Source organism: Dasypus novemcinctus, chromosome 15 (assembly GCF_030445035.2).
Source record: "Dasypus novemcinctus isolate mDasNov1 chromosome 15, mDasNov1.1.hap2, whole genome shotgun sequence".
Lineage (NCBI taxonomy): Eukaryota > Metazoa > Chordata > Mammalia > Cingulata > Dasypodidae > Dasypus > Dasypus novemcinctus.
The window spans coordinates 96,036,327-96,108,415 of NC_080687.1; the positions used below are offsets into that span (position 1 = coordinate 96,036,327).

Here is a 72,089-nt window from a genome sequence, read left to right on the forward strand (position 1 = left end):
GATGTGTTTTGGCAGCAGTGGAGGGAGAAACAAAAACGCAGTGAGAAGCCGTGGTGACACAGCAGCACGGGGGCACCGGCCTGGCACCAGAGGGGGCACTCAGAGGAGGTGGGCAGGGAGGCAGCTGCAGCTGGAATGCCAGAAGCAGCAGGCACAGCGGGACAGCTGGAGGAGGGACGAGCCATCCAGGATCCCCAAGGAAGGGGGAGAAAAAAGAGTGGGCGAGTTCAGGGTCCAGGAACAACTCTGGGAGCAAATTCTGCTAAGAGCACCAAGATGGCTCGTCCAGTATATTTGCAGGCATGAAAAGTAGATCATCTCTGATCCTCCCCACAACCCTGCGAAGTAGGGTTGCTATGTTTAGTGTTTTGTTTTACCCAGGAAAATAAAAAAGGCATAGGCAAATAGAACAGGAGGAAAAGCAATTGTTCCTTCATTGCTACTTCCCAGGCTCAGTCCAACCATGTTAACCTTCGTGGTTTTTAATTCTGCTGATGGCCTCCAACTGTGTAAATATGATTAGGCTGCTCTTCCATGGTAATACTTACTGATCCTTGCTCTGACAGATAAGAATTCAGCTCACTTAATATCCCCTCCACCCACCACCCACACAAGGCTATTTTTAGGTCTATTGTTCACTCTTACAACTTCACTAACCTTCAACTTTTGTTTTTACTTCTATCAAATACACACAGCCTCACTTGGCTCTCCATTTCCTGAGAGGCAGATGTTTGGGCTCCTACTTCTTGACTCCCACCTCCACTTCTACCACCCAACTTTATTTTATTCTTGCTATGCAACTGTAAAACGACATTGCACACTTTTTAGTTTGGGTTGCTGGATCATTTTTGTACATGAAGGGCAGAGTATTTAAAACTCATAGTATTATGTAAGGCCTTGTGACTCAAGGGCAAACCAGTTGAATCATGGTTTGAACAACAAAATGTCTGACATAGTTAAAAGAATACAGATTTAATCCAGGCCCTTCCCTTTCTAGCTGTGGGATTATAGGCAAGTCACTTAATCATCCTGAGCTATTCACAAAATACAAAATGGGAAAAGCAATAACTATCCAAGCTAAACAGTCTCAGGTGGCACATAGCAAGAATAAAATGAGAAATCATCAAAGTCATAAACCAGAAGCTAGATATTTTGTGGGTCAGGTTGGGGTGGCGTAGAACTTGAAGAGAGAAAATGGCTAGAAACAGCTGGATTACCATTTGGGTGAAGGGGCAGGAGCTTGACACACTGAGAGGTGTCAGCTCTGTAACACCCACTTAAGTAGAAGTCCTACTGGGGACCACTAGGTCCCAAAAGTGGTGCAAACTCTGGAGCACCAAGTGGTAGAGACCACTAAGACGGCAGGGCTCCGCATCCACTTGGGGCCACTCTCCATATACATTCAATACTTATTGACAACTGTATACCTGACACTTCAAGAAGCTCCAGAGACCCCTTCACCTCCAGCCAGGCTAAGGTCCCCAAAAGATGAGGATCCCATCACTGGTAGAGAGCTCCAGAAACTAAAACCCCACATCTGTTAATACTGGTTTAAGATTTGAAGTGGTAGAGGGACTTATCCCTGTTCCACCTGACCTACAGTTTGAGGGCTTTTTAAGAGCTGCCCAGCAAAATTCCCTGAGCTCCTCTCTATACCAGGCATTGGGGCTAGGACCCAGGGACATAATGGTGAAGAATGGGAGATGATCTCTAAGGAAGTCTGACGTTTATCCACCAAGGACCATGCTGAAAGCATCTACTTTTCTCCTTCTCAGAGGCCAAGGCAAAATTAATTTGACTTTGAAATGTAGAGACTGACTCTTGGTTAGACCCTCAGAAAACCACAGATAAGTAGAAGGTGAATGTTTTATATGCAGGTATTAGTTCACTGAGTTCTTAATTTAGATGCATGGTATACTAGGGAAGAACATAACAGAAAATCTTCCTGTTCTTAATGATTTTATCTATTCTTCACCTTCCCCATAGCAGTTTTGGCCTCAATCTGAAGCCATAGGGGAATTCACTGTGAAATGTGGAATGAGTGAGCATGTACCCTCTGCTCCCAAAGGCTGGCACACAAGCCTGTGAACTTGAAAAGAGAACAAAGCTTTCTGGTATGATAAACAGAGAAAATGGAAGTTGAAAAGCCTGGTTTCCTCTTCTTTGCATCAGCACATACCATTTGTCAGAAAGCTCTGAATAATCTACCCCTCCTGTTCCTGAAAGTTAGATTGTTATTATTAAAGCATTTCCAAAAGGAGATGTATTTTTCTTTCCATAAAGATGGTACAAATGAGGTGGCAATGCAGCAAATAGGAGAGAAACTTGTAACATTACAATAGTTGCTCTCTTAGGAGAGCATGGAATTAGATGGGAAAAAACTAGATAAACTAGAAAAGGAAGATGGAAAACAGTCTAAAAGGCAAGATGGGTGCGGCAGTTACAGAGGTCACTGTGAAAAGAAAGGAAAGTGCAGTACCCAGCCAGGTGCAGATAACCAATTAGTTTGGTTCAAGGGCTGGAAGGAAGTACGGCACACACTGCAGAGAGCAACCCACCAGGTGGCTGATGAAAGATTTCCAACGAAGGAGCCCAGACTTTAGGTTCTTTTGTTAGCCCTTATTTCCAAACAAAGCAAGTTGCAAGACCAGTCCTAACATCTCAGCAAGCAGCAGAAAGCTTTCTTCCTTTGGGAAAACCTCTTAGGGGCTTCTCTCTATCCCCTCTTATGCAAAAGAGCAGCTTTCTCCTGAAACACCTGGAGTTTCTGCTGCTAGAGGCGACTTGTAAAGGCTGGGATGGCAGAGTATGGCATTTAGAATGCAAATAAGTCCAGGACTATCCAACCCTGGAAGAGTGAACACCTCCCTGACCTATGGTAGGAGACAATATGAAAACAAGCATCATTCTAAATTTCCTCCTCCACCTCTTTCTTCCAATTGAAAATGCTTGAACTGTAAATTTATAATCTAGTCTCCCTGCTTTCCATATACCTGAGATTAATTCATGCATTTTCTGAATGAAATGATACTTATTTTTTAAAACATACATGTACTAGTTGCCCAATGACACCATCTCGGGGTCTCCACGGCAGGCTGGTCCAGGGGCATCATGATGTCAGGCAGTTTCCCAGTCAGCATCCACTGCCCATTTTCCAGCTGAAGCATTCTCTGCAGATGATACTTTTCTTTCCAAAATACTATTTGCTCAGAACAGTGATGGATGTGTGAACAGGTCTTTATTTGGCCCACTACCTCAATAACCAGTTTCTTGTACTACCTCCCCAAAGTAGAATTAACTCACATAATTTAATGTCAAGTCACCTGGGCTCTTGGTTGCATCCTAAAGTTCTTCTGGAATATCTTGTGGTTTCACCGTGTCTAGGTAGCTTAGCACCTAGGCAGTGATAATTAACATAATAGCCAACTACGAAACCTATTCATTCTTCCTATGAGTCAAATTCTCGTGTGTTTATAATTTAATAAATTAAAATTCAGAGTGAACTTTGCTCCAGCACATATTTAGAGCTGAAATGGATTTCTCTATCAAGTTGGAAACTGCTAACGCAAGTGTTCAAGTATTTCATAGTCACTCGCCACCCTGTCATCTTGTCATCCACATGAGAGACCAAGCCCTATGTTACTCTGGTTTAAATTTTGTTGTCGTAGTTATTAGTTAATAAACCAATAGAAAGAGGCTGGCAGAGGGAGCCGTTGGGGATAAATAGCATCTTCCTCATGAAGTGAAACAGACAGGGGCACACTCCTTCCTTTGTGTGAGTTACCTCCTTCCCGCCGGGTGTCCTCTGCACAGTCAGGCAAAAATGATCCACCCACCCCCCACCTGGGCAGAGGGCCTGCTGTGCAACGCTCCAGGCTGATTCCTGGCCTAGATCACCAGCTTCTCCACACTGAGCGTACTTGTGGTTTCATCCTCTTCGTTTGACCCGAAGTAGCCAGGGAGGTCGAGCATTCTCTGCTCCGCCTCTGTGAGGCCGAATGAGGTACTGTCGTAGAAGGCGAACTCGGGGTGTGCCGGGAAGCTCTGGCACTTGTCTCTTCTGCCCTGAGAAGGGCTCAGAGGACTGACCCTTGGTGGTTCTCTTTGGGGGAGACGGGGGAAGGGTGTTTCCTTGAAACGCTCCTGTGACTGGGGGATGGTCCCCTCCGCGCTCTCTGAGGCTCCGTTCTCTCAGCTCCGGCCACGAGTCCTGCCTGGCGGTCTCTGGGGCCTGCTTTGCTCCCCGGCTGCCCCAAGGTGTGAGGCTTGGCGGGGGGCCTGAGAGGAGCGCTGCCCCCCCACCCCTTGGAAGCGCTCCAGCTCCTCAGGAAGCAGGCGGGCCCCCCGACTCTGAGGTCCGGGGCAGTCTTCGGCCTGGTCCAGGCCCGCGGCCGGGAGCTGTACGCGGGCACCTGCCGGGGCGTCAGGGTGGACGTGCTCCTCTCCCTGGAGGGCCGGGCCTGCTTGGCCTCGTGGAAACGAGCCGTCCTCCTGAAATGGGAAGGCCTGGGGCGGCCCCGCTGCGGCTGTCCCCCCTGCTGCCCCGGGCCTCGTCTGCGACTTGCGGAGTAGGGCCTGGCTGGGACTGAGGGCGCAGCTGAGCGGGGAGGCGCTGGCCGCCAGCCTGGAGGGCGCCTCTCGCCAGCGCTGCCCGCGGGCGGGTCGGGAAAGGGGGATTTGATCCGGAACTTGTTGGCCGGAGCGTCCTCGGGGCTCTCCAGGCCCAGGGGCGGGCGGGAGGCGGCGTCCACGCGGTGTCCGTCAGGGGACTCTGAGACACGTGGTGCACTTTGGTGGTCTCCGTCAGCCTTTCTTCATCTCCTTCAGCTGCTGCGGGGCAGGCGGTGGCTGCGCAGGGGCGGGAGGATCCTCTGGGCGCTGGCCTGGAAGCTCTCGCTGCCGGACGCGTCCTCCTCCCGCGCCGCCGCGCCGTTCCGCCGCAGGTCAGCGGGAGGCCCGGGGCCCGGGGCCGCCGAGGGCCCATCGCCCGCCTCCAGGGGCCGCGCGCGGCTCGCCGGGTGGCAGCTGCTCTCCTCGCCCGAGTTGCTGCGGCCGCCGGGCGTGTGCAGGGAGCCGCCGCGGCGGGGGGCGCAGCGGGGCGCGCGGCCCGGCTTCCCCACAGCGCGACGAGCAGGGTGGCCGCGTGACGGGCAGGCCAGGGAGGTGCCGGTGGCGCCGCCACGTTGCTGAGGGGCGGGCCCCTGCGGTGAGGCGGAGCCGGGCTGGCGGCCGAAAGCTACAAAAAACAAACAGAAAGGACAAGTGAGCCCCGGGGCGTGAGTTCCCTGAGCGGTTTAGGGTTTGCGAGGGGCTTGTCTAGCACCTGGAGAGAGAAGCACAATAACCAAGGACTAGAGCTTCCGATGTTGTGTGTCGTGACGGTTAGTCTTACGTGGGGACCTGGCTGGGCGCGGTAACAAGTTAGAGAACCGCAACTAATCCCGGGGCGGGGCGGCCTGTGCGGCGTGGCGGAGGCCTACGAGGGATGACGCTGGGGAGAGCGCCTGCGAAACGCTGGCGGGGCCGCGCGCCCGCAGCCGAAGGCCTCAGCAGCAAAGCAGAGACGACATTCTGCCTCCCAGGGGACAGCGCAAAGTCCTGCCTGAGCTTCCCGGTCTCAGGAGACCCTGCGGATTTCCCCCTCGACTCTGCAGCATCAACTCCTGCCTGTGTGTCCAGTCTTCCCACCTGCCTGACGGATTTTGGGGTTGTCCATCCCCATGATCCAATTCCTTTGACTGACTGACTGACTGACTAAATAAATTACTATATATGGATATGTATATATCCTATTGGTCTGTAGAAAATTTCAAGATAAAATCAAGATTTTTTGTTAATATAAACACAAGATAGCTGTAGTTGACTTTGAGATGCACAGTGGAAAATTCTCACAAGGATAAAACTTAGTATGGACAATAATTTAGGTAGTCTTTGCACCTCTCAAGAGAAATTAAAGGTGAAACTAAGACATTTGGCAATGTGATGTACCACTCCCCTCTAAGTACTAGGCCTCTGCTCTCCACTCTTTCTCGATGCAGTTGACTCCCCTTCCTATATTTATTGTCCTAAAGTGTGGTGCTGACTTTTTTCCTTCCCTGCTCTCTCAAACTGGTCTGTCCCACAGTCATCAAAATGTTTCAAAACATTGCAGACACCACTGGGCCTCTCAGCCTGTCCTGTTGCCCAAACCCCGTGTTTTTGTTTCCGAGGCTGCCTAAAGCAAACGCCATGGAAAGGTTTGGCTTGAAAGACGGGAACTGATTAGCTTACAGTTTTGAGGCTGAGAAAATGGGCAATGTGAGGCTGATTTTATCTAGGCCATAAGGCGACGCTTTCTTCCCCAAGACCAGCGCCGGGTGACCTGGGCTCCTCTACCCACAGCAAGGCACACGGCGGCCTCTGCTCTCTCCCTTCTCTTCTGGGTTTTGTTCATTTCACCTTCATGCTTCCAGGGCTCTCTCTCTCTGTATTCACTCCATTTATAAAGGACTCCAGTAATAGGATTAGAGCCCATCCCGAATGAGGTGAAGTACTCACCACAAGTCCTACTTACCACAGGTTCACACCCGCAGGAATGGATTAACTTTAAGGACATGGTTTTCTGGTGTATGTACAGCTTCAAACCCCCATACTCTACCCTCTGAATCGCTAAAAGACATGCCTTTTCTACCTACAAAATACATTCATTCCATCCTAATATCCCAAAAGCCTTACATCATTTCAGTAGCAATACTAAATGTGATGTTTTGTCTGCCGGTCCTAAAGCAGCAGTGCCACCCATTCCAAGTACTTGGGCAGTGGCCATGCTCCCCTCAAATGCTGGGGTGAATGCTCCACCCTCTTCAAGCACTGGGGTAACAGCCAGACCATCCGCTACCCCAGGGCATGGGGTAGGTGGCCCACCTTCTCCAAATCTCCCTTTCCACACACATGGGGTGGGCTTGCTCCCTTGGCCCAAGCGTATGTTTTCAGTGCAGACCCTTGACTTCCATGGCTTTACCCTTGAAGTGATCATTTTTCAATCTGTCCATTTAGTCCAGGCTGGTCGTGGTTCCGTTCACAGAGCTCTCACAAAAAACATGTAGGTTTTGCATGTAGTACACAGAGGTCCAAACCATCAGACAGTAGGACCTTCCTCAGTTCCTTCCTTGAAAACAGCATCTCCAGTCCTGACTTGCATGGAAATGGCTGGCTGCTTCCTTTTTCAATTAAATCCTCCTGTGGAGTGCTATTCTCCGGGGACTCACTTCCAGAAACTCAGAATATTCCCAAATATTAATCTGTGGTTCCTTTGTGCCCAGGAGTTCAGTTCTCGGCTTATCCCTTTCCTCTCGCATTTTACTATAAGCTGCTCAGAGAAGCCAGGCTTCATTTTCCACACTTGGCTTGGAAATCTCAGATAAATATCCAAGCTCATCACTCTCAAATTCTACCTTCCATCCAACATCAGAACACAATTCTGCCAAGGTTTGCGCCCCTTTAAAACAAGGATCATCTTTCATCCAGTTTCCAGTAACACATTCATCACTTTCTTCCAAGACCTCATCAGAAGTACCTTTAGCATCCATATTTCTACAGTTTCCTCAAAGCAACGTAGGCCTTTTCTATCAAGCACTGTACAATTCTTCCCACCTCTACTCAATACCCAATTACAGGAAAGCAGACATGGCTCAACTGATAGAGTGTCTGTCTACAATATGGAGGGTCCAGGGTTTGATCTCTAGGGCCTCCTGACCCATGTGGTAAGCTGGCCCATGTGCAGTGCTGCCATGTGCAAGGAATGCCATGCCATGCAGGGGTGCCCCCGTGTAGGGGTGCCCCATGCACAAGGAGAGCTGCCCTGCATTAAAAAAAAAAAAGCACAGTCCACCCATGAGTGGTGCTGCACACGTGAGAGCTGACACAGCAAGATGATGCAACAGAAAAAAAAGACACAGTTTCCCAGTACCACCAGATAATGCAAGCAGACACAGAAGAACACACAGCGAATGGACACAGAGAGCAGACAACTGGGGGGAGGGGGGGTAGTGTGAGGAAGATGAGAGAAATAAATCTTTAAAAAAAAACCCAACTACAACAAGGCTTTCCCACTTTTTGGTATTTGCAATAGCAGCATGCCACTATTCTCTTTGAACCAAAATCTGTTTCAGTTTCCTAGGCTCCTTAAAGCAAATCCCATGAAATGGTTTGGCTTGAGCAGTGGAATTTATTACCTTACAGTTTTGAGACTGAGAAAATGTCCTAATCAAGGCACTGTCAAGGTGATGCTTTCTTCCCAAAGACCAGCTAATGGTGACCTTGTCTCCCCTGCTCACGGCAGGGCACATGGTGGCAGCTGCAGGTCTCCCTTCTCTTCTGGGTTTGTTGATTTTAGCTTTTTGCCTCCGTGTCTTTCTCTCTAAATATATTCAATCCATTTACAAAAGACTGCAGTAGTAGGACTAAGTCCCATCCTGACCGAGGTGGGTCACTACTTCACTGATGTAGCCCCATCAAAAGGTCCTACCTACAGTGGGTCCACACACATAGGAAGGGGTGAAATTTAAGACTGTTTTTCTGGGGGTTATACAGCATCACACACCACAGCCCTGGAAGCCTCACCTCTTTCCTCCCTGGTCCCTGTCCTCACCTCGAGTTCCCTGTGCTCTCATCTGACCCCTCGTCCTATCAACAACCAGCTGTCGTTCATCTCCTGGGCCCATGCTCCCCACTCTCCTCTCCACATACCAATGGGACATGTGACAGATTCCTCAACACCTGTTCCCTTCCCTCAAAGCTGCCTTGCCCCTTGCCTTAACCAAGGCCCAGGCATTATGCGGGACACAGCTGCTCTCCCACCCAGTCGGGGGAACTGTGGGAATCTGTTACACGTATTTCACGAGGGCCAGCAGAAGGGTGCCTTCCTCAATTTTCATGTTCAGTCCTGACATCTGGCCACCACTCTAGCACCTGCACTCCCAGTCTTCCTCACCATCCCCTAGCTGGTACCACCCTGGGTGACATCAGCATCCATCATCCATCGGAGTGGTCCACCCAACATGTCATACCTTGTCATTGTCTACAGCTGCTCCTCCTCTGAAACCTTAAACTTCACAGCCCTTCCCTGGCTGTACCCTCCCGTCTCACTCACTAGTTGGTCAACCTCAATGAGATGTCTGATTCTACAGCTTCTCTTTTCTCTCCCCATCTGCCAGCAACCTCCCAGCCTCACTTCCCCCCTAACCAGTCTAGACCCCTGATCCATCACTTAAACCAGACTTCCCAATGTCCTCAGCTTTCGTGACCTTGAATGCTGAGCTCCAGCTCTCTGCCTCCTCTGCAGCCAGAGTCCAAGCCTAGATAAACGCAGACCCCTGAACCCTCAGCGGCTGCCCCCACCCTGAGAACTAGCAGTGAAAATCCCACAGCTATGCAGACCAGTCCCCTCCACACCCACAGCTTCTAGCCTCACCCTGAGCCTGAGGAACGCTCCGTGGGTCCCTCAGCAGCACTATCTCCCGTTCCCTACACCAGCTGCTTCAGTGTTCCGCCACGTTCCTCAGTCCCCCTAACTCAATGCCCTCCCTCAGGAGTCTCCTGGGTCACCAAAAAAAAAAAAAATAGAAGTCCTCGGGCAAGCACACCCCAGGCTGCTTCTGCCGTCCTTCCCTTCCCATGAACTTACCAGCAGGCAGAGTTCTAGTTACCTGGTTCTCTACAGAGTCAGCAGGAAAAGAGAGTCCAGCAACAGAGGCTCTTCCAGCCATCCTTTGGGGAATCTTCCCTGTATGCCAGTTACCTCTAGGCTCCTCCTCTCCTTTCCCTCAGCCCAGAAAGATGCTCAAGCCTTGATCATTTCTACAAGGCCCTTCGACGCACCTCTCATGACCACTGATTCATGCTCCTTCTCTTCCCAGCCAAGCGTGGAGAGGCAGGCAGCTACATTTGCTGGCCTGCTGCTTCCACACCCTCAACTCTGAATCAGGCAGCCTCTCCCAGGATCCCAGGGAAGTGGCTCCTGCTCTGCTCCAAGTATTTCAGTCTTTATATTCCTGGAACTCTGTAGCACTGGCTACTCTTCAGCACTTCTTGCAATCCTCTTTATCCTGGTTTTGATTGTAAAGATCCTTTCTGTTGTTCAGTGTCGTGATGATGGCTTACTCCGTGCAAGCAATCTTTCTCCTACTCTGACTTCTACAGATGAGCCCACACCTTCTTTGCTTATAAGGACTCCAGTCACACCAGAATAAAGCCTACCTGGTTTAATTTGGGTCAATTGGGCCCCAACTTGATAGGAGCTTTGCAGATCCCATTTACAAATGAGTCCACATGCACAGGACCAGGCGTAGGACCTAAACATGTCTCGTGGAGAGTAGCAGTTTGCCAGTGTTAATGAATTCCAAGAAGAGAAATTGGATTATGTTTGTAAAGTGGTCTGTCCTGCAGGGCAGATGAGAGTATACTGGATTCAGAGGTTTTGGTTTTACTTGATTAAATAATGATTAAGGCGAAGCGGACTTGGCCCAATGGATAGGGTGTCCGTCTACCACATGGGAGGTCCACAGTTCAAACCCTGGGCCTCCTTGACCTGTGTGGAGCTGGCCCACGCACAGTGATGATGCACGCAAGGAGTGCCCTGCCACACAGGGGTGTCCCCTGCATAGGGGAGCCCCACATGCAAGGACTGCACACTGTAAGGAGAGCCATCCAGCATGAAAGAAAGTTCAGCCTGCCCAGGAATGGTGCCATGCACACAGAGAGCTGACACAACAAGATGATGCAACAAAAACAAAAAGAAACCCAGATTCCCATGCTGCTGACAACAACATAAGCAGACAAAGAAGAACACGCAGCAAATGGACACAGAGAACAGACAAATGGGGGGGGAGGAAGGAGAGAGAAATAAATTTTAAAAAAATCTTTAAAAAAATGATTAAAGCTTTGATTGGGCCACATCAGTAGGACGTTGAGTCCCTTGGTGGGTGGAGACTCGTGGAGAAACCACAGCACAGAGAAAGGAGGTAGGAGTTTTGATCCTGAAGCCTGGGAAGAGACACAAGCCATTTGCCTGACAGTCTATAGCTGGTCTTATGGAGGGAACAGAGCAGCTGAGCCCAGAGAAGAATGAGCCCCAGGAGAGAGACAACACTTGTCCCAGCCTTCAGCTGATATTGGAAGAAGCTGGGACCATGGAGCCAAGAGAGGAAGAGTAAGGCTAAACCTTGGCAGACATCGCAGACATCTTGTTCCAATATGTGGCAAGAGATGTTGGTGAGGGAGGTAACTTATACTTTATGGCCTAGTAACTGTAAGCTTCTACCCCAACTAATACCCTGTATAAAAGCCAACAGATGTCTGGTATTTTGCATCAGCACCCCTTTGGCTGACTAATACATGGAAGATGTGCTCCAATCCCAAAACCTCCACCCAACTGCACACTCTGCTCCCTTTGCAACATCCCCTTCCTCACCAAGTTCTCCAGGATGACATCTACTCAGCTCTCAAACTTCAGCTCCAATGCCTCCTCCAAGGATGCTGATGCTTCCAGCATGGATTCTCACCCTGCACATTTCCAGGCTGAGATTCCCTTATCATTCCAGGCCCTGTACTCTACGGTGTCCTAGACCTGGGTATGTGTCTGTCTAGATACTACACTGTAAACTCCTTTGAGACAGACATGTCTTATCTAGATATTCTTAACCCCAGTCACAATAATTTGCACATAGCTGGTGTTTGATAAAGACATTTAATTAATTGATTCATTGATTATTAAAAAGGTGACAGCAAAATGATCAATATTCTACTAGATGTAAGTGCAACAGCAATTAAATGTTCCTACTCATTTGTCAAACAAGTGAAACCAAATTAATATAGAACAACATTCAGACCTTGGCATAAAAACATTTGTTCAAAGCCAAACTCTAAATTCCCAATTGAGTGAATAGTGGCATTCGAACGCCTTGCTCCCTGGTTTATCTCCTCATCCTTCTGCAGTAACTGCGGGTGGCCTTCGGCAGTACACTTCACACACACTACGCCCCTTCCTCTCTGGCCTCTGTTCCCTCTGGCCTCTGGCTCCCTTCAAAGCCATGCTGGAGAGAAGCCCCCTAGCCGCTGGCCTGCACCTCTGTCTCACAGAGCCTCCCCTCCTTTCCCTGCAGTGAGGGGACTTCCCAGTGCCCAGCAGCCCACAGACAGAATTTACATTCCCAAGGAGTGGAAAAAGAGGTTGAAGAGGAAAGAGAGAGCACTAGAAGAAATGACAGTTTTTATCCATATAAACACTCAACTGAGGCCACTTACCTTCAAAGTAGGAGTGTCTGTGGCACTTCCTTGCTTCTAATTCATAACATATGCATTTCTAGTTCCCATACAGTATTAAAGAACTAAAGGCCAGAACATGGAAGAGTACATTTCCTCAAAAAAATGGGTGCTAATTCCAGGTTGCTGATCCTTGCAGGAAGTCAGATTGGCCCATACATGAAGCAAAGTACTAACGACAGGGAGCTTCCTGTGAGTCAGATCAAGCTCCTGCTACTCCCTTCACTACCTGGGGCGTGTCCCTTACACTCTCAATGACCCAGTCCCCATCAGTCATGCGGAGATAATGGTGTAATACTTTACATATGTGTAAATTCTCAAGTTCTGAACCCAGCAGACAATCACTACCTTGAGCACTCATTGTAAGGTTTAAATGAGATCATGTAATTAAAGTGCTGGCACACAGCAAGTGGTCAATAAAGACTGATATTATTGGCACCAAGTGCAATGAATGTCCCACGATAATGAAAGAGGTTGTTGATGTGGGAGGAGTGGGGTGAGGGGGTGGGGGGTATATGGAGACCTCTTTTATTTTTGAATGTAACTTTTTTTTAAAAAAGAAAAAGAAAAAAATTGAAAAAAGAAAGAATAGAAGCCAGTGGCAAGTGATTGTTAAATTTGTTTTGGAGTTACAAAACTCAGGCTGGAATAAATTTTTGTAAAACTTTATTCCAACTTCAAAAGATCAAATAACTGACCAAAGGTAACTTAACAAATTATGGAAGCATTACATTAAAAAATCCTGTCCAGGCACATTGATCTTATTTAATCCTAAAAACAAGCTCAATTGTTTCTCCAGGGTTCAGAAAGATAAAGAAATGAGCACAGACTGGTTAAAGGAATGGCCAAGGTCTCCTTGTTAATGAAGGAAATGAAAATAAAATGCTAGATCATATTCACATCTCATAAAACTAAATCGCATATTCTTTTCTTGGGGGAGGGGGGCAACGAAATATCTTAACATAATATGCCATCCCAGGAATTAAAGGCAAGGTATATCTGAAGGAAGCGATACCCGAGGGAGGATGATAGAAAGTGAAGGGGACTGATAGAGGAAATGACAGAGAAGAGAGCCTCAGGAAACAGACGAGCTGTCACTGAGAAAAAGTGGATTCACGGTAAAGCACGCAAGGGGAGCGGGCAGCCTTAGGCTGGCAGGCGCGGCCTGGGGGTGAGGCTGCAACAGGAAAAGGAGGCCAGAACCTTTCTGGGGTGTTGGGAGGAAGGGGACAAGGCCGGTGGCACTGCTGGAAAGAGGAAAACGGGAGAAGACTTTCGATGGCCCCAGGCGGAAGCCAGCTGAGATGGTGCCAGGCGCCTGTGGTTTTAGCTCAAAGGTGCCGTGACAGCCAAACCCGGAGACGCGCCTAACTCGTCCCCAAGGGACGAGGAACTAGGGTGGTCGTTCCGTCTGGAATTGGAGAGGGGCCGAAAGCAGGACTCGGCGGAAGCCCTTCGCCTAGAGGCCGAGGCCTGCACGGCCGTGCTGAGGTGGGGCCCATGTGTGTGTTGGGGGGCTGCACGGCCGTGCTGAGGTGGGGCCCGTGTGTGTGTTGGGGGGCTGGAGAGCAGGGGCTGGTCAGGACCGTGGCCGTCGGGGAGGGAAGGGAACCGCCCACGGCTGCAGGACGCCTGGCAGGCCGCCCCCACATCCGCAGGGCCAGCTTTGACACATTTGCACCTCTAGGAAGGGCCTTGAGGCGCCTGGGGGAGGCAAGGCCAGCCTGGGGGGGGGGGGAGGTGAGAAAAAACCTCCCCTCCTTCCTCCCAGGCCTGGCTGAGAACCCACCGGGCCCATCCACAGGATTAGGTGGACTGCTGGCCCCTGTGGCAAAGCACTGTCTGCATAGTACCTCAGGCTTCTCTGGGTGACGGGGAGAAAAATGAAAGAAAACTGTTTCCCACAGCTTGGCTTGGGGGTGGGGAAACCTGAGGGAGAAACAACTAAAAAAGGGAAGAAATTATCGTCTCCCCCATTTTTGTGTTTTTAAAATAATTTAATATAGCTGGCTCTTTAACGTACGTAGCCCTACTTCCCTGCCATTTCCCTATCTTCTTCATTTTGTGAGGCCCCGTCGCCACATTAACGTGTTCTCCAAGTTACTGCTGGCTCATGCAGGGGGAGCCAGAGCCTGAGATGGCTTCTCTGAGGAGAAAGTCACGCAGCGAGGAAGACCTACCGTCGCACTCCTCCAGGGAACACGGGGAGGTCTCCGAGGACATGCCCGGGCAGCTGGGTCTGGACAGGAAGGACGTGAGGCACACTCGGCCACGACACCATCACTACACGTGGTGCTACACTGGCTCCAAGGCTGCCACAGTCCCCACGTTTCTGCAAGGACACAAGTCATTGCAGGCGTGCCCCTGGGGCCGTTAGCTATACGGCTGGCCGGGCCGTTAGCGAGTTTAGCTAGACAGCTTTCGCCTTGGTGAGGCAAACTTCTTGAATGGGTTGTGAGTGATGACGGGGCCCCGGTACCACACAGCCAGGTTAAACACACAGTAACCACCCTGGAGACACAGGCTTGTGGCGCAGGTCTGGTTTATTGGGGAAGGGGCACAGCTTATATAGGCAGGGGTGGGGGCTTAGGGTGCCGTGTCAATTACAGATGGGCTAAGGGGATTGGGATAATATGAAGCAGCAACTTGATGGGATGAGGTAGTTTTGAAGTTGGCGCGCGTGGGCTTCTCTGGCGGGAAGCTGGCCAGGAAGAAGGAAGGTGCCTTTTGTGATAGCCATTGTGTATGCTTAGCAGCCATTCTGGCTACATGTTGTTTTCCAGCAAGCTTACCAACAGTCATGCTTTCAGGGCTCACTCACTCGAGAACCAATGTTTAACTGTACCCAAATGATGAGGGGAAATGCCAATCTCAGGCCTTGGAAAGTAAATAAGCAAAAATTCCCCCCACGATGGTCAAGCTAGAAAAGGAGTCACTCCTACAACAAGAAAAAGCTGGGTAAACCACAAGCCATAACCTTTCCAGAACTTCGGTCTCAAGGCCACCAACTAGTCTGAAATCTAAGGTAAGACAGGCTCCTCTGAGGAAAGACAGGACATAAGCCCTGGTTTGCCTGGGGCAGATACAAGGAACCATCCAAGCTGGTGAGAAGACTTCGGTTGAAATTTTTAATGATTGCTAACAGCCTGGTGTGGGCTAGCATGGAATACAGAACCCTGGGAGCCACAGACACAAAGAGAACTGGACCCACTTCAGGGTCCTCTCCAGAGATCTCACCCAAAGCTCCCAGAAGGGATGAGGACTGGTTAGACAGGAGATGCCTTCCTCGTGGTGAAGGCAGGAGGAGGGAAGGAGCAGCCCTGCTGGAAAGACACATGCTTCACCCAGATTCTTCTCCCCAGGTTCCCCTGAAAAACAAAAGCCTTAAACCACTGGGAGAAGGGCAGGAAATCCTGTCACCCTAAGAGCCTCAGTGAAGACCCACTGCTGCTAGGAATAGGAAAAGAAAAGGCCCTCCACACTTTGGGAAGAGCAGAAAAATATCCTAGGCTCAGGGTATTAGAGATCTTCTATCACCAGGGAGGGGCAGGATCCATCAAGAAGCCATAGCTGAGACCCAGGGACACAGAACTGGTGAGACCAAGGCTGAATCGGAACTCAGAGAAGCCTCTTCCACTTCCTACCCCACGGCCAGCAAACACCAAGGACCAAAGAGCAACAATGTACTGTTGGGGGGGGGGGGAGAGGGAGAGAGAGATAGAGAGAGATGGGAAGCTCTCTGTTGTACAAGAGGAAACCTGAAGATTACAGAAACACTGGGAAACCCTCTGGTAGTCCATTCCCTACTCTAAAATCAAAGAAGGGTAGAAAAATGTAAAGTCTGTGGTTCCCGAAGGGTAGCCAGAACAGAAGCGACACCGAAACCCAGCTCAACACCAGACTAGCCTGACTTAATCCCCATACTCAAAGTCTAGCAGAAGTAAGGTGTGTCCCACATAAACACCACTTACTCAGCATCTGTAGGCCTAGCCAAGAGGTTCCCTTTTCAACCAAACATTACCAACACACAAAGCACCATTCCACTAAGAGACAAGGCCATTAAGAAACCACACTAAGATATGACTCAATCCTGGAATCCTCAGAGTGAATTTATAACTATGATCATTTATGTTAATCATATGCTAAAGGTATAAGTGGAAATTGTGAACAATGATCATGAACAGATGGGAAATTTCAGCAGTTGAAAACTAAAGAGTCAGATGGAAATGCTAGAAATTTAAAAAAAACATAACAGAGATGAAGAATATCTTCTACAGGCTCATGTGTAGATTCGAGACAGGTGAGGACAGAAACAAATTTGAATATAGGTCAACAGAAATCACCAAAACTGAAACCCAAAGAAGAAAAAATAGGCAGGTAAAACATAATACTCAAGAGCTGTGGGACAACATGAAAAGATGTAATTGGAACCCCAAAGGAAAAAGAGACAGACAAATATCTGAGGAGATAATGTTAAAGAATTTTCCAAAATAATGAAAGACATCAAATCTCAGAAAACACCAACCAGGAAAAATACAGAACAAAACAAAAAGAAAACCTTAGGCACATCATAGTCAAACTGCTGCAAAACAAAAACAAACAAAATCTTTAAGGCTGGTGGGGGGGCGGGGAGTAATGTGTGCAGAAACACATCACATAGAAAAGAATAAAGATAAGAATTCAGCAGACTTGCCAGTTTCAAAACTGAAGGAGACAGGGAGTGGATGTGACTCAAGCAACTGGGCACCTGTTTCCCACATGGGAGGTACCAGATTCCATTTCTGATGTCTCCTAAAGAAGATGAGCAGACATCACAACAAGCAGACACCACAACCAGCAAGATACCACAACTGGTAGACTCCACAACCAGCAGATATCTCAACCAGCAGACCCACAGACACCCTAACCAGCAGCTGCTGCAATGGCCACAACAAGTAGGAACCACAACAAGCAGACACCACAACCAGCAGATGCTGCAACCAGCAGGGAGTGGAAGTGGCTCAAATGGTCGGGCACTCACCTCCCACATGGGAGGGCACAGGTTCAGTTCCTGGTGCCTCCTAAAGAAGATGAGCAGACTAAGAAGGCATCTCAGGGGAAGGTGGGGGGGCTTAAAAAACAAACAAACAAACAAAAAAACCAATGCAATTGTTAAAAAAAAAAAACTGGAGAAATAAACACTTTCAGACCAAAAAAAGGAAAAAAAAAGCTGACAGAATTCGTTACCAGAAGTCATTCACCTCAAGAAATGTTTAAGAGAAAACCTTCAGGCAGTGGCAACATACCAGACAAAAAATCTTGGATATATACAAAGAAATGAAGAGTGCAGGAAATGGCAACTTTTCTTACTTTAAAATGCTCTAAAATATAATTGGCAGTCTAACCAAACAGTACCAGTGTACTATAGGTTTATGACTTATATAAAGGTAAAATCGATGACTACAATCGCATAAAGAATGGAACTGGAATGAATTCAGAATGTGCTGTTAAAAGGTCATTACAGGGAGTGGATGTGGCTCAGTGGTTGAGCACTGGCTTCCCACATATGAGGTCCAGGGTTCAATCCCCATCCCTGGTCCCTCAAAAAAAATTAAAATTAAAATTAAAAAAAAGATCATTACATATAAAGAGATACTACAACTCAACAATAAAAAGACAAACTACCTGGTTAAAAAATGGGCAACAGACTTGCAAAGACATTTGTCCAAAGAAGAAATACAAATGGCAAAAAAACCATGAAAAGATGTTCAACATCACTAATGATTAGGGAAATGCAAATTAAAACTACAATGAGATATTATTTCACATCTATTAGATATGGCCATTATTAAAAAGACATAAAACTCAAAGTGTTGGAGAGGATGTGGAGAGATAGGAACACTTACCCACTGCTGGTGGAATGTAGAATGGTACAGCCACTGTGGAGGACTTTTGGCAATTTCCTAAGGAAATTGAATATCAACTTGCCCTGGGACCCAGCCATACCATTACTAGGTATATACTCAGAAAAACTGAGGTCAGTGACGCAAACAGGTATCTGCACAATGGCATTCACAACAGCGTTATTCATGATTGCCAAAAGATAGAAATGACCCAACCCAGGTGTCCATTCACCAATGAATGGATAAACAAATAGTGGTGTACACACAGGATGGACTACTATGCAGCAATAAGAAGAAATGAAGTCGTGAGGCAGCATATGACAACAAGGATGACCTGGGAGGACATTATGTCAAGTGAAGCAAGCCAGACACAAAAGAACAAATACTGTATGATTGCCCTATTATGAAGTAAATACATTGTATAAATTCATGAAGTTAATAATCAGAATATAGGTCACCAAAAAGAATGAAGGTAGAGAATGGAAAGCTGTGGGCAATCTGTGCATAATTGTTTAAAAACGTTGTAAATCTTTGGAAGTTAATAGAAATGGTGAAAGCACATCATAGTGTTGGTAACTAGTAGAGCTATTATATGGGTATGATATTTTTGAAAGGGAAAGTTATGTATACTACTAGAAGGAAAGCTAAAAAATGTAACATGGGACTGTATAATACAGTAAAACCTCATGTGAAATACAAATATGGGTGTTATTGTACATACAATATTGTTTTTACAAAATATAAATACAAATTTTTAAAATGCTAAAAAAGAGAGAGAGAATGACAATTAAAGGTAATACGTGATCCTGGACTGGATCTAATAATGGAGCAGAAAATGCCCAAAAGGACATTACTAGAATAACTGAAAAAAATTGGAAAATAGACTTTATGTTTTTATTAATATTAAATTTCTTGAACTGGATAACTGTACTTAATGTGGTTATATAGTCAGTGTTATTGTTCCGAGGAAATACACATGGAAGTATTAAGTGTTCAGTGAACAGGATGTGTACAACTACTCACAAATGCTTAGAAAATAGATACACAGATGATAGAAAGATGATAGACAGATGATGGATAGAAAGAGAGACAATATAACAAATATGTCAAAATGTTAAAGGTTAGTAAATTTTGTTATCAGAGTAGCAGCTCTATTGGAATTCTATGTATTGGTTTTGTATCATTTTTGCAACTCTCCTGTGTGTTTGAAATTGTTTGAAAATTTAAATTTAAAGAAAAAAGATCATTACATTACATGTGAAGAAATATATCATTTGAAAGTAGACTGAGAGTAATTAAAGATGTATATTATAAACTTTAGGATGATCACTAAAAGTTGTTTAAATTATAAATAAAAAACCAAGAGTGGAGATGAAGTAGACCACAAAAAAAAAAAAAAACAGTCACTTAATCTAAAAGAAGGCAGGAAAAGGAGGAGGAAGAAACAAAGAACAGATGGAACAAATATATAATTAACAGGATGGCAGATTTTAATCCAACCATATAATGATTACATTACATATAAATAAAAATAATCTAAACACATCAATTAAAAGGCAGAGATTGTCAGATTAGATTTAAAAAAAACAAAGACCCAACTATATGATGTTTAAATAAAGCCAACTTTAAATATAAAGACATAAATAGATTAAAAGTAAAAAGACGAAAGAAAATATACCTTGCAAACATAATCAAAAGAAAACTGAAGTGGCTATATAAATATCAGGCAAAATGGGTTGCAGAATAAGAAATATTATGAGGGATAAAGAGGCGCATTTCATAATGATAAAGGGGTCAATTCAACAAGAAGCCTTAACCCTAAATGGGGCCACACTGAACACCAGAACTTCAAAATACATAACCTTCCTAGAACAGTCATTCTTGACTTACAAATGCAAACCTCTCTTCCAGATAGATATGGAATCACTGCCTGATGAGAGTAACTGAATAGTCCCCTATAAAGACCGACCCTAATCCCTTCTCTATCAGCACCCATCGAACCTGGAGACCCATCAGGTAATGCCAACACTAGTCACCAGAACACCCACTGCATAAAAGTCTCTTCCCATCCCACCTCCTCTAGGGCAGCCCAGGGTATATGAAGCACTGCACAAACCTAAGGGGGACGTGTTGGGTTGATGTGTTCTCAGGTCAGCCAAGTGGTGCAATATTTGGGGTGAGTCATGGAATATAGGTTCTTTGCATCAATCAAGTCTCCAGAGATTTCACAAGAGTGGGAGCATTACAAACCAGTATCCTGGACCAACATCAGCTGAGGTGTGGTCATGATGCTCCAGCCAGAGGTCCAACGGAACACAATGTTGGTTCTGTGCCTCCCAACTCACACTGCAGCTCCTCACGCTGCAGAACCAAGAGCTGGCTTTGTCCTCGAGGTTTCTGGGCTGCTCAGATACTAAGCCCCCGGTGCTTGCAAAGCTTCAGGAATCTCCTAATTCAAGTCCTCTGAGTGAAAGTAGTGATTTACTTTTGAAAAATCTACTTGGAATCCCACTACTCTGAAACCTAATTTGAAAATTAAGTCCACAAACAGTTTATCTTCCCCTTGTGCTCATATTTAAGACCACAAAATACAGAATTATGAATACTATGAAACTTTTTGTTATGCTTTCTTAATTCTTCTTTTATTTTATGAAAATATAATTTATTTAATACATAAAGTCATTTGTTATAGACTAAAAACAAAAATTACATTAGTTGGGAATCAGAAAAATATCAGGTTTATAAAAGCATGAATATTAATGTTAAAAATCTCGCTTTAAGGAAAGCAGCTATGGCTGAATCAGTTGGGCTCCTGTCTATCATACAGGAGGCCCTGAGTTTGCATCTGGGGCCTCCTTGTGCAGGCAGGCTCACCTGCACACTGCAGAAAGCTGCCAACCTGAGCACAGCAGAGTGCTGCCAGGTCTGCAAAGTGCCACGGAGAGCCGACTCAGCAAGGTGATGCAACAAAAAGAGAGACAAGGAAAAAACAACACAGAAGAGTGCACAGCAAATGGACATAGAGAGCAGACAACAAGCCACAAGGAGGGGAGGGGAAATAAATAAAAATGCATACAAGGGAAGTGGACTTGGCTCAATGGATAGAGCATCTACCTACCACATGGGAGGTCCACGGTTCAAACCCTGGGCCCCCTTGACCCATGTAGAGCTGGCCCATGTGCAGTGCTGATGTGCACAAGGAGTGCCCTGCCACACAGGGGTGTCCCCCGTGTAGGGGAGCCCCACGTGCAAGGAATGTGCCCCATAAAGAGAGCTGCCCAGTGCAAAAGAAAGTTCAGCCTGCCCAGGAATGGCGCTGCACACACAGAGCTGACACAACAAGATGACACAACAAAAGAGATACAGATTCCAAGGCCACTGACAAGAATAGAAGCAGACACAGAAGAACACACAGTGAATGAACACAGAGAGCAGACAACTAGGGCAAGGCAGGGCAGGGAGCAGCAGGGTGGAGGGGAGAGAAATAAAAAATAAATCTTAAAAAAATGCATACAGACACAGAAGAACACACAGCAGATGGACACAGAGAACAGATAGCACGCAAAAAACTGTGAGGGGAGGGCTAAGAAATAAAAAATTAAAATTAAAAATCTCATTTGAAAATGTTAGATACTGGGGAATGGATGTAGCTCTAATGGTTGAACGTCTGCTTCCTATGTACAAGATCCTGGTTCAATCCCTGGTACCTGCTAAAAACAAACATACATACATACATATAGTGCCTTTTCCCTAGGAAATAAAGTCACGAGTCATGGCTAGTCCAATAATCAATAAAAATTTTTAACTACATTTTTATACCTCTCTATCTCTAAATCAAATTAAATCACTTTAATTCTATAGGAAATCACTCAGATAAAGCAATGAATAAAGTCAATCAGGCAAATAAAAAATGCCTTAAGGAACTCTATTTGCTCTCTAAAGATCTCTGCCAGTAACTTGGAGGAAAATAGTTGGCTAAATGGGAACTCATTAACTATAGCTCACATGCTAGAAACAAGATACAGATGACCAATATGCCAAACAGTCTTACTTCATGAATAAAAGAGGCTTTTTGCTCTGTTTTGTCCTGTTCACATGTCCAAGCATGGACTCACATCACACGACAAACCGGTGTGGCCAGGCTGAATGTCTTTCAGGCCACTATGGAGGGTATTAATTCTGGATGAACAAAACTGGTCTGGAATGTGAAAGGGGATATTTTTCTCACCCCTAAGACTATATGAAGGGATAACAGCCTACGCAATATTTGAGTCTGCAAGACACTTTGCTTAAGAGACCAAGATAACTAAACAAAACACGCTAATAAGAAAACTCTATAGATGTGATGCTAAAAGTAGCAGGAGGAACAAAGGCATCTGAGAGAAACAGCTCCAACTTCTTTTTCAGAAAACAAGGCTCACTTATTTTGAACCAATCACGCTTCTGCCTTGGCCAGTGGTCTCCAAAGTGGGCTTTGTGTCTTTCAAGAGGGGCGAGGTCACTCAGATGAAACACTGAGATGGGGAATGAGAATATTAAAAAATTTTTAATCTAAAAGCTTTGTATTAAGATTGATCCTTGGTTGTAAGGGAAGCAGTCTAGAAGAGCATAAAAGCAGCCTCGGGAGCCAGGCTACCTGGGTCTGTGTTCTGGCTGTACCCCTTAAACACCCTGACCTTATTTCCACACGCCTGTATTACCTCGACTTCATAGGGTTCTCAGGAACAAATGGGCTAATGGTCATAAAGCAATTCGGCCAGTGCCTGGTGCCCCGTAATCCCTGTGTACACACCCCCTGTCCTCAGGATGTCAGATGCCCACATGCCACAGTCATGCCCTAAAGGAACCCAAAGGCCGAGTGGGAGCTCCGCTATGTGGAAGGGTTTGCTGGTTCTTCACTTTCAGAGAACCGTGGAGGGTGTCACAGTGTCCACGGGTCTGATTATACTAATTTTCAGACTGTATATTCTTCCTTGAAGTAAACTGACTCACAAAATGAGTTAACTTTTTAAGTGGCTTAAAAAGATTTGGGCAAAACAAAACACAGATTGCAAAATCTTGCAGCAAGAGGATAACAGGGTGGCCGTATGCCTTGTATACCACCCTTGGTAAAAGTTCTGTTCTGTCACATTATGAAGTAAAGACAAGACTGTCTAATCCAGGGGTCCTTAACTAGAGGGTCTGTGGAAAGACTGTAGGGGGTCCATGAGCTTGAATGGGAAAAAATCAATTTATTATCTTTATTTTCTCTGACCTCTGATTTTGAGTGTCATGAAACTACCTGCTGCTACATTCTGAGAAGGGGCCCCTGGTTTTCACCCGACTGGGACAGGGGTTCACGGAACAGAAAAGGTTAAGAATCCCCAGCCTAATTAGACAAAAAGAAAACAGCCAAAATTTTTAAATGGTTAAGACAACTAAGGAATATGCATTTATACCTACTCTCATTAATTCTCAGCTTCACCTCAAGTGCATATTTTGCTTTGAGATACAGCATCCATAACCCCTTATCTGAAACCCTTGAGGCAGAAGTGTTCAGAATTTAAAAATTTTCAGACTTTTAAAAGTTATTACAGTGCCTGTGCTATATACTACCATTCCCCCAGTGAAATCTCAGGCATATGCCCATAATCAAACAAATTAACCTTACCACAGAGAAAATATGAATATTCACACTAAGGAGGATAAACACCATAAAGTCATTTTTGTAACATTTATTATATATTTGATATAAATTATTATTTACCTATCTTAAGGTCCTAAGACATATTTAGAATAAGAAAAAATACATAAACCAAGTCATTCCATTAAAAAAAAAAGGAATTGAGCGAGTGAGTGACACACAAGTGAACTCACAATCATGGTGAGCTCAGGGAGGTGCCTGAACGGTGCCATTTGGCAAGAGCCTTTACTGGTCAGAGCTGTCTATTTCAACGGCAGATGAAAAGAAGGGAAGGCAGCTGGGTCATAAATTTATATACTGAAAACACGGGAGGGCACCGAGGTTCCTGTCTCTAGTGTAAGTTTCATTCATCGGCCAAACAGAGGCAAAGCCAATGTGTGTCTGTGAAAGCCAGGGTGAGCTTTGGGCACCTGCAGGTTCCTACTTACTCTTTCAGTCCCGCCATCTGGCTTGTGTCCCGCTGCTGCTGCATGGGTAGCCCCTGACCACCTGGGCAAAATGCAGAGTAACCCCCACTCTGTCCCTTTCTAGAGTCTAACCCCTGCTGTGGCCATGGAAGCTGCTCTGAAAAAAATCCAGCCATCAGACATGCATGGGAAGAGCCTGTGGGAAGTCCAGCAGCTTTGGGTGGACTCCTGCCCCCAAATGCCTTGAATCTAATGGCCTAAATGTCTGTACTTCCCTTGGTTTGCTTCCATTAAATTCAGCTGATTAAAATTTTTCCCCCTTAACAAGGATCTACTTTTAAAAAGATGAGCCTATCTTGGATGATCAGATTAGTGCAAACACTTTTTCTACTAATACCTAGCTGAGACCAACTGCACCCCAGTTCAACTTTTCAATTCAATAGGTAAGTTTTGAGCACCTGCAAATGTGCCAGGCATACTACATCAGACAAATAAAGGCCATTAATGGCTTCACAGCAACACGAGTCAGGGTTGCCACCAAATGCGCTCCCCCAATCCGCGGGAGAGAGGTGCCCAGGGAGAAGATGGTAAGCAGTTACGCAAGTGCAAAGTGCCTTGAAAAAGGAAGTGAAGGATGCTCTGCCAGCTCAGGGCAAGGAAATTCGACCCATCACAGGCTGAGGAAAGTTACCCACGTGGAGATGAGTTAATGCTGAGCATGGGAGGGAGGACAGCATCCCAGCCTAAGGCCGCGAGGATGCCTGGGAGGTGGGCAGTTAACCACGGAGGCCCTGGCTCAGGGACAGGCTGTGGACTCGCATCCTCATGTCACATGAGTTGGCTGCGAGCATTGTAAACAGTCCCTCTGGCTGCAGTGAGAGAAGCAAGTGGACAGAGGGGACCAGTTAGGGATCCGCTGCCAGAGTCCAGGCAAGGGATGATGGAGGCTTAAACCAAGGGGTGCCAGCAAAAGAGAAAAGTGTAGAGACCCTGACACCAGGAGACATAATCTACAGGAAGCAGTGGTTTATTTCTGCAGGAGGGAAGGAGAGAGGAGGAGGAGATTCCAGTTTGAGCAAATGGGATGAGTGGTGGGGTCATAAACTGAGGAGCAGGATTAGGGGACACGGTGAGGAGGTTCAGGCCAGGCATATTGCTTGTGAGGTGCCTGGGAGACATCTGAGGGGCGCAGCTGCGTACAACCTCATGGGTGCAGGTAAGGGCTGCGGACAGATGTCGACCTGGGGTCAGCAGCATCAAGAGAGTAACTGGGGCCAGAAAGGTAGATGGGGTGACAATTGTGACAGACTGAGGGTGGGCAAGCCCCGTGTCCTTAAAGCTAAGCCATCCTGTGGCTGGAAACCCATCGTGGGTGGGGCCTTTTGAGTAGCTCACCCCCTGAGGGCCTCTGATTAGACTGCATGGCCCACAGTGGGTCTTAATCCTCTCACTGGAGTCTTTTATAAACAAGGAATAAAAAAGTCACAGACAGAAGAACACCAGCAGACACAGGTGCCTCCAGAAGTTAAAACCAGTTAGCCCTGGAGAAAGAAAAGCCATGGGCAGAGCAGGCCCCAGGTGGGGCAGAGGGGCTGGGATGAGAGGAGGCCACACCGACTTGTCACCCACAGTGGCAACTCAGAAGAAAGCATCCCTGGTGGCGCCTTGAGGTGGACACCCTCATGGCCTCAGAACTGTGAGCTTTTAACCAAATGCATTCCCCATCCTAAAAGCCAACCCAATTCGGGCATACTGCTCCCAGCAGCGTTTAGCAAACAGAATAGCTGCCAAGCATGGGAAGTGTGGTACAGGACACGATAGAGCCCAACACTTCCGGGATGGGACCAGGGACCACAGAGAGAAGGCCAGGGGTGGAGGCAAACAAGGCAGGTGCGGTTCTGCAGAAGCAAGAGGTGGCTGTGTCTGGAGACCACGGCCAGGGAAGACCAGGACTGCAGAGTGTGGCTGTGGGGACCTGGAAGGCACCGGCAGATGCCTTGGTGAGGATCTTTCCAGGGGAGGGACAGGAGGCAGAGTGGGTTTGGAATGGGTTGAGAGGGGAATGTGAGATGAGGTGAACCTCCAAGTGTAAGAAACTTTCAAAACACTGGAAAGACAGAGTGATTTGTGGGGGAGAATGTGGGGGGGAGGAGAGCTGCTGTTTTGTTTTTAGATAAGAGAATTAAAAGCACTTCCATGCTACTTGGGAACTGCACTGAAGGTGGTTACCTAAGTGAATATCCTTGTCTTAGGAAATATACATGGAACTATTAAATGTTCAATGAGCATGATGTATACAAACTATTCTTAAATGTGTATAAAATTAAGAGATACACAGAAGGATAGAGTGATCCAGCAAAATGTGGCAAGACATTAAGAAATGGTGGATCTGAGACCTGGACAGGAACGTGGTAGAGTTCTCTGTATGGGGTCATGTTATTTTTGCAAATGTCCTGTAAATTTGAAATTATTTCCAAATAAAAAGTTGGGGGAAAAAAACCACTTCAATGCTGATAGGAACAATCCAAAGTAGGAGGGAGAGAGAAGGCAGAGGGGGCTAACGATTAAGAGAAGAGCCCAAAAATGAGAGGGGCCGACCCTAAATTAGAGGAACAACACCTCCCCCTCATGACAGGGGAGGAGGAGGAAAGTCCCATGCCTGTGGAGCTGCAATGTTTTGGCAGGAGGGTGAGTGAGGGAATGCCCACCAGATGGCTTCCAGGAGGTGAGGCCAACTCAAGAGTTTAACAGGAGGCTGGTGGAAGTGGACTTGGCCCAGTGGTTAGGGCATCCGCCTACCACATGGGTGGGCCACGGTTCAAACTCTGGGCCTCCTTGACCCATGTGGAGCTGGCCCATGTGCAGTGCTAATGCACGCAAGGAGTGCCCTGCCACACAGGGGTGTCCCCCATGTAGGGGAGCCCCATGTGCAAGGAGCGTGGCCCATAAGGAGAGCCATCCAGCGTGAAAGAAAGTTCAGCCTGCCCAGGAATGGTGCCGCACACACGGAGAGCTGACACAATAAGATGATGCAGCAACAACAGAAAAGAGACAAAGATTCCTGGTGCCACTGACAAGGATAGAAGCAGACACAGAAGAACACATAGTGAATGGACACAGACAGCAGACAACTGGGGCAGAGGTGGAGGGAAGGGGAGAGAAATTAATGAAAATTTTTAAAAAACAGGCCTGGAGTGAAGTCTGCAGGAGCCGTTGTGCAGAGGGGGAGCACAGGCCGGCCAGGACCCCGCTTTAGGCTGAGCTGAGTGTGGAGGCGTGAGGCAGCCAGACAGGCACCCCCTGCCTGGGGGGACCTTCTCCAGCAACCTCAGTGGCCTGGGTGGAACGGGCGGGGGATGCACGGCTGGGCTCATGCAGAGCTGGGGGCATCAGCAGCAGACAGGGTGACGCAGTTTAGGATCTTGGTAGGAGAGTGGGTAGAGGGCCTGGGTGGAATGGGCAGGGGATGGATGGCTGGACTCATGCAGAGCTGGGGGCATCAGCAGCACAACAGGGTGACGCAGTTTAGGATCTTGGTAGGAGAGTGGGTAGAGGGCCTGGGTGGAATGGGCAGGGGATGGATGGCTGGACTCATGCAGAGCTGGGGGCATCAGCAGCACGACAGGGTGACGCAGTTTAGGATCTTGGTAGGAGAGTGGGTAGAGGGACGGGCCGAGGGATCTAAGCCAAATACAGAGGAAAGTGCAGGTCGTCAGACGACGGATGGACAGAGGGTTGAGGGGGTACGTTTGGAGCAGATATCACATGGAGTTACAGGCAAACATAGCCAGAGGCTTGGGGCAGTAAGGGGGCACTGGGCTTGGGGAGGCTGAGGAAAGCAGCATGTCTGGGAACCAGAAAATCTCAGCTAAATTAGACCACTTGCCAAGACCAGGCTTGCACCCAGGAAATGGAAAAGAAAGGCACTTACACTTTGTGATTCAGTAGGGCATGCACACACAGAATCTGGAGAAGTTTTAGTTAAATTGCTTTGAAGTCTCACTAAAGAGGCTCAATTCCTGTAATGAATGACTGAGGAGGGAAGAGACGTGCTCGGCCAGAGGAAGCCAGAAGTTACGAAATCCAAGGAGGCGAAGCTTCCCTGTGGGATTTAGCTTCGACATCCAATCATTCCTGCCACAGACTTGCCATATGATGTAATATATGTTTTTAATCTAATGTAACAATAGTTAACTTTTACCAGGTACTTCCAATATACCAGGCACTGTGCTAAGAACTTTACAGTCTATCTGACTCAATCCCTACAATTCTCTGTACTTTTATCTCCATTTTACTGATGGGTAAACTGAGAACCAGAGAGGTTAAGTGGCAAGCACAGTCTCTACCAGGACTCTGAATTTTCACATCAAGATGATAACCAGGACATTATGAAGAGTGAACCATACAAATAATAAGACAGTTCAAGAGAAAATTACATTCATCTAAATTCTCAATAATTTTGATGATACAACACCAATTTGATATTGTATATCAATACCAACCTATATTTCTCTGAATGAGCATGCACTCTTTCTCCTTTGCAGAAAAATGGCTTTGGCTTGAAATGCCGAAGTCAATGCAGTATTTATTCTTCCCCACGTCAAAGAGCGTGCAGTTAAAGATGGCAGTCCTCTCTCCCGGCCTCAGGCTGCTCTCTGCCAGCCACATGGGCTTCTCCCCAGGATGCCACGGCGCCTCCTTGAAGACGGCCACCGCTCCCTGCACAGCGACACACGGGGGTGGCACCACCTCCACCTCCACCGCAGACTCACACCAGAGCTCCCGTGCCATCACCAGCCGGTACCCGAACTTCCGGGCCAGGTCGATGGGGCCCACTGTTGTCGATCCCCGCCCGGTTGGGGCGGGCTGCCTGTCCGCGAGGTAAGTGACGACGGAGCCCCGGAATCACACAGCCGGGTTGAACACACAGTAACCACTCCGGAGACGCAGGCTCGTGGCGCAGGTCTGGTTTACTGGGGAAGTGATACAGCTTATATAGGAGGGGTAAGGGCTTAGGGTGACGTGGCAATTACAGAGAGGCTAGGGGACTGGGGTAATTTGAAGCAGCTGTTGATTGGAGGAGGCAGGTTTGAAGCTGGCGCCCGTGGGTTTTTCTGGCGGGAAGGTGGTGAGGAAGGAGGGCGGTGCCGTTTGCCATAGCCATTAGCATGCTCAGCGGCCATTTTGGCTAGATGTTACTTGCTGGCAAGCTCACCAACACCCGCGGCGGTAATGACCGAGCTGTGCCCAGGAGCCACAGCACCGCAGTGACCGAGGCTGCCGGGCCCACCGGGGCGCAGCGACCTCCACCCACTGGCTCTGAGAGAGCGCTGTCCTCTGGGTGCACCTCGTCTCCAGCAGCTGGCCCTGCCGAGCGCTCGCCCCAGGAAGGCTGCTGCAGAGGGTGACGTCCACCTCGATGCCGGGCCTGTCCCCGGGGAACAGGCACAGCAGCTGTGGTGTAAAAAGCCCCACCCACAAGGCGCCTCCCGCGGCCTGGGATGTCCGGTTCAGGTCCACGTGAAAGACGGGCCACTCCACCTGGAGAAAGGCGCTTTTCTCCCCCCGGGGCACAGGGGGGGCGGCTGGCCGTGGCGTCTGGGGACATGGTGAACCAGTAGTCCCCGGCCTCCTTGAAGTGGAAGCACTCAAACTCGGGCATCCCCTGCGCCTGGATGGCCAGGAGGGGCTTGGTGGCGACAGTCCGGTTGGTGCTGGCCTCCACCAGCAGGACGGAGATGTTCCACAGTGTCCCGTTTGCCCCATCGACGTACTGGAAGGCCACGGACACCGAGCTGTTGCTGAGCGCAACATGGCCTGGCTCTCCCAGGGGTAGGTACTCAGCGTCTCCGAGAACTGAAACGAGATGGTCAGATCTGGTGTTGAGAAACGAGGAGTGGAACAGTGCCATCGGATAACACCGACGAAGACAGCGTTTCAGACACGAGAGAAGGTGGAGCTGAGCCAAGGTGGGTGTAAAATGGTGGTGAGGGTGGGCCTGGGAGCTGGACCCTGCACTGTCCCCATCTTAAAGGGGCTCTGTTCCTCCATCTTCACCTCTAGCGCTCATGTTTAAAATAATTCATTGTAAACACTTGGGGTTCAAAAGAATCAGAATAACAACTGATACTTCTCAAGACAAAAATCCCACCCCTCACATTTCTCATTTTAATCAGGTTCCAGTCCTTAGGGCTTTGAGAAAAATGGACATACAGGGAAGTGAGAGAAAGCTTGATTCAAATGACACAATGCACACTTCTCTAGATCACTTAAAAGGTGAGGTGCGACATTTACTTCAAAGCTTTTATTGTCTGATACTCAAGACAAATACTTGGGAATTTTTACATGCAAAGGAACCAGTGCCCCTTGGTTCATACAGAGCGGCAATTTGTAGACGGGTAAGCAATGTTGGCACTTCATTCTAACAGGCCAGCCGAGGGCTGGAGTGGGCTCTCAGAGACTGACCGGCTCTAAAATAACTAGTTTTGTTCTTGGAAGTTTTAGCCTCGCAAGTATCAGTCCACTGGGATAAATCATATCTTTTTAAAAAGATACCCACCAGAACAGTTGAAGTGAAAAGTGGAAAGAACACAACACACACAAGAATGCTTGTTTCTGCTTTGAACCCTATCCAAAGACACAGCCAAAGAGACAGAATTTGGCACTGTAGTCATCGGCCAGCCCACGGCTGATGTAAGAAACAGCTCTGGATTTAAAGCACTGCAGTGGGAGTGAGGCATTTTATCTTACTTTTTAAAAAGAGCTACAAAATTTAAAATGATACCTGAATCACTCATGCTGAACCCCTGAAGCTCCTTAAGAGCGCCCGCAGTTGCCAGGAGCATGGCTCTATTTTGTTGTTGTTCTTAAGCAGGCACCGGGGATTGAAGCTGGAACCTGGCAGACACAGGCAGGCGCTCCACACTGAGCTGCACCTGCTCCCAGGCCGCAGGTGAAACGGCACTGCCCACAGACCCGCCCCGGCCGCCTTCGTGAAGGGTCGTCAGCATGGGTACATGTAGAAGGCTCACGCTTACGTTCCTTCCGTACCTGCATTAGGTGCGCCACACTCACCGTAGTCACAGAGGACCACCAAGAGGAAGCTTGAAAAGTCTTTCAACATCTGTTTCATTCTGATCAGCGAAATCCCAGGTCTTTGGTCTCCTCATGTCCTTTCTCACATCCAAATCACGAATGTTTTTCAGGAACACCTGAAATTAGGAACCTCAGGTAACGAGGGCTCTGTCCCATGGGAGTCACAGACTAGGAATCATGACAGGACAAAACCGTTTGAAGGAGGTCAGCTTCCTAGAGTGTACCGACAGGAAAATGGGGAGGAAACAAACTCTCCCCGGGGAAATAATCTGCAGCCATGGACGCCCCGGCACTGCATTACAGCTCACCTGGTAAGGTCACCCGGTGTACTCAGCACCCAAAGACGACCTGTGCACAACACCACGTCTCTTACCTTTCATGCACATCCTTAAGTGTAGAGTTTGCTATTTGTGTCACGTCTGGAAAATATATTTTCACATTGTTTATCTGATGAATTTACAAAATTCGGCCAAACTTCTGGGTGGTTCTGTGCTGTGTAGACCAGCCCTCCCTGCCCTGCTTCTACAACTGAGCTTTCCAAATGTTCTCTTGCAAAACCGATGCACTGCCCGGACTGCGCCATCGCGCGTGTTTAGGCGCCGCATTCAACCCACCCAGCCATTTAAAGGAAAGGCCCGCAGAGCACTGCACCGCGGGGTGAACCAGGGGCCCTGCTGCCCCTTCTCTCCAGGGCCAGCTGAAGAGAAAACACATCAGTCACGACCATCCCCCAGTACCTGCTGCTGCTGGCGGCTGAGGAGATGGGCTCCAGGCAGCAGTCTTCCCGGGCCCCTTGGCGGGCAGGAGAGGCTGGGGCGGGCGGTTCAGTTACTGTGAGCAGAGGCTCCTGCTCTGTATTACACACTCGTAGACTAGACAAGACGCAAGGACATTTAAGGGGCGGTTTCCTCACACTCAAGTCGTGTAGACTTGGGGCTACCAAACAGTTTACTTAATGTTTACATTCCCTGACTGTCCCCCACTGTCCAGAAGTTATATAGTTTAATACGCAAATAGAGTGTTTTCCAAATAAATGTATGCCACATCCTCTCAGATAACAGAAAGGAGGAAAGGAGGGCTGACTGAAATAATCCAGAATTCAATGAAAAGGAAACTGGTGCGTTCCCATCAGCTTTCTTTCAGTATGAGTTGATTGAACAAAGGAAATACTGCACTTCCTCAAAGGGAAGCAGAGATTTGAAGTGTAATTATGTTGATCATTAGCATGGCTTTCACCCCACCCCCAACAACAAAAAATTCCATTTGCTGGAAGGGGTTGTGGATCTGAGGGAACCCTTCACGGGGTCACAGAGAGGGAAAGCTCTTCAAAGGCGGCTGGTGAGAACTTGGCACAAGGGGCTCTTACCTCTCGGGCACGGGTGGGGCTTTAGGGCTGTTAAAATGCTTCTTTACAGCCACTGATACTCGGCCACCAAAATAGGGAGACACAAGAGGCCCCCTAGATCCCAAAGGGTGGGCTTGCTTCTCCCCACTTACTTGCTCCCTCATGATAGCCACTTTTCAAAGAAGTCCCTAATCACAACTGATTGTGTGATCATCACACATTTTTCTTTCTCATGAAAATGAACACAGAATTGTGTTAAGATCTGTATTTAGGATAATTTATATGCTAAATGGAAATGTAATTATAAAATAAACCAGGATGCCACCTATAAATTATAATATGGATTTTGTTAACGTTTTCAGGCTTTCAAAGTTAAATGCGGACGTTTTACTAGTTTAACCCTGAATTGTAAGAAGTTAGAGCATCCCCCAGAACGGGATAGAATGCTGGGTAAATAACATTAGTTTGTTTTTTTTTAAGAAGAGGTCATACCTCTTCGATTTTTTTTTAACCTTGCTTACTTATTTGCTTCCCAAACGTTGTGCCCAATACCACAACGGGCCGTTTATGCTTGGCTTGAGAATCATTTTTAAGAAAACAAGAGCTTAGTTTAGGTATACTTTGTGCACATTTTTAAATACTCATATATAGCATTCATATACATAAAAACATTTATAAAAAAATTCTAAACGCCATCAGTTGGGGGGCGGGGAGTTGGGAAAATTCTTGACGGCCAAGGGCATCGCGCCAAGCTCGTAACCCTAATTTTGACGGAAACCAGCTAAAATAGATGCTTCTGCAACTCCCGGAGTGTCTTCACAGACGCAGAAAAAGAAGAACGTTTTGCGGTCATGTCCGTGGGATCAACAGCTAGTCAGGAATAAACGGGAAATCCTAACCCACGCACCGCTGCTCGTGGGCGCACACGCCGGCATTTGGAGGCGGCCGCTCGCGCGCAGGAGAGGCCGGGAGAGCGCGGCGCCCGCGCCCGGCACCCGGGCAGGCCGCAGTCAAGTTCAGGCTCGGAGCGGGCCCGCCCGCGTCGTCAGCGAGAGCAACGCAAACAGGGGCCGTTCCCAAATGCCTACACGCTGCTCGCACACACACCCCCCAAAAAGGAGGTTAGTCTTAGAAAGAAGCAAACCCCCGAAACGCAGAGCAACCCCAGACGCGCCTTGTCCAGGGTCCCAGGATCCTGCCCGCGCCCGGCTCGGAACCGCCGGGTCCCTCCAGCCCCGCGCGCGGGAGGCGGCGCCGAGCAGGTCGGCCCTCGGCGGAGGAGAGCCCCGCGACTCGTCCAGGGCGCCCGGGGCGCCGCCGGGGCGCGCTCACGGCTCGGTGCCTCGGGCTGCGGGGCCCACAGCGCCGCCGCGGGCTTCTCCTTACGTCGGTGTGCCGGGCGCCGGCGCCGCGCGCGGAGGGCGAGTCTGGGGGGCGGGCGGGCCGAGCATCCCGCGGCGCCCGACCGCGCCCCGCGCCCCGCCTCGCGCCCCGCCCCCCAGCTGGCCCGGCCCGCCCCGACGGCGCGGGGAGGGCGGCACGGAGGGCGGGGGCGCCCGGGGCGAGGTCCGCCGCCTGCCCCCCACCCCGGGAGCGCATCCTCTGCTCCCGCCCGCAGCGCGCCCGGCGCTGGACAGGAAGCCCGGCGGGGAGCGGGAGCGGCCGTCCAGGGCCCAGCTGGGAGGGGGCGCAGCGCCGGCAAGGCAAGCGCGTGCTGCCCCCACCCCAACACACCCCCCTGCCAGGCTGGTGCCGGGCGTCCCCAGGCCTCGTATGCAAGCACTTGTCACCATGTCATTCTTCTTAGAGGGCGATCACAAAAATAAGTCTTTGAAATGGCATACTCTCTAGGCTTTCCCCAAAAAACTTGTTTTCCCAAATGTCATTTAAAAGTTTCAAAGCAAAACAGGTAAAGTTCATCCACATTTTTCCTCCCCTGGAACCGGGATATTTAATTTAAATTAAAAATAACTAGACATTTTTAGAACTCTAGTCTGCAAGTGTTAAGGTTGTCTTTTTAAAAGAATACAAGAGGATAGAGGTCCATCTTGTTTAACAGCTGCACGCACTTGTTTTGGGGTACACTAATGTGTGATAAAATTTGTTTTCTTTTCCACAAAATATAACATTAAACAGACAAAACTATTTTGCTGTGCTGGAAATCAAAGCGCAGTGGGGCGCCTGGGGAGATGTGATTGGAAGAAGCCCAGTGGAACTTTCTGGAGTGACAGATATGTTGTATTGGCTGGAGTGTGAGTTACATGGGTTTACACAGTAGTAAAATTCATCCTGCTATGATCTGCACATCTTACTGTATATTTTGCCTCCGTTTTTAAAACTTAAAACATGTCTCCCCCTCATTTTGCATTTGCTGTGCTGGTCTTCCTTCAGAAGGCAGGGAGGACCAAGCCCCAAACCTCCCGCGTGGTAGGCAGGAACCAATCACTCGAGCCACTTCCACTTCCTGTCACTTCATCTTTTTAAAAACCAGCACCAGTATTCACTTATATGATAGCAGAGATGCCAGGTTTTCTATCTCGTCAAATGACCCACACCAGTAGTTCTAATTCCATCCAAAGTTTCAAAAAAAAGCTTTAAGATTATCATCCAATTTTCCAGAACTTAATTAGGAAAACTGTGTTTTTAGTTTTATAATCTTGAAATTATCTAGTCCAATATGCCATTCATCGAGGGAATTCTTCTTCAAACCCTTGCCCAAGTCCTGGGCATTTTCAGTTTTGCCAGCAAAAACTCAATGCAAAGAGCAGGCTTCAGAGTTAGGGAAATCTGACTTTAAACTCCAGCCTTGCCTTTGTAACCTTGTGCAAGTTATTTAAATCCCTCCCTCCCTCCACTGAAAAAGGCAAAGAATAATTACATTGAAGTCTGTGGTAAATAAGTGACAACCTATGGAAAGCAGCTTGCTTGCCGTGAACCATGTACACGCTCTTCCTGTGGAGAGCCACTCTGGGAAGAAGGACCTATGGCTAGTACAAGTGGCTGCTGCATCGATACGCTTGGTCATTTTTTAAATAGCTGCTTGAGATGCTTGATTGTTCTTGTCTAAATTAGAATCCTTGCCAAACCCTATTATTGCCTTTTCTGAGCAGTTACAATATAGTTTAACCTTCTCTAAAAGAAGGCAAATGAACGGTGAAGGGGGAAAAGGTTTTAAAAGAACAGTGGTGTGGTCGTGCCAGCACTGAACTAGCACTAAGATGGCTGTGAAGACGCCTTCACTCTTTCCGGGCATCTGGTCCAGTGATCTTGTGTGAACGGAGTAAACTTTACACACTCTCTCTCTCAAGAACTCTCTTCACACCAATGGGGAAACCTATTTCCCCAGGTAATATTGTGAGATAAAAGCTGTAACTGATGCATGATGATTAGGACACAAGGAAGAACACAAATGACCTAGTTTTCACACTGCAACACAACACTATCTACAGGTGCATAACCTGATTTTTCTGGTGCTTCCCACATCATGGATATGTTCCAAACCATGGAATTTGAATAAGACAGAGAAGATCTGAGAGTAGACCTCAGACAAGTCTAGGTGAGAAGCATTTTGGGAAAAGGCGAAAGCACACAAACACAGATTTGCCTGGTCAACACAGTATCACCATCTCAAAATCACACAATTCAGTTAATACTTAATAGAAATCTACCATGTACAGTCAATGACCTAGGCCAGTGAGAATTCAAAAGACGTGCTGTATGACGGTCCTTTAACTTACAGGAATCCAATTTTTCTATTTTCTGTATCAAGACAATTAGAGAACAAGACAAAATGGTTCATTCATAGGTATTTGAGTCTTTTTGTTGCTATTGTAAATGGAATTTTCCCTGATTTCCTCCTCAGATGGTTCAGTACTCAAGGGCAAGTACATTACTGATTTTTGCATGCTGATGTTGTATCCCACCACTTTGCTAAACGCATTTCTTAGCTCAAGTAGGTTTGTCGTGGGTACTTCAGAATTTTCTAAATACAGGATTCATGTCATCCTCCATTCGTATTTGGATTTTTTTTCTCATCTAATTGTCCTAGCTAGAACTTCTAGTACCAAACTGAATAACAATGGTGACAGTGGGCATCCTTGTCTCGTTCCCAATCTTAGAGGGAAGGCTTTCAACCTTTTCCCATTGAGTATGATGTTGGGTCTGGGTTTTTCGTGTGTGCTTTTTATTATAATGAGGAATTTTTCTTCTCTTCCTATCCTTTGAAGTGTTTTTATCAAAAAAGGATGTTGGATTTTGTCAAATGCCTTTTCTGCATCAGTTAACATGATTGTGTGCTTTTTTCCCTCCAATTTGTTAATGTGGTGTATTACACTGATTGATTTTCTTATGTTGAACCAGCTTTCATACCAGGAATAAATCCTACTTGGTTGTGACATGTAAATCTTTTGATATGCTGCTGGATTTTCTTTGCATGTATTTTGTTGTGAATCTTTGCATCTATGTTCCTTAGAGATTGGTCTGTAATTTTCTGTTCTTGTAGCATGTTTATCTGGCTTCCTTATAAGGGTGATGTTGGCTTTGTAAAATGTGTTAGGTAATTTTCCCTCCTCTTCAATTTTTTGGAAGAGTTTAAATGGGATTATTGTTAATGCTATTTGAAGTACTTGGTAGAATTCACCTGTGAAGTCATCTGGTCCTGGACATTTCTTTGCTGAAAGATTTTTGATGACAGATTCAATCTCCTTAAATGTGATTGGTTTGTTAAGTTCTTGTATTTCTTGTAGCGTCAGTGTAAGTTGCATGTGCATTTCTAAGAATGTGTCCATTTCATCTCTGTTGTCTAAAGAGTTTCTCATAATATCCTCTTATGATCCTTTTTACTTCTGTGGGGTCAGTTGTAAATTTCCTCTTTCATTTCTCATTGTATTTATTTGCATCTTCTTCCTTTTTTCCTTTTTAGTATAGCTAAGGGTTTGTCAATTTTATTGATCTCAAAGAACCAGCTTTTGGTTTTGTTGTTCTCTATTGTCTTTTGTTCTCAATTTCATTTATTGCTGCTCTAGTCTTTATTATTTCTTTCCTTCTGCTTGCTTTGGGAATGTTTGTTGCTTTTTTTCTAGTTTCTCCAGTTGTTCAGTTACTCTTTGATTTTAGCTCTTTCTTCTTTTCTAATATAGGCATTTAGGGTTGTAAATTTCCATCTTGGAACTACCTTCACTGTATCTCTTAAGTTTCGATGAGTGTGTTCGTGTTTTCATTCATCTCAATATATTTACTAATTTCCCTTACAATTTCTTCTTTCACCCACTGATTATTTAGGAGTGTGTTCACCCTCCACACATTTGTAAATTTACCTCTTTCGCATCTATTCCTGATTTCCAGTTTTATTCCATTATGATCTGAGAAGGTGCTATGTATAATTTCAATTTTTTATATTTATGGAGACCTGTATTGTGACCTAAAATGTGTTCTATACTGGAGAAAGATCCAAGAACACTTGAGAATAATGTATGACCCCTGAGTGTGGGTACATTGTTCTGTATGTCTGTTCTGTCTAACTTCTTTATCATATTGTTCAAGTCCTCTGTTTCCTTGTTGATCTTCTGTCTAGGTCCAGCTAATGATGTGACTGGTGTGTTGAAGTCTCCAACTCCTATTGTAGAAATGTCTGTTTTTCCCTTCACTTTTGCCAGAGGGGTATCCAAAATATATGCACAGTATTTATGACTGTTATTTCTTCCTGGTGGATTATCCCTTTTATTAATATATATATAATGTTCTTCTGTACCTCTCATAAATTTTTGCATTTAAAGTCCATTTTGTCTGATCTTAGCATTGCTACACTTTCTTTTTATTATTATTATTATTATTATTTTTGTGGAGTATCTTTTTCCAACATTTCACTGACAGTTGGTTTGTATCCCTGGTTTAAGATGCGTCTCTTGTAGTCACCATATGGATGGCTCAAGTTTCTTTTACCCATTCTGTCAGCTTATATCTTTTCATTGGGAGTTTATCCATTCATATTCAATCATATTATTGTAAATGCATTATTTGTTTCTACTATTTTATTCTTTGGTTTTCATATGTCGTATCTTATTTTTGTCTTTTTATTCTTTTGGTTAACCTTTCTGCTATTCTTTCTTCTATACTCTCCTTCAAGCATCCCTCTCCTTTCTTTTTCTTTCAGTTTGTAAGGCTTAATTTACTATTTCCTGCAAAGGTAGATTCTTCTTTATGAATTCTCTTAGTTTCTGTGTGTGAATATTTTAAACTCCCCTTCATATCTGAAGGACAATTTTACTGGATGAAGAATTCCCCAGCTGGTACTATTTCTCTTTCAGTGTCCTAATTGTATCATTCCATTGCCTCCTTGCCTCCAAGGTTTCTGATGAGAAATCCATGGTAAGCCTTGCTGGGCAGACATCATATGTGACGGTTTCCTTCCCCCTTCCTGCTCTGAGAATTTTCTTTATCTCTGACATTTGACATTCTGGGTAGTATGTGCCTTGCAGTAGTTCTATTCACATTTATTTTGATTGGGGTACGCTGTGCTTCTTGAATATGTAAGTTCATTTGTTTCATGACCATTGGGAAATTTTTAGCTATTATGTCCTCACATATACTTTCTGCCCCCCTTTCCTTGTATTTTCCTTCTGGAACTCCCATACAGATATGTTGTGTTTCATGCTATCAGGGAACTCCCTGAGCCCCTGCTCAATTTTTTTCCATTCTTTTCTCTCTTCTTTTTCAGCACTTCTGTCACCTATATCATATATTCTTTCTTTTTTCATTTCAAGTCTGCAGTTATATGCCTCTAATATGCTGTATTTTTAAATTTTACCTATCTTGTCTTTCATTCTCATGAGTTCTGTTCCTTTTCTTTTAAAATTTTCAAATTCTTCTTCATGCCAGCTCAGTGTCTTCTTGATGTCCTTAATCTCTTTAGCCATATTGTCTTTCAACTCATTAATTTGATTTTGGAAATTTGGGTACATCTCGTTGCTTACTTTGCTCAAATCTTGAATCTCTCCTGGTGCTTTGATATGTTCCTTTTCTTGGAGCCATTTCTTCCATTGTATTAGTATGGCTTGTAGTGTTTTGATGATGTCTAGGCATCTGATTAGGATGGTGAGATTACTCAGATGCTCTCTTTTCCTCTATCTTTTATAGGGGTTTAGCAGTGGGGGGCAGGGTGTTATGGTTCTATCTGTTCTGTGTCTTTAGGGTTGTCCCTGTTAGTTGCTCAGATCTGGGCACTGGACCCATTAATGCAGACTAGCTCCCCAGGTCCTTGAGTGGCAGAGGATGTAAAGAACAGAAAAAGCCTCCCAATTCTTTACTTTTACTTTTCTCATCTGCAAATCCTTGGTCCATCAGAAGATGGTGCTCTGTAATGGTCCTCTCAGGCCAGTGAGTGATTGGAGTGTGTTTTCTGCAACATGGGCCAGATCAGTTTGATAGATAATCCTGCTTGCAGCTAAGTAGCTAGTAATCCAAACATTCTCAGAGGCAGTTCTCCAACTTTTGCAATTTATAGCCCTAATTGCCTATATTAAAAAAGTGGAAAGAGGTAAAAATGAAATACTTGATTGAACACCTCAGGAAACTAGAAAAAGCACAGCAAACCATTCCCAAAGCAAGCAGTAGAAAATAAATAATACAGATTGAAATATAAATAAATGAAATGAAGAACAACAATAACAAAAAACAATGTAGGAAATCAACAAAACCAAGAGCTGATGCATTGAGAAGATCAATAATATTGATGAACCCTTAGGTAGACTAACGAAGAAGAAAAGAGAATATGCAATAAATAAAAAATCAAAGGGAATGTTATGACTGACTCCACGAAATAAAAAGCATCATAAGAGGATATGAGAAACTGTATGCCAACACTCTGGACAACCTCGATGAAATGGACAACTTTCTAGAAATGCACAAACTACTTACATTGATGTTACAAGATATACAAGACATAAACCAATCATATTTAAAGAGACTCAATCAATCATCAACAATCTCCCAGCAAAGAAATTCCAAACAAAAGTGCCTTCAAAGAGAGAGTCTACCAAACATTTCAAAAAGAATTAACACCAATCCTGTTTCAATGTTTAGAAAAAATTGAAAATAAGGGAAAATTACCCAACATATTTTATGAAGCCAACATAATGTAATACCAAAGCCAGGTGAAGATACTACACTAAAAGAAAATTAGAGAACTATATCTAATGGACAGAGATGCAAAAATTATCAGCAAAATACTTCCAAATAGAATCCAGAATGATATCAAATAATTTATATATCATGACCAGATAAGATTTATTCTTGGTATGCAAAGGTAGTTCAAAAAAAGAAAATTAATTAGCAAAATACTCCACATTAACAAATTGAAGGAAGGAACCACATGATCATCTCAATCAGTGAGAAAGCATTAGGCAAAATCTAGCCTCCTTTCTTGATAAAAACATTTCAAAGGTAGATATAGAAGAAAAATTCCTCAATATAATAAAAAGTGTATATGAAAAACCCACAACCAACATCATACTCAATAGGAAAGGTGAAAGTTTTCCCTCTAAGACTAGGGACAAGAGACAGAGGCCCACTGAAACCACTGTTATTCCACATTGTTTTAGAAGTTCTAGCTAGGGTCATTAGAGAGGAAAAAAGGTAATCCAAACAGGAAAAGAAGAGGCAATATTCTATTTGCAGATGACATGAACCTATACTTGGAAAATTCTGAAATGTCTGTGACAAAGCTACTTTAGCTAATAAACAAGTTCAGCAACGTGGCAGGATAGAAGATCAACACACAAAAATCAGAATGTTTCTACACTAGTATTGTACAATCTGAGGAAGAAATCAGGGGGAAAATTCCATTTACCATAGCAACAAAAAGACTCAAATACCTAGGAATCAAATACCAAAGACATACAGGACTTAAATGCAGAAATTTACAAAACAATGTTAAATGGAATCAATGAAGACCTAAACAAATGGAAAGACATTCCACATTCACGGATTAGAAGACAAAATATGAGGGTGTCAATTTGACCCAAACTGATTTGTAGATTCAGTGTAATACCAATCAAATTCAAACAGCCTACTTTAACAAAATACACAAGGCAATTACCAAGTTCATTTGGAAGGGAAAGTGCACCTGAAAAGACAAAAGCATTCTAAAAAACAAGAATGATGTGAGAGCAATTTTACTGCCAGACCTTGAAACATAATCCAAAGCTATAGTTGTTGAAACAACATTGTACTGGCAAAAAGACAGACTCATCAATCAGTGGAATAGAATTGACAGTCCCAAAACAAGCCCTCACCTCAATCACAAACTGGTTTTCTGAAAACCTACCAAATGCATGTTAACAGGAGAAAACAGTCTCTTCAACAAACGGTGCTGGGAGAACTGGATATATATAACCAAAAGAATGAAAGAGAATTCATATCTCACTCCCTGTATAAGAATCAATTCAAAATGGATCAAAGACCTAAATGCAAAAGCCAGGACCAAAAAACTATTAGAAGGAAATTTAGAGAAATGACCTTGTGATAGGTGGTAGTTTCTTGGATGTTACACCCAAAGTGTGAGAAAAAGAAAAAATAGATAAATGGGACCTCCTCAAAATTAAACACTCTTGCACATTAAAGGCCTTTGTCCAAAGGATGAAAATGTAGCCTAATCAACGGGAGAAAATATATGGCAATCACATACCTGACAAGGGCTAAATATCTGTGATATATAAAGAAATGCTACAGCTCAAAAGAAATGGGCATAAGACTTGAATAGACATTTGCCCAAAGAAATATAAATGGCAAAAAAACATGAAAATATGTCCAGCTTCACTAGTGATTAGGGAAATGTAAGTCACAGCTACAATCAGATATCATTCCACACCTATTAGAATGGACACTAGTAAAAATACAGAGAACTACAAGGGTTGTGGAAGATGTGGAGAGATAGGAATACTTATTCATAGTTGGTGGCATTAAAGAATGGTATAGCCACTCTGGAGGATTGTTTGGCACTTCCTAAAGAAGTTGAATAGCCCAATGGTACCACTACTGGTTATATACCTAGAAAAACTGACAGCATTGTTAGGAACAGACATCAGCACACTGATGGTCATTGTGGAATTATTCATGTTTGCCAAAGTTGAAACCATCTGGGTTCCATCAACTGAGGAATGGATAAACAAACTGTGGTCTATTATTATGGTGGAATACTTTGCACCTTTAAGAAGAAATGAGGGAAACGGACTTTGGCCCAGTGGTTACGGCGTCCCTCTACCACATGGGAGGCCTGCGGTTCAAACCCCGGGCCTCCTTGACCCGTGTGGAGCTGGCCATGTGCAGTGCTGATGCGCACAAGGAGTGCCCTGCCACGCAAGGGTGTCCCCCGCGTGGGGGAGCCCCATGCGCAAGGAGTGCGCCCGTGAGGAAAGCCGCCCAGTGTGAAAGAAAGTGCAGCCTGCCAAGGAATGGCGCCGCCCACACTTCCCGTGCCGCTGACAACAACAGAAGCGGACAAAGAAACAAGACACAGCAAATAGACACCAAGAACAGACAACCAGGGGAGGGGGGGAAATTAAATAAATAAATAAATTTTTAAAAAAAATAAGAAGAAATGAAGTCATAAAATATATGAAAACATGAATGAACCTGGAGGATATTATGTTGAATAAAGCAAGCCAGGCACAAAAGGAGAAATTCTGTATGATTGTTCTTCTGTGATCTAAATATATTGTGCAATCCCATAGTGTTAAATCACTTGAATATGGGTCAACAGAAAATATGTTAATCTTTGCAAATGAGGAGAAAAGGTAAAAGCCCAAAATCATGTTAATAACTAACTCTGCTATTAAGTGGGTATGAAATTGCTGTAGATGGAATGTCTAACATCATGTATATTACTAAAAGGAAACTAAATCTGTAACACAGGACTGTATAGCACAAGAAATGCACATGTGAACTACAACAATGGGTTAAATCGCATATATAAGAACATCTTTCTTTGAAAGTGAACAAATGTATGTTAGTACTATGAGATGTATCAGACCAAAAGAAAAAAAAAACCACATGTGAAGTGAAAGAAATCAGACACAAAGTACCACATATTGTATGATTTCATTTATATAAAATGTAGATATAGATCAATTTATAAAGATAAAATTAGAGTAGTGATTATGTAGAGTAGGGGAAGGACTGAAGGGTGGTATGGAATTTTTCTTTTGGAGTAATGTAATTGTCCCAAAATTTTTGGGGTCATGAATGCACAACATTGTGATTATATTAACAGCCACTGATTATACTTTAGGTAGACATTATGGTATGTGAATAAATAAATAATTGTGCAATAAGAGCCAGAAATAACAGTGATGTACAGCAGGGGAATTCACAGAGAGATTGAGAAGTGAAGACTTTTTTTGTTTGTTTATTATTATTATTGAAATAATTTAAATGAAAATGCTCTAATAATGACTGAAGCGATACATGCATAACTAGTTGATTTTACCAAATGTCATTGCTAGTACATTCTGGATAAACTGCTTTATTAATATGGATCAATAAAAATGACATGATTTAAAAACATAAAAGAGATAAAAATCTTGATTAGATTTACCTTGATTGGTATCCAAGTTAATCAGGATGCATTCTTTGGATTCTATGACTGAAGAGATTGTCACATGCACAGAAGGAGAATTCAGCATTGAAACTGTTTTATTCTAGCAAAAGAAGCTGGGGTCTCAAGTATTAGTGACAGTATCAATAATGAAGACTTGAAATCTTTGATTTATCCAATCTATTTTGGTTCTTTTGAATACTAGGGTAATTTTCACCAGGGTTTCTTTTATTTTTTAGATGAGTTCTTATCAAAATAAAACTGCTTAATCCAACTACAGTTACCTTGGGTAGTCTTCTGAGGACAGGCTAGGTAGCTGTGAGCATATTGCTCCTCATTTGAATGCATAGGTAGAGAAGCGGACTTGGTGCAGTGGATAGGGCATCCGTCTACCACATGGGAGATCTGCGGTTCAAACCCTGGGCCTCCACGACCTGTGTGGAGCTGGCCTACGTAGAGTGCTGATACGTGCAAGGAGTGCCGTGCCAGTCAGGGGTGCTCCCCTCGTAGGGGAGCCACATGCACAAGGAGTGTACCCTGTAAGGGGAGCCGCCCAGTGTGAAAGAAAGTGCAGCCTGCCCAGGAATGGCACCACACACACGGAGAGCTGACACAGCAAGATGACACAACAAAAATAGGCACAGATTCCCATGTCAGTGACAACAACAGAAGTGGACAAAAGAACATGCAGCGAATGAACACAGAGAACAGACAAATGGGGTGGGAGGAAGGGGAGAGAAATAAATTAACAAATAATAATAAATAAAATAAAATGCACAGGTAATAGTCACAGGGAATCTTGTCTCATCTTAGCATGGGGGTTTGATTTTTCTGTGATCCGATCAGTAAGGGAGGCAGACTATACACAACACCTACAGACAGACAGGAACATTAGAGTTTTAATTAAGTCTAGGGGGAGCAAATGTAAGGGCTATCATTAGTGGAGTTCATTGAAAGGATATCTGAGGAATTCTCATTTCAATTAAGACTGAAAGAAAATGAGTATGGGGGAGGCAGTGTTTGTGGAATGGGGTGGAAATTAATGTAAAAAAGTGATTAGTTTAGACAGAATAGCACTGTTTAGTTGTCTTTTGTAGGTTTGAGAGGGCTTGCAAAGTATCAGTCTCTATGCCTGGTGGAGACCTTAACCAAGAGTAAAGGAGATGTAGTATTTATATTTTAGGGGAGAGCTTATACTATGAGTAGTATTCCATATTAAGTCCATGTAATTAACCAAGTAGCAATGACAGCTCAGAAAAAGATTCCAGTGTTTGGTCACTTTCATCTTAGGAAGAGCAATGGAAGAAATGAAAAGTAAGTGAATAAATTTGGGAAGATGTAAGGATAGTTTATAAAAAAGGAGAAGAGAGGGTGCTAGGATTTAGTCAAACTGTTGTTTGATTTGTTCTTTGCAGTGACCAATGTAGTTTGAAAACAGTCAGAAGAATAGCATTTCAGCGAGAGCAAGGAAAAAGAAGTTCCAAAACCAGATCATGGTTCAATTCTTCCGTGGTTCCAAGTAAGGATTTATTTACGGAGAGATCCATGTTGACGTTAGCCAGCTCTCCTTTGAGGAAGCATTGTTGGTCTCTGTGAGTCAAAGGGTGGGTGGGGTGAGGAATTGAACTGTGCTGGTAGTTTGATTGTGAAGGCAAGGACAGGAGTTCAGGAACTTGGGGAGAAATAGGTTAGGAGGAAGTTTTTGTTTAACAATGGAATAGATGGAATGAGCTTAAATGGTGAGATGGATTGTGAGAAGAGGGAGCAGTTTCTGATTTAGGAGATTCAATTAAAATCAATTCTATAGTCAGCAAAAAATCAGAAGAGGAAGAGTTCACCAGAGATTTTGGTCTCAGCCAGAGGTAACAACACTTCTCAATTTAATAGAAGAGAAGGTGTAGCCAATGTGAATGGTTGCAAGGAATATTTGAAGATGTTATGCTATGGAAGGGAAATCTGAAAATTGATGATCCATCTACTTCTTAAGAGGATATTCTATACATTAAAAGTGAGGTGTTCTGTTAGAATAAGTGTGATCGAAAGCTATGGAGGAGATTTCATGTATTTATAGAGATCAGAGCAGTAATATAATTGTCAAGACACTAGAGGTGCCAGATATATTTGATAGTCACTAGGAGTAGTGACTTTGGGTTTATACCAGGAACAATATCCTAATCTCATGAGATGTCAGAGGCAATCATGGAGAAATGCAGGTATTTAGGTCTTTTTTTTTTTTTTTTTAAAGATTTATTTATTTATTTAATTTCCCCCCCCTCCCCTGGTTGTCTGTTCTTGGTGTCTATTTGCTGCGTCTTGTTTCTTTGTCCGCTTCTGTTGTCTTCAGCGGCACGGGAAGTGTGGGCGGCGCCATTCCTGGGCAGGCTGCTCTTTCTTTTCACGCTGGGCGGCTCTCCTCACGGGCGCACTCCTTGCGCGTGGGGCTCCCCCACGCGGGGGACACCCTTGCGTGTCACGGCACTCCTTGCACGCATCAGCACTGCACATGGCCAGCTCCACATGGGTCAAGGAGGCCCGGGGTTTGAACCGCGGACCTCCCATATGGTAGACGGACGCCCTAACCACTGGGCCAAAGTCCGTTTCCCGGTATTTAGGTCTTGTTCACTAGCGGTAGCAGTTAGTATGAGGGACATAAGAAATTAAATGTTGGATTTGTAATGCTGAAATGTGTAACTGGATTAACCTAGACATTCAAGACAGAGGTCAGAGGCTGATATTTGGCAAGAGGCATGAAGGCATGAGGAGATTCCTGTGAACAAGCCCAAAGGGAGGTGGTTGTGACCACAGGGTGTGGCCTCTGACATGTGATGGGAGATGGGACAGTCCAGGTAAAGCCTGGGTGTGGTGAATAATGTACCAGGAATTTAAGCTTGGCACACAGGCTAAGCGGCATTCAAATCCCAGCTGTGTGATCTTCTAGGCATGTAATTCGGTCATGTTATTAAAGTTTGCCGAACTTCTAATCATAACCTTTGTGAAATTGTTTGAAAAAAATAATCTACAGGATTATTGTGACAATAAAATAAGGAAATCTATGTAAATCTTTCCTTTTTCTAGACTTAAGGTAAAAGTGGGTGCTTACTTTGTTTATGGCACATTACCATTTTGTTCTTTGAATACACTTATTAATGAAGTTTAAGGGACAAATGTATAGTTTATAAATGATTAATGCTTTTACACTTGTGTATATTTATATCTAAATTGAAGGACATTGCAGCAATATCGATAAATACAGGACTGGATTTCAGTAAGCCTTTTCTTAAAAGAGCAGATGGGCAACCAGCTACACCCTTACGCTCATCCATCCTACATTTTCTGAGCATTTGCCCTACAAGGATTGTCTCTTGGCACAACATTATAATCTATGTATTCCTGCTAATTTCTAATGAATGGTATTTTCAGGGCTCACTTGGAGAATGGGTGACATTGATCTCTCCAAATGAATACATTCTTAAACTTATTAACTCCTTCATGAAATAGATTTTAATTTGCATGAATGATATCCAAATGTACAGGTAAAATATCTAAAAGTCAGGCTTGAGGGAGTGATAATTCTTAAAATCCCAAGTGGGATGACCAAAATGATTTAGGGCAAGTGTATATAAAAGAGCAGAAACTGCACAGATCATGAAGTGGGTGGATTCCAGAGGACTGGGAGGGACACGGGTGAAACAATGAAGCCCCAGTGTATGCAACAACACTGATGAATCTTGAGGACATCATGTTGAATGAAATAAGTCAGATGCAAAAGGACAAATCTCTCATGGCCTCACTAATACAAACTAATAAGTAAACTCATGGAGGTAAGATCTAGAGCATAAGTTACCAGGAGATACAATGAGGACAGATAATAGGGAACTGATGCTTAATGTGTGCAGACATTTTAATGAGGTTGACTGTAAAAGTTTTAAAATGGATACATGTGATGATAGCAAATTATTGTGAGTGCAGTTAACAGTGTTCATATATGGCAGTGATTGTGGCAGAAAGGGGAAGCTTATGGTTGTATATGTCATTAGAAGGAAACTAGAGAATGAAATTGGTACTATATAACATAATGAATCCTGTTGTGGATGATGAATGTTGTTAATAATACAAATATAAGTGCTCTTTCATGAAGTATAATAAATGTATGCTACTTGTGTAAGGTGCTAATAATAGGGTGTTATATGGGAAAATACTAATAATGCAAATTCTTGCACAGTAAACAGTAATACTGTAATATATTCAACAACTGTAACAAATGTACATTAACAATGCTAAAGAGCATTAATAGTGGGAATAAAGAATATGGTAGCTTTCTTTTTGGAGTAATGAAACTATTCTAAATTCATTGTGGTGATGAATGCAAAACTATGTGATTGCGCTGAGAGCCATGGATTGTACATTATGGATGGAGTGTGTGGAGCTCAAAGAATAAAATTTTAAAAAGAAAAAATCTAGCATGAATGTCACTCAATTCCTGGTTTAGGTGTTAATAATTTGGAAGATTTTCTTGAATATTCAAATCCAACACTGGTGCCTACAGTGGGATCACAAAAATTTATTTTTCTAACATCAAAGTATGATCTACTCATTCTTTATAACATATTTTTACTGATATCTACTCTCCCAGTCATTGACTCATGTGAAGTAGAAATCATGTATGTCAATGTCATCTTTTTTTAATTTCAAATTTCTTTTTCTTTATTAAATTGTCTTTTTTAAAAAAAAGATACATAGATTGCAAAAAATGTTACATAAAAAAATAAGAGGTATCATCTTTTATACCAGTTTTGGCAAAAAGAGCAGTTCAAGAATAGTATTGGCTGAATTATAGATACTTTCCCTCAGGCATTTTGTAATATTTAAGAAAGGAGATATCTTTGAGGTAGTACTTCAAGAGATATAAAGAAGTCAGTGTTGGCATAAAGACAGGCAGATTGACAAATGGAACTGAATAAAAATCTCAGAAATAGACCCTCACAGCTATGGTCAAGTGATTTTTTGACAAGGCTGTCAAGTCTTCCCAGGTGGATCAGAACATTCTATTCAACAAATGGTAATGGGAAAATGATAGACATATACAAAAGAAAGAAAGATGACCCCTATCTCACAACTTATACAAAAATTAACTCAAAAGGTATCAAGGGCCTAAATATAAAGCCAATAAACATAAGAATCCTAGAAGATGTTGTAGAGAAATATCTTCAAGATCTTGTGGAGGATGGTGGTTTCTTAAACATTACACATAAAGCACAATCAATGAAGGAAAATATAGATAAATGGGATCTCTCAAAATTAAACACCTCTGTACCTCAAAGGACTTTGTGAAAAGGATGAAAAGGCAGGCAAGTCAATGGGAGAAAATATTTGGCAACCACATATCAAATAAGGATTTAATATCCATGATATATACAGATAATATAGCTAAACAATAAAAAGATTAACTATCAAATTTTAAAAATGGGCAAAAGAGTTGAAAAGACAATTGTCCAAAGAGGAAATAGAAATGGAGAAAAAACTCATGAAATATTGCTCAACATCAGTAGCGATTAGGAAAATTCAAATAAAAACTACAATGAGAGGGAAATGTGGGAAAATGTATTAGATTAGGCAGGCAAGACTCAATTTTCTCACAGAAACAATGGAGAAAGAGCCAAAAGCTATCTGAGGGAACGGCTTTGGGGTCAGCAAACCAGTACGGTGCTACACAAGTCCCAGGAGGGTAAGGGAAAGAGAGAGGAAGAACCCAAAACAACAAATGTCAGTTACCAAATCCCTGCAGTGTCTGGGCTGGGTCCCCTCCCAACCCCAAATATATTAAGCTGGGGTAAAACCCCTGGCTCACTGCAGCTGACTGAGATGGGAACAGATTTCTTCCTCCCTTTCAGCTATTTCAAGGCAAAATGGAGGGGGAGATGGGGAGACTTTTCATGAGTAAATTTGGCCAGCAGATCCCAATAAGAATCTCAACTCTGGATGACCAAAACACAGGAAAGCGAAGACTGAAACGCCTCCATGGAAATGTGTGCTCTTGAGCACCATCTGATGATACATCTGAAAATTGTATGGAAAAAACGTTTCTGGTTCTCTCTGTAGCCTATGTATCCTAGCCCCTGGGAGAAAATCTATACCCCATTGGTGAGTTCCTGGTCTGATTTTGACAACCTAAGCTGTGTAATTTTTAAAAAATGGTAGAACACAAATGGAGTTTCCCACTACCACAAATTAGGCAGGAGATTTTCCCATACTCAGAGAAGTCACATATCCAGAATGCAATGGATAGGCCTCACCCTGGGAAAAATCAGCTTCATGTTCTTTGTACCTCTCCTGCTAGGGAAGTATGGGGTAATTTTAAGAACTTAGAATAAGCTGAAACAAATACCAGAGAAGACCTGTGGGAAAAAAAAGGAAGAGAGAATTTGGCCATCAGAGTAAATTCACCAACATATTCAGATGGCTAGACATCAGCAAATAATCACAAGCCATACTAGGAAACAGGAAGAGGTGGCCTAAAGAAATAAACCAAATGACCTGATAATCACACAACTCTCCTAAATCAATTCAAAGAATTTAAAGAAAATATGACTAAAGAAATAAAGGATATTAACAAGATACTGCATGAGTATAAAGAACAATTTGAAAGTCTGCAAAGAAAAGTAACAGACCTGATGTGAATGAAGGACATGATGGATGAGATTAAAAATACATTAGTGATACATATAAGCAGATTTTAATTGCTCTAAGACAGAATTAGGGATTTGAAAATCACAATATCTGAATTGGAAAAGTCAGGAAAACAGAAAGACAAGAGAATGGAAAAAATGAATCCAGGACTCTGCAAATTGAATGAAAATGGCAAATGTTTATACACACTATCAGTGCTCCAGAAGGAGAAGAGACTAGAAATGGGAGAGAAAGAATATTTGAGGAATAATGATTGAAAACTTCCCTACCCTTATGAAAGACATAAATATCAATATCCAAGAAGGACAATGCACCCCAAACAGATTAAATCCAAAGAGACATGTGCTGAGACCCACTACACAGAATGACAAATATCAGAGATAGAGGATTCTGAAAGCATCAAGAGAAAAGCAAAGCAACACATACAAAGGATACTTGATAAGATTAACTGCTGCATCCTCATCAGAAACCATGGAGGAGAGAAGAATTCTATATCTGGCAAAACTGTACTTCAAAAATGAGGGTGAGTTCAATGTTTTCACAGACAAATAAAAATTGATGAAATATGTTACCAAAAGACCAGAATTATAAGAGATACTAGAGGCAGTGCTGCAGCCTGCAAGGAAAAAACAAGGATGAGATTTGGAGAAGAGTAAAGAAATGAAGATTACTAAGAAGGGTAAATTAAAGGGTAAAAAGATAGACAATAGAATGATATGATGAGAGAAATGAAGGACAAAATAGATGAAGTAAGTAATGTCTTTATATTAATGACATTAAATGTTAATGACTTAAACTCCCCAATCAAAAGACTTAGACTGATAGAATGAATAAAAAGTATGAGCCATCGATACGTTTTCTACAAAAGACCAACTTCAGATATAAGGTCACAACCAGGATAAATGTAATAAGTTGGAAAAAGATCATGCAAATAGTAACCAAAACAGACTGGAGTAGTGATATTAGTATTGGACAAACAGATTTCAAGTCAAAACTGAAAGAAAAGGATGAAGAAGGCCATTATATATTTTAAAAGAAGCAATTCACCTAGAAGAAATAGCTATAATAAATATTTATGCACCTAACCTGAGTGACCAAAGATACCTGAGGAACACGCTGGTAAAACTGCAGGGAGGAACAGGTTCCTCTATAATAATAGTTGGAGACTTCAATACACCCCACTCAGTATTGGATAGAACATCAGGACAGAGGATAAAGAAAGAGAACAAGAATAATATGACAAATGAACTAGACCTAACAAACATCTATGAAGCACTGCATCCCCGAACAGTACAGTGTACTTTACTTTTCAAGAGATGAGATCATTTGTTGGGTCACAGGACAAGTCTCAATTAATTTACAAAGTTTGAAGTTGTGCAAAACACTTTCTCTGATAATAACAGAGTGAAACAAAATCAATAATGGATGGAAAAAGGGAAATTCATAATTATATGGAGATTAAACAACACAGTTTTAAAAAATAAGTTGGTCAAAGAAGAAATTGGAGGAGTATTCAGCAAATATATTGAGGTGAATGAAATAAGAACACAACATATCAAAAGTTATGGGACACTGCAAAAGCAGTGTTAGATTAAAAAAGAAGAAAGATCTAAAACTGAAGTTCTAACTACACACCTGAAGGAAATTGAAAAAGAAAGTAAACTTAGGCCAAACCAACCCAAAGGAAAAAATAGTAAAGATCAGAGCAGTAATAAATGAAATCGAGAACAAAAAAACAATACAGAGAAATAACAAAACCAAAAGTTGTTTTTTTTAGAAGATCAACAAACTCAACAAATCCTTAGCTAGAATGACAAAGAAATAAGAGAGAAGACACAAATAAATATAATCAGAAATGAGAGAGGGGACATTACTACTGATCCTGCAGAAATAAGAGAGATCATAAGAGGATACTATGAACAACTGTATATGAAAAAACCAGACAATGTTGAGGAGATGGATAATTTCTTAGAAACACACGAATTACCTACACTGACCCTGGAAGAAGTAGAAAAGCACAACATATTGTAAGAGATTGAAAGTCATTAAAATCCTCCAAAGGATGAAAAGCCCAGGACCAGATGCTTTCGCAGGTGAAATCTACCACTCATTCAAAGATGGTCTAATACCAATCTTGCTCAAGCTCTCCCCAAACACTTGAGAAGGGAAGAACACCAGCAGACTCACTCCATGAAACCCACATCACCCTAACAGCAAAACTAGATAAAGATACTAAAACATTTTTAAATTCCAGACCAATTTCTCTAATGCATAGAAATGCAAAAATCCTCAACAAAATACTTGCAAACAGAGTCCAAAAAGTACATTCAAAGAATTATGACCCTCAATCAAGTGGGTTTTATCCCAGGTGTGGAGGGTGGTTCAACAGAATAAAATCAATTGGTGTAATAAGCCATATTGATAAGTTGAGGAAGAAAAATCACATGATCTTCTTGATTGATGCAGAAAAGGTATTCCATAAAGTACAGTACCTTTTCCTGATAAAAACACTCCAAAGATAGGAAGAAGGAAACTTTCTCAATATGGTAATGTGTATATATGAAAAACCTGCAGCTACCATTGAATTCAATGGGAAGGACAAAGCTTCCCCACTGAGGTCTAGAACAAGACTATGAGGCCTACTGTCACCACTGTTATTCAATATGTGCTACAAAAAAAAAAAAAACCCACAAACAAAACAATTAAAAAATGGGCAAGTGCCTTGAAAAGATCACCGTCTGAAGAAGAAATACAAATGGCAAAGAAACACATGAATAAATGTTCAACATCACTAGCTATTAAGGAAATGCAAATTAAAACTTAAATGAGGTATCAGTTCACACTTATTACATTGGCTATCATAAAAAGTAAAAAAACTGTAAACGTTGGAGAAGATGTGGAGAGACAGTGATGCTTTTTCACTGTTGGTGTGAATGTAGAATGGTACAGCCCCTGCAGAGGACTGTTTGGCAGTTCCTAAGGAAGAGAATACTTGCCACGTGACCTGACAACATCATTGCCAGCTGTATACCAGAAGAACTGAGGGCAGAGACACAGACACCTGCACACCAGTGTTCACATTGGGATTATTCATGAATGCCAGAAGTAGGAAACAACCCATGTGTCCATCAACTGATGAATGGATAAACAATTGTGGCTTGTGCACATGAAGGAATGTTATGCAGCTGTGAGAAGAAATGAAGTGGTGAAGCATATGACAACATGGATGAATGTGGAGGATATGATTTTGAGTAAAGCATGCCAGCCATAAAAGGAAAAATACTGTATGATTATGCTAATATGAACTAAATATATTGTGTAAACTCAAGAAATTAATAATTGGAAAATAGGTCACAAGAAAATAGAATGAAGATAGAGAATGGAAAGCTGAGGGTTAATCTCTGCAGAATTGGTATAAAGGTTATTCGTAGACCTTAGGAAGTAAATAGAAACAGTGAGAGCACATCTTAGTGTTTGTAACTAGCAGAGCTATTCTATGGCTTTGACAGTGGTTGAAAAGGGTAAGTCCAAGGTCATGTACATTACAGGAAGGAAAGCTAAAAACTGTAATCTGGGACTGTGTAAGATAGTAAAACCTCACGTAAAACACAAATATGGGTGATACTGCTTATATAAAACTGTTTTTACAAAATATAAATTAAAAATAACTTAGAACAAATGAAAAAGAATAGGAGCTACATACAGCAGGGGAAGCATAGAGAGACTGAGAGATGCTGAGATTTTTTGTTTTCTTTTTATTATTATTATTACAATTATTAGAATAATGAAACTGCTCTAAAAAGGACTGAAGTGATGAATGCACAACTATGTGTTTCTACCAAGTACCACTGATGAAAACTTTGGCTTGATTTATGCTTTAGTAATATGTATCAATAAAATTGATTTGTTAAAAAAACAACAATGAGATATCATTTCACACCTATTAGAATGGATACTATTAAAAAGTCAGAAATCTGGCCGGGCGGGGCCGAGCCGGGCCGAGCCGGGCCGCGGCGGCGTACGGAACCGGGCGGGGCCGGTCCAGGACGCGGTGGCGAGAGGCGGACGCCGGAGCCGGGCCGGGCCGCTGTAGCGAGCGGCGCCGGGCGTAGCCGGGCCGGGCCGCGGCGGCGTACGGAGCCGGGCGGGGCCGGTGCAGGCTGCGGCGGCAAGAGGCGGACACCGGAGCCGGGCCGGGCCGCTGTAGCGAGCGGAGCCGGGCGTAGCCGGGCCGGGCCGCGGCGGCGTACGGAGCCGGGCAGAGCCGGTCCAGGCCTCCGCGGCGGGCAGCGGCGGGCGGAACCGGGCCTGCGGAGGGGTTTCTGTTCTTTGTTTTTTTTTTTTTTTGTTTTTTTTGGAGCATCTGCACTACTGGGGAGTTCGTGGGCCCTGGGCGGCCTATTGGGGGTTTGTGGGAAGGGAGGTGCTTGCAGACCCATTTGGGCAGACAGACGGGGGGTTTTAGGGCAAAGCGGGGGGAAGTTGTTGTCTTAGATAGTGTTGCAATTGTGACACGTGTATACCTGTATCTCTCTTCCCCCTATCCGTTCCCCACTGTTTGCCCATCCTCTTTTTCTTTCTTCCTTTCTTCTTGTCTTTCTTTTTTTCTTTATTATAATTAGGTTTTTTTTTCGGTTTTCTCTTTCCCTCTTGTCCCTCATCTTCCACTCATTTTATTTTAATTCAAGTATACAATAGATGCTACAGGGAACACCTCACATTTGCTGGGTTTTCCCATCCTCCACTGCCTCATTTCTGTGTGAACTGATTTAGGCTACCTACACTATCCCCCTTCCCCTGCATCTTGATATCCACTATCATCTACTGTCTCTCCTATATTCCACCCCCCACCTCCCGTTCTTTGATCCACAAAGTGTCTAACTCTTAATTTCTAATACCTTTGTTCTGTTTTCTGTCTGTTATCCACTCTTGAAACTCCTACCTTTCTTTTCTTTTTCCCTCTCTCATGAAAACAATAGCTTTTTGTTCATACCATATTCCTCCCATATTCAGTCATCTACTTCATAAAAGGTACTCTACCTACAGCTATAACTCTATACAATCTACATGAATCTAACCTCCATCCTCCCAGATCTCATATTCTTGCTTTGTTAACATACATCACCAATACTACTTTACACTTTTCCCTTGCTTACACAATTGCCTTTCCCCAACACTAATACTTTCCTCTAAAGTGAACTTAACCAACAACAAGTAACTAGAATAAGAAGAAAAAAGTGACAAAGAGAAGAGATAACACCTATGCAAAAATAACAACTAACTAACCTCTAAGAGCAGACAAAGAAGCTAAGGAACTGATTAAATTCGTCAAAATAAAGAGATGACCAGAAAGCAACAAAAACCTACAAACCAAACCAATAATCAGGAAAACATGGCTGAATCCAATCAACAAACCAATAATCACGAAGGGGAGCAAAACTTGGCACAAGCAATGAAATATCTCAGAACATTTATCACCGACAAATTTGATGCAGTAATGAAAGAGGTTAACAACATGAAGACATCACTTGGAGGGGAAATTGCAGACATACGCAAAAACATAACAGATATGATGGGAATGAACACCACAGTTCAAGAAATCAAAAATACACTTGCAGCAAATATCAGCAGACTAGAAGAGACAGAGCAGAGAATTAGTGATGTGGAAGACAGTACATCAGAAATCAAACAGATAGTAGAAGGGGTCAATAAGAAGATAGAAAAAATCCAATTAGGATTTAGGGACCTGAATGACAATGCAAAACGCTCAAACATACGTATTATAGGCATTCCAGAAGGTGAAGAGAAGGGAAAGGGGTCAGAAGGAGTGTTGCAGGAAATAATGGCTGAAAACTTCCCAAATCTACTGAAAGAGACAGATGTACATATCCAAGAAGCACAGCGCACTCCACAAGTCATAAACCCCAACAGGCCCACCCCAAGACATATACTTGTCAAATTATCCAATGCTCAAGACAAAGAGAAAATCCTAAAAGCAGCAAGAGAAAAGAAAACCATCACATACAAGGGAAGCTCAATTAGATTAAGTGCTGATTTCTCTTCTGAAACCATGGAGGCAAGAAGACAGTGGTATGATATAGTCAAGGTACTAAAGGAAAAAAATTTCCAACCAAGAATACTCTATCCAGCTAAACTAGCATTCAAACATGATGGAGAGTTCAAAATATTCGCAGACAAACAGAAACTGAAAGAGTATACCAACAAGAAACCTCCCCTTCAAGAAATTCTAAAGGGAGTTCTGCAGGAAGAAAGGAAAAAACAGGAAAGGCAAAGTTGGAGGAGAGTATAAGACCAACAACAACAACAAAAAAGACAAAAAAAATATATACAAACAAAATATGACAAACACAAATCCAATCAAAATATGGCTAACACAAATAATTCCTTGATAGTAATAACACTGAATGTCAACGGATTAAACTCACCTATCAAAAGATTCAGACTGGGACATTGGATAAGGAAATATGACCCATCCATATGCTGCCTACAAGAGACACATCTTAGACCCAGAGACGCATGGAGATTGAAAGTGAATGGCTGGAAAACAATCATACAAGCTAACAATAACCAAAAAAAGGCAGGAGTAGCTATATTAATATCAGACAAAATAGACTTTAAATGTGAAACAATTGTGAGAGACAAAGAAGGATACTACATTTTAGTCAAAGGGAAAATCTGTCAAGAAGATCGAACAATCATAAATATCTATGCCCCTAACAAGGGTGCCTCTAAATACGTCAGGCAAACGCTGGAAAAACTAAGTGAAAGAATAGATACATCTACAATTATAGTGGGGGATTTTAATACACCACTATCAACTCTGGACAGAACATCTCAAAAGAGAATCACCAAAGAAACAAAACATCTGAATAGTATATTAGAGGAGCTCGACCTAATAGACATATATAGATCGCTACACCCAAACACAGCAGGATATACATTTTTCTCAAGCGCACATGGATCATTCTCCAAGATAGATCATATGCTAGGCCACAAAGAAAGGCTGAACGAATTCAGAAAGATTGAAATCATACAAAACATTATCTCTGACCACAGTGGAGTCAAGCTGGAGATTTGCAAGGGACAGAAGCCCAGATTTCACACCACGATTTGGAAATTAAACAGCACACTCTTAGAAAAACAGTGGGTCAAAGAGGAAATCTCAAAAGAAATCAATGACTACCTTGAAACAAATGATAATGATAACACAACATACCAAAATTTATGGCATGCAGCAAAAGCAGTATTGAGAGGGAAGTTTATAGCCATAAATTCATATATCAAAAAAGAAGAAAGAGGAAAAATTGAAGAACTAACTGCACATTTGAAGGAATTAGAAAAACAACAACAAAGTAACCCAATGGGAAGAAGAAGGAAGGAAATAACAAAGATAAGAGCAGAACTAAATGAAATAGAAAATAAGAAAGCACTTGAACAGATGAACAAGACCAAGAGCTGGTTTTTTGAGAAGATTAACAAAATTGACAAACCTTTAGCAACACTAACAAAGAAAAAAAGAGAGAAGATGCAAATACACAAAATAAGAAATGAGAAAGGTGATATCACCACTGACCCCACAGAAATAAAGACTATCATAAGAGGATATTTTGAAAAACTATATTCCAACAAAAATGATAATCTAGAGGAAATGGACAAATTCCTAGAAACACATAAGCAGCCCGTATTGACAAAAGAAGAAATTGATGATCTTAACAAACCAATCACAAGCAGAGAGATAGAATCAGTTATTAAAAATCTCCCAACTAAGAAGAGCCCAGGGCCAGATGGCTTCACAGGTGAATTCTACAAAACATTCCAGAAAGAACTGACACCAATCCTGCTGAAACTATTCCAAAACATCGAAACAGAAAGAACATTACCCAACTCCTTCTATGATGCCAACATTACCCTAGTACCAAAGCCAAACAAAGACATCACAAGAAAGGAAAATTACAGACCAATTTCTCTAATGAACCTAGACGCAAAAATACTTAACAAAATACTTGCTAATCGTATTCAACAACACATTAAACGTATTATACACCATGACCAAGTGGGATTCATCCCAGGTATGCAAGGATGGTTCAACATAAGAAAATCAATCAACGTAATACACCATATAAACAGATTGAAGGAAAAAAATCACATGATTATATCTATTGATGCAGAAAAAGCATTTGACAAAATACAGCACCCTTTCTTGATAAAAACACTCCAAAAGATTGGAATACAAGGGAATTTTTTGAACATGATAAAGAGTATATATGAAAAACCTAAAGCCAATATTGTTTACAATGGAGAAATCCTAGACTCCTTCCCTCTAAACTCAGGAACAAGACAAGGATGCCCACTGTCTCCACTCCTATTTAACATTGTCTTAGAAGTACTTGCTCGAGCACTGAGGCAAGAACCAGAAATAAAAGGCATTCAAATTGGAAAGGAAGAAGTCAAAATTTCATTATTTGCAGATGACATGATCCTATACATAGAAAACCCTGAGAGATCTACAATGAAGATTCTAGAACTCATAAATGAGTTTAGTAAAGTCGCAGGTTATAAGATCAATGTGCAAAAATCAGTAGCATTTCTGTACACCAATAATGAGCAAGATCAGGAGGAAATCAAGAAACAAATACCATTCACAATAGTAAATAAAAAAATCAAATACTTAGGAATAAATTTAACTAAAGAGGTAAAGAACTTATACACCGAGAACTATACAAGATTGTTCAAGGAAATCAAAGAAGACCTAAATAAATGGAAGACTATTCCTTGTTCATGGATAGGAAGACTGAACATTATTAAGATGTCTATCCTACCAAAACTGATCTACACATTCAATGCAATCCCAATAAAAATCAAAGCAGCCTTCTTTAAGGAACTAGAAAAACTAACTATGAAATTTATTTGGAAAGGAAAGAGACCCCGAATAGCCAAAGACATACTGAAAAAGAAAAACGAAATTGGAGGAATCACACTACCTGACTTCAAAATATACTATAAAGCTACGGTGGTGAAAACAGCATGGTATTGGCATAAGGAGAGACACATAGACCAATGGAATCGAATTGAAAGCTCTGATATAGAACCTCACATATACAACCACATAATATTCGATAAAGCCACCAAACCCTCTCAACTGGGAGAGAGTGGCCTATTCAACAAATGGTGTCTGGAGAACTGGATAGCCATATGTAGAAGAATGAAAGAGGATTACCATCTCACACCTTATACAAAGATCAACTCAAGATGAATCAAAGACCTAAATATAAGAGCCAAGACCATAAAAACCTTAGAAAGCAGTGTAGGGAAACATCTACAGGACCTTGTAATAGGAAATGGATTTATGAATATCTCACCAAAAGCACGAGCAGCAAAAGAACTAATAGATAAATGGGACTTCCTCAAAATTAAAGCCTTCTGCACCTCAAAGGAGTTTGTCAAGAAAGTAAAAAGGGAGCCCACACAGTGGGAGAAAATATTTGGCAATCATATATCTGATAAGAAACTTATAACTTGCATATATAAAGAACTCCTATATCTTGAAAATAAAAAGATAAACAACCCATTTAAAAAATGGGAAAAAGACTTAAACAGACACTTCTCCGAAGAAGAAATACAAATGGCAAGAAAGCACATGAAAAAATGTTCCAAATCTCTAGCTATCAGGGAAATGCAAATCAAAACTACAATGAGATACCATCTTACACCCATAAGATTGGCAGCTCTGAAAAAAACAGAAGAATACAAGTGCTGGAGAGGATGTGAAGGAAGGGGAACACTCATCCACTGCTGGTGGGAATGCAGAAGGATCCAACCATTCTGGAGGACAGTATGGCGGTTTCTCAAAAAACTAGCCATAGATTTGCCATATGACCCAGCAATACCACTGCTGGGTATATACCCAGCAGAACTGAAAACAAGGACACAAACCGATATATGTACACAAATGTTCATAGCAGCATTGTTCACTATTGCCAAAAGTTGGAATCAACACAAATGCCCATCAACAGATGAGTGGATCAATAAAATGTGGTATATACACACAATGGAATACTACTCGGCTGTAAGAACAAACACACTACAAACACATGTGATAACATGGATGAATCTTGAGAACCTTATGTTGAGTGAAGCAACCCAGACATTGAAGGACAAATACTACATGACCTCAATGATATGAAATAAACAAGCTGCCCTAGATAGCAAGAGACTGAACGATAGGCTTACAGGAAATCGGAGGGTGGAGGAAGGATATGAGCCGATGTCTGCAGGGGTGGAATTTAAGACAAGATGGTGGTAAGTATGAACACAAAGAAGAGATAAAAGGGGGGCAAGGGGTTGCCTTTGGTTGGGGCTTTGCGGGTTTGAGGGTGGCTGGGGAGGGACGGATGGGTAACGTTGCCCAAAAGTGGGGGGAGGGAGGGGTAGCATATGAACACAGGAGAGGGTCAGGTGTTGGTGGAGAGTAAAATGCCGAGAAAATCATATCAAAACATAATAAAGAGGGTTACCTGTTTAGAATGCTCGGAGGGGAGGGTCTGATGCAGGACGGGCTCCTGGGGAATGTCTAAATGCTCATTCTGCCAGAGTGGGTGACACCATGGGGTAGAAACCCAAGTAGTGAGAGTGGGGGTGGACCCACATCCTGGGGAGGACTAATGCCATCAAATAGAGGGAACTGTATCCCTCGAGAGAAAGGGTGGCTCCCAGGGCATTGGGGCAGTTGAGCAAGTTAGGCCCTGAACACTATTCCATCTATCTCTGGAAGTGGCTCCTCAGGAAACGGAGGTTGGCTGTCACTGTGGGCACCAAGGTGGAAGGGAAAATGGACGTTAAATGTGTGGAACCAAAGTAAATGGGGGGTAAGAGAGGAGTTTCTTGAGAGTACACAAGGATGGATATAAAACATGTAATATTACACCATAACATATAGGAGATGACAGACTGATAATGTAAACCATAATGTAAAACATAGGATAACTAAAAATGTAAAGAACTGTGTATCCTAAAGTATGCACCATAATGTAAGCACAGATGTTACCTTGTTAGAAAGCTAATGTCTCAGAATCTGTACATCACTTTAAGTAAATATGATATGAATAGGGCATAAGAGTATCACTGTGGAAGGGAAAAGGTTTTCTGGTGGATGTGTGGGAGTGCTGTATATTATATATATACATTGCTGTGGTCTAGGACTCCTGTGAAGAAAAGCTGAATAATTAGGGGGGGGAAAAAAAAAAAGAAAAAGAAAAAGATAGGATGTGGAATTTTTTCAAGTCAACATTCTTTATCTAAGTTCTTTATCCAACTTTATCCAAGTTCTTTATCTATCCTTTAAACCCATCGCTATATGCCATTCCCTAGTAAGGGACCATGACATTATATTGGGCTTCAAATTTCGGGGAGTTCTGGATCACAGAGTGTTTCAACAATGGCAATGGAGGGATACTGGTATGGGATACCAATGACAGGTGATATATGGCTGACAGGGAGCTGTACAGAACATATGTCCAGGGTGCATGGTAATGTTTGGATATACTCATAGTGGCAACAATTAAAAACCACAGCAGGGGGGGTACTGGGTTCCTGGCCAGTGGTGCGCTGTCGTGGTCCCTAGGGGAGCAGCAACAGTCTCCCAGGTACAGTGGCGGGGACCGGGAGGGAGTGAGGGTTCCACAGTGAGCCCCTGATGCTAATGACTATGCTTGTGAGCTGATAAACCTAAAATAAGAACAAGGCCTAGAGCAACATTGTGCCTGGGAATTTCCTCCTGTCAGCCTTCATGTTACTCAAATGTGGCCAGTCTCAAAGCCAAACTCAGCATGTAAATGCAATGCCTTCCCCCCAGTGTGGGACATGACACCCGGGGATGAGCCTCCCTGGCAACGAGGGACCACTATCAACTACCAACTGATGATGCAACTGGAAAATGACCTTATACGGAAGGTTCAATGCGGATCAGCAGAATATCCACGTCTACATAAAATACCATGACTTTAAAATGCTGTTTGACCTAAAGTAAGGGGGAAATGAAAAGGAGAAATGAGTTTATATGGCTATGAGTTTCTAAAAAACAGTCTGGAGGCTGGCAGAAGGATTGCCCTCATGCACAACTGAGCAGAGTCAGAGAGACAGATAAAGCAGATACAACCCCCAGATATTGGTTCCTTTGAGGGCTAAAGAGACCCATGGGAGTTATGGTCATGGCCGATGGGGTTAACTACCAGGGCAGATGGCCCCTCTTTGGAAATGGTGTTTATGTGTGATGAATCTGGACTCAGATGGGATCTCTCTTCATAAGACTTTCATGCTAATGTGCTGGAGGTGCAGTTAATGTTGGGGTTTAAGATATATTTAGGGGATTTGAATCTCTGGACTGACAATGTGATAGCCAGGTCCTGAGCCTCAACAGACTCCAGCACCTACAATCTGATCTATTGGACTTACCACACTCAGCTAAGATGGAGTTGAAGAAGGACAACCACCACACCATGGAGCCTAGAGTGATTACAACTGAAAATGGGAGGATTGCATCCAGCATTCATGTGGAATCTGAGCCTCCTCTTGACATAGAGGTGCAATGGACACAACCAATCCAATGTCCACATAGAAGAGGTGGCATTGGATTGGGAAAAGTGGACATGGTGGATGATGGGTATGGGGAAAGGCAGGAAGAGATGAGAGGTGGAGGCATCTTTGGGACATGGAGCTGCCCTGGATGGTGCTTCAGAGGTAATCACTGGACATTGTAAATCCTCACAGGGCCCACTGGATGGAACGGAGGAGAGTATGGGCCATGATGTGAACCATTGTCTATGAGGTGCAGAGGTGCCCAAAGATGTACTTACCAAATCCAATGGATGTGTCATGATGATGGGAACGAGTGTTGTTGGGGGGGGGAGAGGGGGAGTGGGGGGGTGGGGTTGAATGGGTCCTCACATATATATTTTTAATGTAATATTATTACAAAGTCAATAAAAAAAAAAATTCCAGAACAATCTAAGAGAGTATAGGATAACCAGAACCTCCCCTCAACTAAGTGAAAGCCCTTCAAACACCCAGTTCTAAAACAATCTCATTAATTTTGTATACAAGGGGGAAGGGCTTGGGGTGGGGGGTGGGGGTTCTGTACATTGATGGTGTCTGCTAGGTAATGTTTGAAGGTTTCCTATGGAAAAACTGAATATATAGACAGGAAAAACAATCAAATGTAAATTATGAGTGGTCTCAGTCTGGCTGTTAACTAAGTAATGATAACTGAGCTTTTTTTGTTAAAAAAAAAAAGTCAGAAATCTCTAAGTGTTGGAGAAGATGTGGAGAGACAGGAACCTTATTCACTGTTGGTGGAGTGTAGAATGGTACTACAACTGTGGGGGACTGCCTTGTCTGTTCCCAAGAAAGTTGAACATAGACTTGCCTTGTGACCTGGCAATACCATTACTAGCTATGTACCCAGAGGAACTGAGAGCAGTGACACAGAGACATCCACCTGCTGATGTTTTTAGTGGCTTTATTCATGATTGCCAAAAGTTGGAAACAATCTAAGTGTCAATCAACTGATGAATGGACAAACTGTGGTATATATACACGATGGAATATTTTACAGCAGTAAGAAAAAATGAAGTCATGAAGCATATGACAACGTGGATAAACCTATAAGACATTACATTTTTTTAAAGATTTTTTTTATTTATTTCTCTCCTCCCCCAAGTTGTCTGTTCTCTGTGTATAAGACATTACTTTGAGTGAAGCAAGCCAGACACAAAAGGACAAATAGTGTATGATTATGCTATTAAGAACTAAATATAAGGTCCTCAAGATTCATCTATGTTATCCCATGTGTTAGTACTGTATTCCTTCTTATAAATGAGTGATATTCCATTGTATGAATATTCAAGAATTTGTTTATCCATTCATCTGTTGATGGGTATTTGTGTTGATTCCAGCTTTTGGTGATAGTGAGCAATGCTGCTATGTACATTGGTGTGCATTTATCTGTTCATGTCCTTGCTTTCAATTTTTCTGGGTATATACCCACTGTGGAATTGCTGGATCATAGTCCAGATCTATAGTTAGTTTTTCAAGCAAATGCCAAACTGTCCTCCACAATCACTGCACCATTCTACATTCCCGCCAGCAGTGCCCCAGGTTTCCCATTCTTCCCCACCTACTTACCACTGGTAGTCTCTTGCTTTCTAATAGCTTCCAGTCTAACGGGTGCAAGATGATATCTCATTGCAGTTTTGATTTGCATTTTCCTAATAGCTAGTGATGTTAAGCATCTTTTCATGTACTTTTCAGCCATTTCTATTTCTTCTTTGGAGAAGTGTCTATACAAATCACTTGCCCATTTATTAAATGGGTTGTCTTTTTATTTTCAAGGTGTAGGATTTCTTTACATATGCTTGATATTAGACTCCTTTCAGATATATGGTTACCAAATATTTTCTCCCATTGGGGAGGCTGCCTGTGTTGATTGAAGCAAGTCAGGTATTGAAGGACCTCACTGATAAGAAATAAGCAAATTGAGCAACTCACAGAGCTAGAGTTTGTAAGATAGGTTTACCAGAAATAGAAAGGGAGAAGGTTGTTAGCCAATGCCCATAAGGGTAAAACCTATAAGATGGAAATGTGTACTTGTGCAGTGAAGGGATGTGACAGGTGTGTAGTGATACTAATGGCTTGGATGGTGCAGGTTTGACAGGGGGTAGGGTAGGGTGAGTGTGTTGAATGGTCCATGGACCTGGGGAGAGGGTTGGGGGAGGGAGCAGGTGAACACTGGGGATCTGTGGGTAACTAGTTGAAACTACCATGCTGGGAAAGCTCTTTTGGTGATATGGCAAGGAAGGGTTACTGGTTTAGGGTCCTCAATGGGGAGGCATTTGTGCCAGGGTACACCTGGGGCAGGCTTCTAGGGAGTGTATGAGTGATCATTTTGCCATAGTGTTTTGTGTCAGTGGGTGGAAACTCACATAAAGAGCAGGAAGGAGTTGGACTCCCATCCTGGGGCAGCCCATTATGTTCTCAAATAGAGGGACAGGAGTCTCCCAAGAGCATGGGCAATATCTAATAGGGAAAGACAGACAGTGTGTCAAGCCCTCAGTGTTGCTGCAAACAACTATGAATCTTGTCCTTCAAGGAGTGAAGCCTCGTGGTTGCTGTGTGCCACAGGGGAGGGAGAGGCAGGAATAGAATAGATGAAACAGGCGATATTTTGGGGGCAATAGAAGTTTTCTAAATCATCTTACAGTGATGGATACAGGCTATGCTAAACTTCATCAAAATTTATAAAATGTACACTCAAAAATGTAAACCATAACGTAAACTATTCACCATGGTTAGTAGCTATGTACATCAGTTGTAAGGAATGTATCATCCACATATAAAAAGGTTATTTATACGGGAAGGGGGAAAATGGGCAGGACGTTGGGTAAATGGGATCCCCAGTATTTTTTGTGTGACTTTACTGTGACCTGACAAAATGAAAAAAAGCAAGACACCATGGGAACAAATGGAAGAAAATGTCAGTGTACATATAGGACAACAGATCTCACAGTGATGAAAGGCAAAATATGTCAAAAAATTTTTTCTTAAGTATTTTTTATTTTATAAATCCCCAAATTCACTATGTTTTTAATTTTAAAACATTTTCTGAATTTTATTATGTTTAAAACTATCATTATTATTTCATTTTCTTATTAATTGTATTTGGCTACTTTATTGGGTTCATTTTGGAGAAGTTTTGGATCACAGAAGGGTTACAACTGTGGCAGGGGAGGATCAGTGGGGCAGGGTGTCAGTGATGGGGATACATGGGAGGAGGTTCACTGGACATAAATATAAGGCATAGAAATGTGTTCAAAGGTTCATGGGGCATGGCCATAGTGGCTGGAGATTCACACAATAACCAAACGAATATCAAATGCCCATCCTGGGGATCTCTGCTGCATTCTCCACTGGAGCCCCAAATACAGGGGCAATGACTAGTGGAGGAGAATAGTCCATTGATGGGCCATTGATACTGATGACTATGATTATGAACCTTTGCTCTTGAAATTGAAACTTGGCATAATATTGCAGGATGCCCAAGAATTACCTACTGGAAGCCTCCCTGTTGCTCAAATGAGGCCTCTTCTAAGACAAAACTCAGCATATAAATGCAATAAATTCCCCCAAGGAAAATGACTCCCAGGGATGAGACTCCCTGGCACCAAGGGATTGCTACCAAGTACCAACAATGCAACTGGAGAAAATAAAGGCCTTGACCAAATGGGGGAAAAGGTGGAGACAAATGAGTTTACATGGTTCAGAGACTTCAAAGTAAGTTGGGAGGGAATTCCAGAGGTAACCTTTATGCACATCTCAGCATGATCACATAGACTGTCAAAGTAGATACTATCCCAAATAGTGGGGCTCCTGAGGGCTCTGGAGACATCCGGACACTACAGTCAGGGCAGATAGCTCAGGAGTTTGGTCCCTTACCAGTGGGCCCTACTTTGGGATTTATGCTCTCCAGTGTGACAGAGTCAGACTCCCTTGCGGTTTCCCTACACATGGCTCCTCTGTCCTTCTGTTTGAACTTATAATTTGTACTGAAGTTGGTAGGTATACATCTAAGAGACATAAATCTCTGGGCTGTCCTTGTGCCAGCCTAGCCCTGAGTCTTAAAGGAGTTGTGACACCTCCTCTCCAGTTCATTGGACTGACCCAGGACAAGTAACAAGGAGGAGATGAAGGAGAACCAAGATACCAAGGAATCAAGAGTGCCTACAACTGCTAGCAAGAGAGTTCCATGCACTGGCTGTATGGGATTGAAGCATCCCCCTCAAATAAAGGTGGAGTGGGCATCACCATCCCAGAATCCTCAGGATTGGGGAATGTACTATGGACTACAGTACACTTACTAGTATTCTACTCTAGACCTTTTGTAATTCTAGCAATGGAGGAAATAGTGATGTGCAGGCAGTGGCCACTGGAGCTTCTGAGGGTAGGGAGAGGGAGAAAGAGGTATAATATGAGGGCATCTTCAAGACTTGGGAATCAGCCTGAATGACATTACAGCAACAGACACAGGTCAATATATATACTGCCATAAGTTACAGAATTGAGTGCGAGAAAGTGTAAACGGCAATTCAAACTATAAACCATAATGAGTGGCAATGCTACAAAATGTGTTTTCAATGCAATGAATGTACCACGCTAATCAAAGATGTTGCTAATGTGAGAAAATGTGGGAGGTGTGGGGAGCAGGGCATATGAGAATCCCCTATATATTCTCTGTAACATTTATGTAGTCTAAGTATCTTTTAAAAAGTAAAAAAAAAGAAAAAAGAAAAGAAAAGACACATACACAAAAGAACTGGATAAATTTTGTAAAATCTTGGAGTTAACAATTAGAATATAGGTCACCAGAAAATAGAAAGAGGGTAGAGGAAATAAAAGTTAAGGATTAAACTGTGCAGAATTGGTATAAAGGTTGTAAATCTTTAGAAGTGAATAGAAATTGTGAAAGCACATCGTAGGGTTTGTAAGTAGCAGAGCTATTATATAGGTATCACACTGGTTGAAAGGATAAGTCCAAGGTCATGTATATTACTAGAAGGAAAGCTAAAAAATATAACATGGGACTGTACAACATAGTGAAACATTATGTGAAATATGAAAATGGGGGATATTGCATATTTTAAACTAACACAATATAAATACAAATAATTAGAGAGACGTAAACAGAATAGCAGCTACGCGTGTTCAGGGAAGCATAGAGATTGGGAGGTGTTTTTTGTTTGTTTATTTTTTGGGTTATTATCGGAGTAATGAAAATGCTCCTTAATGATTGAAGTGATAAATGGACAACTATGTGATTACCCTGACTACCACTGATAATAAACTTTGAATGGATTTATGCTTCATTATTACCAATAAAATTGATTTGTTAAAGGAAACTAATCTTAACCAATCATTTAATCAAAAGACATCTCAGTTGAATTGTAGAAAATCAAAAGGTATCACACCCAGAGGAATAGATTAGTTTACAAACACAATCTTGCCCTTTTGGGGACTGATAAATAAACTTAAACAGCCACATGCTGACTTTAGCAGTTTGATATGGTTATGAATTCCAAAAGTAGATATTGGATTATGTTTGTAGTCTGGTCTGAACAAGGGCATGATTAAGTTATGATTAGAGATTTTATTGGGCCATGTCATTAGGGCACTGGGTCCCCACTGCCTGGTGGGTGGGGGCTCACAGATAAAAGGCATGGCAAAGGACAGAGTTGAGGGTTTCTGAAGTTGTAGTGTTGATGTTGGAGTTTGATGTCGAAGCCTTAAGCTGGAGCCCTGGGAATAAGCTCATAGAGGAAACAGAAGCAAGCCCCAGGAAGAGAGGAACCCTGAGCCCAGGAAGAAGCAAGACCCTGGAAGGGAGGAACCCAGGAAACCTGAATCTCCACAGCTGTCAGCAGCCATCTTGCTCCAACACGTGAAAATAGACTGGTGAGGGATGTAGCTTATGCTTTATGGCCTAGAATCTGTAAGCTCCTACCCCAAATAAACACCCTGTATAGAAACCAAGCAATTTCTGGTATTTTGCATCAGCACCACCTTGGCTGAAAACTAACTGACTTAAGAATTTCTTTCCCATAACTATCAAGGTCATTATAATATGGTGAATGAGACTGTTCATGAATTCCAGGGAAGAAGAGGTTAAACAGCTGTTTTAATATCTAGCTGTGCGGGCAAGTCAGCGACATCCTCGGGGGCCATTTCTCAGCCTTGCCTCCCCCCCTCACCTTGGTGTGCAGAGGCTTCATGTCTCCATTCTAGAACCCTGGGAGGCGTAGGTCTAATGGAACAGCCTGAGCACACCTTGTGACCCAAACACGGAACAGAGGCCCCAGCTGCTTCTCAGGGTGGGAACTGCACAGAGGTTGTGTGGTACCTGCTTCGTCCTCAGGGGAAGGCCCGCTCCCCACTGGACGTCCTGCCTCTCCAGAGCAAAGCTGTGTGTGGGGAGCTGCCGTCCCACAGCCTGACCTGAGCCATGGACCTCCTCGGGGGACCGGCAAGGAGGGCGTCTCTTCCCGGGCCCTTTGGGTGCTCTGTGCTGAAGAAGTCATAAAGCGGTCAGTGCCAGAAAAAAATTAGTCAGTATTAAACCAGGCAATGCTGGGCAGTTACTTGGGTGCAGATTTAGCTTAATGAGTCAGTATCAAAGCCGACGCACTCACAGCCATCAGGCTGACTGAGCCAAACCATTTCAGAGATCACTGAGCAAAGACTGCTGAGGACTGGACAGTGAGAAGGAAAGGCTGACCACAAAGGTGCAAATCTGTGAATACTGAGAGGTTTCTTTTCTCAAGTCAAATAGCTCTCCTAACAGAACTTAACAAACACCAATCACAGGGAGTTCTCATCAAGAGGGCATTTGCTCTAGAGAAGTGCATATATTCTATTTTTTTCCCATGCTCTTTCATGGGCCATTACATTTATTTTGAGCATTCCTTTTTACGTTTTATCAAAATTATTTTCATGCTTTAAATCTAAATCATGAAAACACTTCATGGAGCATCTATCGTAAAGGATGGCATCTATTCTTTTGAGAATTATCTTCTAAATATTTTAATGACATTCAGATTTTTGAAGATTGAAATTTATCAATTAACTATTAGCAATTCCTTAATTTATCTTGTTAGGCTATTGCTCTTAATTGCTCTTATTAGGATTTTTCTTTCTGGTAATAATGAACTTGCAAAACTTTGGCACTCTTTATAAAATTTAAATATTTTCAGCAATTCTCCTCAGTCTTTCCAGGATTGTGCCATTATCTGTGTTTCATGAAATTTTATTTTTCGTAAAATTTAAAGTAATACATCCCTGATCAATTTTTATATGGACTTTTCTATTGTATCGAATACTGAATCTTCCTATTTCTCATACTGGGGACAAGAATTTTCACATCCAGGACTTAGAAAGAACTTCTTGACCTGAAGACATAATAGTAATAAAACGAAATCAACAGTTTGCCAAGCTTAGTTCAAAGCCCTCTCTAAGCATCAACTTGGTTTATCCTTCAAAACCTGCATGAGGTTAACGGGGGAGGGGTGGTGTGGGCGAGAGGGGAAGGTCTGTGGGAGCCGATCCCGTCGCGGTCGCAGCCCCCGTGGTCGGGGCACTGGGAGACGCCTGGGGCCCAGCTGGAGCCCGGGACCCACGGAGCCCGCAGCCTGGCGGTGGGACCAGGCTCAAGCGCCCAGGCCGACTCCAGGGCCCCGCCCACTGCGCCTGGGGCCGGGTGCGGGGGAGCCCGAAGCGAGCCCAGCTGAGCTGAGCCGAGGCGAGCGCAGCCGAGCAGAGTCCTGCCGAATCCACCTGAGCCGAGCCCAGGGCAGCTGAGCCCAGCCGAGTGGAGACCAGTAGGGCCGAGACCAGTAGGGCAGAGCCCCGCCCAGGAGAGCCTACCCCAGCCCAACCGAGCAAAGCCGAACCCGGACTCGCCGAGCCGAGGCCATCCGAGCCTAGCCGAACCCGTCTGAGCCGAACCCTACTGAGCCCAGCCTAGCCCAGCCCAACCGATCCAGCCTAGGCGAGCCTTGTCAAATCCTAGCACCACCGAGTCCAGCCCACTGAGCGCAGCCGAGCCCAGGTCCACCGAGCCCAGACCAGCTCAATCGAGCCAGACGAACCCAACCGAGCCCAGCACACCCGAGCCCAGCCGAGTCCAAACGAGCCGTGGCCAACCGAACCCTGCCCAGTGCAGCCGAACTGAGTCCTGCCGAATCCAGCCGAGCATGAGCCCACCAGCCGAGCCCAGCCGAGCCCAGCCCACTGAGCCCAGCTGAGCCCAGCCTGGGTGAGCCCAGCGCCGCCGAGCCGAGACCAGCTCAGTCGAGCCAGACGAGCCCAACGGAGTCCAGCACACACGAGCCCGGCTGAGTCCAAAGGAGCCCTGGCCAGCCGGCCTAGCCCAACTGAGCCAAGTCGAGCCGAGCCCAACCGAGCCAGGTGCAGCTCAGTGGATCCGAGCCCAGCCGAGACGAACCCTGCCGAGTGCAGCCGAGCTGAGTCCTGCCGAATC

General features: G+C 43.7%; 1 pseudogene; it reads right to left on the reverse strand.

The window, feature by feature from the left end:
* Positions 1–2,408: 2,408 nt before the first annotated feature.
* LOC101434322 (thrombospondin type-1 domain-containing protein 1-like) lies at positions 2,409–33,611 on the reverse strand (annotated as a pseudogene).
* Between the last annotated feature and the right edge of the window lie 38,478 nt (positions 33,612–72,089).